Below are 72,089 nucleotides of genomic sequence, written 5' to 3'. Positions count from 1 at the left end.
TCAATTCTTCACTCTGGAAGTCGGGCTGTGGCGTTCCGGCCCGGCAGTGGGGCGATATCTTGGTCGCAAAACAGCTGTGTGTCATTTCCGGCAGGCATTGCGTTGATTTCCAGTGCACAAGGAGTTTCCTGAAGATATTAAGGCCCTCATTACAACATTGGCGGTAAAAGCCGCTTACCGCCGTGCAGAAGACCGCCAACCCACCGCCGCGGCTGCGGAATTCCGCCACAGCTATTATGACCCACAGCATGGAATCCGCCAAAATTGAGACACCCACACAAGTCCGCCACACCAAAGGTCAGTAATAAACTGGCAAAAACAAAACCTCCACCGTCACGCCAACAGAAATGTGCCCACACTATCACGACACACAAATCCACCCGGGGATCTTTCAACGTGGTTTTCCATTGGCGGTACACACCGCCGGGCTCAAAATACACACACTTTTACAAAACACTACCACATTGGACAATTCCAAATACACACACCTGATACACATACACACACCACTCCCACACACCCAATACAATATAAAACACACACCCACATCACCCACAAACCCCTATGACCAAAATCCCGAACGAAGGCCAGAGAGAGACACCACAAACAACTACCAAGCATCCACAGGCACACAATACCATCACCCACAGAATTTCCGTGCACCTCACACAACACCCCACTAAATATCACTCCATCTATCACTACACACACCACCCCACACATCACCCACACCACCCCATGGCACGGCAAAGACACCCTAGGTTCTCTGAGGAGGAGCTCAGGGTCATGGTGGAGGAAATCGTCCGGGTAGAGCCACAGCTATTCGGACACAGGTGCAGCACACACAATCGTCGACAGGGTGAACGCAGTGGGACAGCACCCAAGAAATCGGGATGACATCAGGAAGAGGTGGAACGACCTATGGGGGAAGGTGCGCTCCGTGGTCCCAAGACACCACCTTGCGGTTCAGCGGACTGGCGGCGGACCCCCACCTCCTCCCCCACAACTAACAACATGGGAGGAGCAGGTCTTGGCGATTCTGCATCCTGAGGGCCTCGCAGGAGTAGATGGAGGAATGGACTCTGGTAAGTCAAATCTTAACTATTACATCTCCCACCCTACCTGCATGCCATCACATACCCCCACCCTCACCCATCACTCTTACTCCTCACAAATGTCCCGCTATCCCAACACCAAGCCCTGCATGCAACAACAAAGCAGGGACACCCATCACCAAAGCATGCCCACTGCACATACCCATACACCCCCCTAAACCATCATCACACAAGGTCCTACACAGGAATGCAAGCAATGGGGTACACGGTCACCCACCCATTGCACACAATGGCACACACAGATGTAATAAACATCCTTTTATACCCCTGCAGGACCCCTACCCAACGTCACCGGACAGGAGGGTCCACACATGTCCACACCACTAACAGAAGAGGCCCAGAGTGATGACAGCAGCTCTGTCCAACTGGATCTAGATGACCAGCCCGGCCTATCTGGGGCCTCTGGACAGTCGGTTCCCCTGACACAGTCACAGGCCACCACAGAGCTTCCCCCCTCTGGAAACACCAGCACAGCACCCACCCAGCGGGCCCATACCTCTGTCCCCAGGACAAGTCAAACAGCAGTGTGTCCACCACTACAGGGAACCCAGGCTAACCCACCACCCCAACAACAACAGGGACCTGGGGACAGTGGAAGTGGGCACACGTCCAGGGGCCGGAGGCCCAGGAACACAGGGGAACTGGGAAGGCTGCTGTGCGACAGGGGGAGGACAGGCCAAGGGAACCCACTCTCCACGAGGCCCTCTCCTCCATCATGGGAGCCCACCACCACTCCCAGGAGACGATGGCAACTGTACTGGCCAAGTTTCAGGAGACCCAGCGCCTGCAGGAGGCACAGTATTTTGGCTTCAGGGAGGAACTCAGAGCCATCAATTCCACCCTGGGCACCATCGTAGGGGTGCTGAAGGAAGTACTCAACACCAGGAGGGACACTGTGGCACAACAAGGGGCCCCTGACACTAGCATGGACGATGAACTGCCCACCACCTCTGCCGGCGCTAGTGGACAGGAGGCACCGCCACAGGACCACCACACCAGCACCCCACCCCCTGCAGAGGGAGAACCACCCCGCAAACGGTCCCTGAGATCCAGGACAAAGACAGAGAACGATGCCAAGACCCCTGCCAAGAAATGAGACTACCTTGAATGTCATCCTTCTGTCCCTCTTTGTCACCCTGTCCATCCTTAAACTGCCCCAGCTCCACTTCCTATGCCCATTTGGGCAATGCACCTGTGAGACTAATAGACTGGACTCTGCCATGGACATTCCTCCACCATCAACCCTCACCATTTTGCAACCCCCTCCAATATTGAGCACTTAAATAAACACCCTCGAAGCACAAAACAATCTGGAGTCAGTCTGTGATTTCGGAATAGTGTATTAGCAATTACTGTGGCAAAATGCTCTTTCAATTGTAATGTCAACATACCTATGTCACGCAGCTCTAGTCCATGAGAAATCAAAGCAGATGTCACACAGTGGGATCCACATCTGTGAAATCGTAAGGGAAAGTGACAACTCAGTGACCATACACTGGGTGAAAACAACAGACAGTAGAGAGGTAGTAGTGTTAAAGTACATGTAGTAGGCAGGTTTGTATTCTTACCTGTGTCTCACTGGAAATATTGCAGGATCACCGAGTTCCTGTTGTCCATGTCCTCTTCTCTGCTTCCTCGTCTTCACTGTCCACAGGCTTCACAGCTGCAACAACACCACCATCTGGACCATCCTCCTGCAGAAAAGGCACCTGTGGTCACAGAGCTAAGTTGTGAAGCATACAGCAGGCTACGATGATCTGGCACACCTTCTTTGGTGAGTAGAATAGGGATCCACCTGTCATATGGAGGCACCTGAACCTGGCCTTCGGGAGGCCGAAGGTCCGCTCTATAATCCTCTGAGTTCACCCATGGGCCTCATTGTAGTGTTCCTCTGCCCTTGTCCTGGGATTCCTCACTGGGGTCAGTAGCCATGACAGGTTGGGGTAACCAGAGTCACCTGCAAATGGCGAGGGACAACTGTGAGACACACACTAAACTGGAGGGATATCCCCAGACCCAGACAACCATTCCCACTGACTTCCTTCCAGGTGCTAACCTAATAGCCACACACGGTGCCTCTGGAGTTGACCCATCACATAAAGGATGCTGCTATTCCGCAGGATGTAAGCGTCAAGCACTGAGCCAGGGAACTTGGCATTCACATGGGAGATGTACTGGTCTGCCAAACACACCATCTGCACATTCATGGAATGATAACTCTTCCAGTTTCTGTACACCTGTTCACTCCTGCGGGGGGGACCAAAGCCACATGTGTCCCATCAATGGCACCTATGATGTTGGGGATATGTCCCAGGGCATAGAAGTCTCCTTTCACTGTAGGCAAATCCTCCACCTGAGGGAAAACGATGTAGCTCAGCATGTGTTTCAGCAGGGCGGACAACACTCTGGACAACACGTTGGAAAACATAGGCTGGGACATACCTGATGCTATGGCCAGTGTTGTTGGAAATGACCCACTTGCAAGGAAAAGGAGTACTGAGAGCACCTGCAATTGAGGGGGGATTCCTGTGGGATGGCGGATAGCTGACATCAGGTCTGGCTCCAACTGGGCACATAGTTCCTGGATTGTGGCACGGTCAAGCCTGTAGGTGATGATCACATGTCTTTCCTCCATTGTCGACAGGTCCACCAGCGGTCTGTACACCGGAGGATGCCGCCATCGCCTCACATGTCACAGCGGACGGTACCTATGAAGGACAACAGCGAGCACAGAGTCAAACAACTCAGAGGTACGTAAACACAGCTTACACAGAACACAAATCATAATCCGATATTTGGCCTGTATGTGTGTTGAGGCTAGGCCTAGGTGTGTGTGACGCAGTTAAAAATTAAGCCATGTGGGCCCCTGAAATGGAGGCTGCCTGACCTGTAAAGTGGGACAATGGGATGTGAAGTAACTGCGCTGGCGTAGTACACCGTCGCAATAGGCGGTCGAAGACCGCGGCGCAATGCTGCATTGTTTAACATTGGACCCTATGGGTCCCAGGAGCCCATGACGATGTACGCCAGCGGTGACGGTACGCACCGCCGCAGACGTGACCGCCATTTTCTATCCGTTCAATCACTCGATACGGGATCTTCGACAGGAGAGGACCTACACTGCAAGGGCTGCTGTGACCTCGGTCTGAAAGAGACAATGGGGGTGATTCTGACCGCGGCGGACGGCGCCGCCAAGCGGTTCCCGCCGAAAGACCGCTCCGCGGTCAAAAGACCGCGGCTGTCACGACTCACGTGCTGCTGGCGCCTGGAAATTGCAGATCTGGTGGCGTGGATCTTCAATGTTCGACTTTGGCCCAAAAAGGGGCGACTCTTTCTGGTAGCCACGGTGCTGTAGGCAATGGAGACGCCAAGAACAGACCGTGCCCTTCAGAAAATAGCGCCAGAGGGAAAAAAAACCTTAGAAAAAGGGGAAAAACCTCCAAACAGGAAGATTCCTGGAAAAAACAAGAACAAACAAACAGGAATCCAAAAGGAGCAAAAGTCAGGAAGCACAGAATGCTGAAATCCAGAGCCAAAAGGTGAGGAAATCAGGAGCGAAGACACTAACTGAGCAGAAAGTGTTGCAGCGCAAAGAAAGAAGAAAACACAGCCCTTATATACTAAAAAACAGGAAGTGACCCACAGGAAGTAAAAGGACACCATCTTAGACAGGGAAACAACACATAGAACAGAATAGAACAGGAACCATAGAGAATAGGAAACAAGGAATGCTGGGAAAGAACAGGAATCTGGGAAGGGGGAAAAGACATAAAGAAAGGCACAACAAAAAACTGCAGAAAAGAAGAAAAGAAGAAAAAAGGGAAAGAAACGAAAAAACAGGTAAGAGAGGTCATAGACCCCTAGCATAGTGGAAAGCAGAAGGTAGAACGAGGCCCCATGCAAGTCTGGGGCCTCGAAATGCGCTGGAGAGGCTGGGGGTGCGCCGCGTCCTAGCAACGCGGTGTGCGGCCCGAGCCGGACGCCCGGCTTGAGTTGAGCTCTCGGCTCGCGCCGCACCACGCGGCGCGACAGTAGGTCCCCCTCCCGAAGGTCCAGGTTTGAGAGGAAATAAACAGTGAAAGCGTTGAATCAGGAGAGGTGCGTGAACGGAAGATGCATCTTCCCAAGAGCATTCACTGAGAGGATAACCCTTCCAATGAATCAGATACTGAAGGCGTTTGTGAAAAAGACGAGAGTCACAAATTTCCTGTACTTCATATTCAGGAACATCATCCACGAGTACAGGAGGTGGACAAGGAAACTGACGTGAGTAAGGGTCAGGCACATAAGGTTTAAGCTGAGAAACATGAAAGACCGGATGAATCTTCCATGTATGAGGTAAGTGAAGACGGACAGTGACAGGATTGACCAACTGAAGAATACGGAAAGGCCCATAGTAACGAGGTGTGAATTTATTTTGAGAAAGACGTGAGGGTAAGAATTTGGAGGAGAGCCAGACTTTATCTTGCGGATGATAGTCTGGATTGGTTGCACGTCTCTTGTCTGCAGCCTTCTTCATATATCTCTTGGTATGTAACAAATTAGATCGAATTAATCTATGGATTTGGAGAAGGCGTTTGGAGAAATAGGTAATAGCGGGTAAAGGAGAGTTGGATTGTGGAGAAGTAGGAAAAGAGGTAGGATGAAAACCATAAGAACAGAAAAAGGGAGTGACCTTGGAGGCACTATGGACTGAGTTATTGTAGGAAAATTCAGCTATAGAGAGGTAAGTGTTCCAGTTACTTTGGGTAGAATTGCAAAAGCATCGAAGATATTGCTCTAGTCCTTGGTTCAGACGCTCGGTCTGGCCGTTGGTCTGAGGATGGAACCCTGAAGACAGGGCTCTATTAATATTTAGTGTTTTACAAAAATGCCTCCCAAATCGGGAAATGTACTGAGGTCCTCTATCAGATATTATGGTATGTGGAAGTCCATGGAGACGGAAGATATGATCAATGAATATTTGACTTAGTTCTTGAGAAGTAGGTAGCCTTTTCAGGGCAGTGAAATGAGCCATCTTCGTGAAAGAATCCACAGTGACCATGATGACCCGGTTTCCTGCTGATGGTGGGAGTGAACACATAAAATCCGTAGAGATGGTATGCCATGGGGCCGGTGGAACAGGCAAAGGCTGTAGTAATCCTGCCGGTCTGGTATGGGGTATCTTGATTTGGGCACATATGGGACAGGCTTGAACGTATCTTTCCACATCCAGCTTCCAGGTAGGCCACCAGAAAAATCGTGAAAGAAGTTCTTGTGTGGCCTTGATGCCTCTATGACCAGCTACAGGTGAATCATGGCACATTTGTAATGCCTTTTCTCGCACCTTGTTAGTAGGGAGGAATATCAGGTTTTGATAATAAAAATATCCTTGTTTCTTATGTAATAATGGTCTTAGTTCTTCTATGTCGTGGTCCGATAGGTTGGCGTACTCCAGTTGTACTTCTTCCAGGAAAGACTGAGCCACTCCAACGATCTTACTGGGTTCCAGAAGATACTGAGATGAGGAAGGAGTACACTCTGGATATCGGCGAGACAGAGCATCAGCCAGAATGTTTTGAGATCCAGGAATATATGTGATGAAAAAATCGTACTGACTGAAGAAAAAGGCCCAGCGGGCCTGACGACTATTCTGGCATACAAAATTTCGTAAACATTGTAGGTTACGGTGGTCTGTCCTCACCTCAAATGGTTCCTTGGAACCCATCAGAAACTGTCTCCACTCAAGGCAGGCTGTTTTCAGAGCCAATAATTCCCTTTCCAGTACAGAATAGTGTTGTTCAGCTGTGGAAAGGATATGAGACAAGTAGAAAACAGGATGTTCAAGACCATCATCCTCTTGTCGTTGGAGTAAGACAGCTCCAATGGCTCTCTCAGAAGCATCAGTTACGACTATAAATTGTTTGGTGGTATCTGGATGTCTCAAGATGGGGACTTGGGTGAAGGCTCTCTTTAATTCTTGAAAGGCTGCTTCAGCCGCTTCAGTCCAGACAAACCCTTTCTTTAAATTTTCCTTTTTTAAGGTGTGAGTTATGTGGCTAGTCAGTCTGGCAAAGTCTAGAATGAATTGTCGATAGAAGTTTGCTAACCCTAGGAAACATTGTGTTTCTTTTATGGAAGAAGGAGAAGGCCACTCTAGGATAGCTTGTACCTTTTCTTGATCCATAGTTATGCCTGTGGGACTTAAATGATAGCCCAGATATTTGACTTCCGTCATGTCGAACTCACATTTTTCTGGTTTGCAAAATAGTTGATGAGCACGAAGTCTTTGAAGAACTTGTTTCACATGGGAAGAATGGAGTTCAGGATTTCTAGAATAAATAAGAATATCATCTAGGTAGATCACGACTGTCTGATTCAGAAGGTCTGAAAACACTGAGTCCATAAATCTCTGGAAGATTGCGGGGGCGTTAGTGAGACCAAACGGCATAACCCTATATTCAAAATGGCCAAATGGAGTCCTGAAGGCTGTCTTCCATTCGTCGCCTTCTTTTATGCGTAAAAGGTGGTAAGCTCCTCGTAAATCTAATTTAGTAAAACGTTGAGCCCCTCTGATAGCTTCTAGTATGTCCCTGATGAGAGGCAAAGGATAACGATCTTTAATTGTTATTTTATTCAGACCTCGAAAATCCAGGCAAGGACGAAGATCCTTTGTCTTCTTGGGCACAAAAAAGAGAGGAGCCCCAGCCGGAGACGACGATGGAACAATAAGACCACTCTGTCTATTTTCGTCCAGATACTCTTTTAGAACTTCCCTTTCGGGTTCCGTGAGAGAGTACATCCTCCCAAAAGGAACAATTGTGCCGGGTTCCAATGGAATAGCACAATCATATTCTCGATGTGGAGGTAGCACAGGTTTCGACGGTTTTTGGAAAACATCCTGAAACTCCAAATAGTGGTCTGGGACCCCTTGGACCGTATTAATGGACATACCAGTGGCACCTTCAGTATCTAAGGATCTTTTCGGAGACCAATACTTGTCGGAAGTAAAACAGTTCTCATGACAAAATTGCGAAGACAAAGAAACTGTCCGGGTTACCCAATTTATATACGGGTTATGTCTGATGAACCACGGAATTCCAAGAATGATGGTATGGTTGGGGGACGTGATAAGATCGAAGGAAATGTGTTCTTGATGGTTTCCCACCTGTAGACTTAACATAAGGGTAGTAGTGTCTACAGGACCCGAAGATATCAAGGATCCATCCACGGTGTGTACCTGTTCGGGTACTTCTTTTGCTTGTGTAGGAACTTGGTGAGCATCAGCCCATGTCTTGTCCATGTATATACCACTAGCACCACAGTCTAGTAATGCCATAGTCTTTTCTTGACGACCGTCAGGAAGTTGTAACAGGACAGGAAAAATGAACAAGGCGGTTGTATTGTCATTAAAGGAGCTGATGGAAGGTATAGCTGTAGATCCCGTCCCCTCCCTTCTTACAGAGGACGGGAAGTGGCATTTCCCGAAGGCCTGGGTGGACGTACAGGACAGGTACGAACCATGTGACCAGCAGAACCACAGTACAGGCACAACCCTCTCTTGCGTCTGTCTTCTCGTTCACTAGCAGAGAGCGGACCTCGGGTAGCATCCACCTGCATGGGTTCCCCTTCGATGTCTCTAGCAGGAGTGCGAGGTTCCTCAGAACGCTGAAGGCAAGCTCGTGAGCTACTTGGCTGGGAAAACCCTCTACTCCTTTTCTTTTCCGATCTCCGTTCCTGAAGACGATATTCGATGGACAGTGCTTGATCCATCAGGCCACGAAGATCTTCCGCTCTGGTAGAATGTACTAGTTCATCCTTTATTTCTTCTTTGAGTCCTCTACAAAATAAAGTTACCAGAGTACGTTCCACCCAAGTGGTCTCTGCCGCCAGCTGACGAAAACGGGTTATATATTGCAGGACGTCTTGAGAGCCTTGTTGGATGTCACATAGGGCTTCTTCAGCAGAGGCTTCCAATCCAGGACGGCTAAACATCTGTTTGAAGCGACTCACAAAGGTGGAATAGTCCGACAATACAGGGTCGTTGGAGGACACCATCGGGGTTGCCCAGGCCAAGGCTGGACCGGTTAAGGCACTGATAAGATAACCCACCTTGGTCCTGTCGTGGGAGAATTGGGTAGGTCGGAAGGCGAAGTACACTGTTAATGCATCCAGGAACTCGCGAAGCCTGGTTGGTTCACCAGAGAAACAAGGGGTAGAAGCGGAGATAGTTGGAACATCACTGGTGCGGAGAGCCAAAGCCTGTCGTAACGCAGCATTTTCATTGCGTAGTTGTTGCAATTCCTGAGCTTGTTGCTGAATCGTGGTCAGAAGAGATTGTTCCGGATCTGCAGCAGCCGCCACTGTGTCATCCATGGTGTTTGAGGACGTCGGAATGGTTAGGCGCTGCAATCTGTCACGACTCACGTGCTGCTGGCGCCTGGAAATTGCAGATCTGGTGGCGTGGATCTTCAATGTTCGACTTTGGCCCAAAAAGGGGTGACTCTTTCTGGTAGCCACGGTGCTGTAGGCAATGGAGACGCCAAGAACAGACCGTGCCCTTCAGAAAATAGCCCCAGAGGGAAAAAAAACCTTAGAAAAAGGGGAAAAACCTCCAAACAGGAAGATTCCTGGAAAAAACAAGAACAAACAAACAGGAATCCAAAAGGAGCAAAAGTCAGGAAGCACAGAATGCTGAAATCCAGAGCCAAAAGGTGAGGAAATCAGGAGCGAAGACACTAACTGAGCAGAAAGTGTTGCAGCGCAAAGAAAGAAGAAAACACAGCCCTTATATACTAAAAAACAGGAAGTGACCCACAGGAAGTAAAAGGACACCATCTTAGACAGGGAAACAACACATAGAACAGAATAGAACAGGAACCATAGAGAATAGGAAACAAGGAATGCTGGGAAAGAACAGGAATCTGGGAAGGGGGAAAAGACATAAAGAAAGGCACAACAAAAAACTGCAGAAAAGAAGAAAAGAAGAAAAAAGGGAAAGAAACGAAAAAACAGGTAAGAGAGGTCATAGACCCCTAGCATAGTGGAAAGCAGAAGGTAGAACGAGGCCCCATGCAAGTCTGGGGCCTCGAAATGCGCAGGAGAGGCTGGGGGCGCGCCGCGTCCTAGCAACGCGGTGCGCGGCCCGAGCCGAACGCCCGGCTTGAGTCGAGCTCTAGTTCATCCTTTATTTCTTCTTTGAGTCCTCTACAAAATAAAGTTACCAGAGTACGTTCCACCCAAGTGGTCTCTGCCGCCAGCTGACGAAAACGGGTTATATATTGCAGGACGTCTTGAGAGCCTTGTTGGATGTCACATAGGGCTTCTTCAGCAGAGGCTTCCAATCCAGGACGGCTAAACATCTGTTTGAAGCGACTCACAAAGGTGGAATAGTCCGACAATACAGGGTCGTTGGAGGACACCATCGGGGTTGCCCAGGCCAAGGCTGGACCGGTTAAGGCACTGATAAGATAACCCACCTTGGTCCTGTCGTGGGAGAATTGGGTAGGTCGGAAGGCGAAGTACACTGTTAATGCATCCAGGAACTCGCGAAGCCTGGTTGGTTCACCAGAGAAACAAGGGGTAGAAGCGGAGATAGTTGGAACATCACTGGTGCGGAGAGCCAAAGCCTGTCGTAACGCAGCATTTTCATTGCGTAGTTGTTGCAATTCCTGAGCTTGTTGCTGAATCGTGGTCAGAAGAGATTGTTCCGGATCTGCAGCAGCCGCCACTGTGTCATCCATGGTGTTTGAGGACGTCGGAATGGTTAGGCGCTGCAATCTGTCACGACTCACGTGCTGCTGGCGCCTGGAAATTGCAGATCTGGTGGCGTGGATCTTCAATGTTCGACTTTGGCCCAAAAAGGGGTGACTCTTTCTGGTAGCCACGGTGCTGTAGGCAATGGAGACGCCAAGAACAGACCGTGCCCTTCAGAAAATAGCCCCAGAGGGAAAAAAAACCTTAGAAAAAGGGGAAAAACCTCCAAACAGGAAGATTCCTGGAAAAAACAAGAACAAACAAACAGGAATCCAAAAGGAGCAAAAGTCAGGAAGCACAGAATGCTGAAATCCAGAGCCAAAAGGTGAGGAAATCAGGAGCGAAGACACTAACTGAGCAGAAAGTGTTGCAGCGCAAAGAAAGAAGAAAACACAGCCCTTATATACTAAAAAACAGGAAGTGACCCACAGGAAGTAAAAGGACACCATCTTAGACAGGGAAACAACACATAGAACAGAATAGAACAGGAACCATAGAGAATAGGAAACAAGGAATGCTGGGAAAGAACAGGAATCTGGGAAGGGGGAAAAGACATAAAGAAAGGCACAACAAAAAACTGCAGAAAAGAAGAAAAGAAGAAAAAAGGGAAAGAAACGAAAAAACAGGTAAGAGAGGTCATAGACCCCTAGCATAGTGGAAAGCAGAAGGTAGAACGAGGCCCCATGCAAGTCTGGGGCCTCGAAATGCGCAGGAGAGGCTGGGGGCGCGCCGCGTCCTAGCAACGCGGTGCGCGGCCCGAGCCGAACGCCCGGCTTGAGTCGAGCTCTAGTTCATCCTTTATTTCTTCTTTGAGTCCTCTACAAAATAAAGTTACCAGAGTACGTTCCACCCAAGTGGTCTCTGCCGCCAGCTGACGAAAACGGGTTATATATTGCAGGACGTCTTGAGAGCCTTGTTGGATGTCACATAGGGCTTCTTCAGCAGAGGCTTCCAATCCAGGACGGCTAAACATCTGTTTGAAGCGACTCACAAAGGTGGAATAGTCCGACAATACAGGGTCGTTGGAGGACACCATCGGGGTTGCCCAGGCCAAGGCTGGACCGGTTAAGGCACTGATAAGATAACCCACCTTGGTCCTGTCGTGGGAGAATTGGGTAGGTCGGAAGGCGAAGTACACTGTTAATGCATCCAGGAACTCGCGAAGCCTGGTTGGTTCACCAGAGAAACAAGGGGTAGAAGCGGAGATAGTTGGAACATCACTGGTGCGGAGAGCCAAAGCCTGTCGTAACGCAGCATTTTCATTGCGTAGTTGTTGCAATTCCTGAGCTTGTTGCTGAATCGTGGTCAGAAGAGATTGTTCCGGATCTGCAGCAGCCGCCACTGTGTCATCCATGGTGTTTGAGGACGTCGGAATGGTTAGGCGCTGCAATCTGTCACGACTCACGTGCTGCTGGCGCCTGGAAATTGCAGATCTGGTGGCGTGGATCTTCAATGTTCGACTTTGGCCCAAAAAGGGGTGACTCTTTCTGGTAGCCACGGTGCTGTAGGCAATGGAGACGCCAAGAACAGACCGTGCCCTTCAGAAAATAGCCCCAGAGGGAAAAAAAACCTTAGAAAAAGGGGAAAAACCTCCAAACAGGAAGATTCCTGGAAAAAACAAGAACAAACAAACAGGAATCCAAAAGGAGCAAAAGTCAGGAAGCACAGAATGCTGAAATCCAGAGCCAAAAGGTGAGCAAATCAGGAGCGAAGACACTAACTGAGCAGAAAGTGTTGCAGCGCAAAGAAAGAAGAAAACACAGCCCTTATATACTAAAAAACAGGAAGTGACCCACAGGAAGTAAAAGGACACCATCTTAGACAGGGAAACAACACATAGAACAGAATAGAACAGGAACCATAGAGAATAGGAAACAAGGAATGCTGGGAAAGAACAGGAATCTGGGAAGGGGGAAAAGACATAAAGAAAGGCACAACAAAAAACTGCAGAAAAGAAGAAAAGAAGAAAAAAGGGAAAGAAACGAAAAAACAGGTAAGAGAAGTCATAGACCCCTAGCATAGTGGAAAGCAGAAGGTAGAACGAGGCCCCATGCAAGTCTGGGGCCTCGAAATGCGCAGGAGAGGCTGGGGGTGCGCCGCGTCCTAGCAACGCGGTGCGCGGCCCGAGCCGAACGCCCGGCTTGAGTCGAGCTCTCGGCTCGCGCCGCACCGCACCGCGCGGCGCGACAGCGGCGGTCATTCTGGCTTTCCCACTGGGCCGGCGGGCGACCGCCGAAAGTCCGCCCGCCAGCCCAGCGGGAAACACCCTTCCCACGAGGACGCCGGCTCAGAATGGAGCCGGCGGAGTGGGAAGGTGCGACGGGTGCAGTTGCACCCGTCGCAAATTTCAGTGTCTGCAAAGCAGACACTGAAATTCTTCGTGGGGCCCTCTTACGGGGGCCCCTGCAGTGCCCATGCCATTGGCATGGGCACTGCAGGGGCCCCCAGGGGCCCCGCGGCACCCCCTACCACCATCCTGTTCCTGGCGGGAGAACCGCCAGGAACCGGATGGCGGTAGGGGGTGTCAGAATCCCCATGGCGGCGGAGCACGCTCCGCCGCCATGGAGGATTCTCAAGGGCAGCGGGAAGTCGGCGGTACACCGCCGACTTTCCGTTTCTGGCCGCGGCTGAACCGCCGCGGTCAGAATGCCCAGCGGTGCACCGCCAGCCTGTTGGCGGTGCTACCGCCGACCTCCGCCATGGCGGTAATTACCGCCAGGGTCAGAATGACCCCCAATGGCTCGTGCGACTGGGGAAAGGGCCCCTGCCTTCACATCGGAGGAGTTGGAGAAACTCGTGGATGGGGGGTCCTCCCCTCTACGGTCCTCCAGACAAACAGGTAAATACAGTGGGAGCATACTGTATGGGCTATGCCTGTGTGGAGTGGGGTGGATGAAAGATGGGGGGGGGAATTGAGGCGTGCATGAAATGACGGTGACTGCATGTGCATCATGGAAAGAGTAGGGATTGGGGCCAATGACTGTGACGATGCATTTGGTAATAACTTTTCTTTTCCCCCTGTACAATTCATGTAGGTCAGCGCCCACCAGAAAAAAGATATTTGGTGTGCCATCGCCAAAGACGTCCAGACCCTGGGGGTCTACCCCAGACAGAGCACCCACTGCCGTAAAAGATGGGAAGACATTCGCCGCTGGAGCAAGAAGACGGCGGAGGCCCAGCTGGGGATGGCCTCCCAACGTGGGAGGGGTGCCTGTCTCACCATGACCCCCCTGATGTTCAGGATCCAGGCGGTGGCGTACCCGGAGTTGGATGGGCGCTTGGGGGCATCACAGCAGCCGCAAGGGGATGAGTACACTCTCATTCTGCTGATTTTGCCCACAGTGCAGGTGTCTGGGTGGGGGAGGTGGGCTCTGGGTTTCCCTGGGCCAGGGTGAGTTTATGTGGCAAGGTCCCCTTGTGCTGGCAGAGCCTGTGGCACCCCACCCCACCTGTGTACAGTGCCAAGTACACCTAGTCAGGCTCCTGTGACATCGATGTGCGCAGATGTCGTCCATAGCCTTGTAGGCCATGTCCCAGGGATTGAACAGTGGAGGCCAAGTGCGCGGCGTACTGCAGGAGGCTTCTGTGTCTGTCGTGTCCGCCAACGGTAGCGGTAATGCATGCACTCAACATGTCCTTCTTCTGTCGTCCCCCCCCTTTTTGTTGGCTCCCTGTTCTTGTGTGCATTGGCATCATCAGGCAGAGGAACAGTGGCAACGGAGCAGGAGGGAGCTGCATCCCACATGGCCCTGGAGGGCGAGACAACGGACTCGGAGTACACCAGTGGGACGGAGGGCGAGGGGAGCTCCACAGCGGGGACAGGAGCTGACACCAGTGACACGGATTCATCCTCCGATGGGAGCTCCCTTGTGGTGGCGGCAACATCTGTGCCCCCCGCATCTACAGATACAGCCGCCACCCCCCTACCACCACCGCCCTCCCAGCAGCCCCTCAGCCTTTGCCCCGTGCCTGCTCACCCAGGAGGGTGGGCATCACCTTCGCCCCAGGCACCCCTGCTGCCCTCAGTGAGGAGGCCATTGACCTCCTCAGGTCCCTCACTGTTGGGCAGTCTACCATTTTGAATGCCATCCAGGGTGTAGAAAGGCAGTTTCAACAAACAAATGCATTCCTGGAGGGCATTCATTCTGGTCATGCGGCCCTTCAGTGAGCTTTTCAGACTCTGGCCTCAGCACTGATGGCAGCCATTGTCCCTGTGTCTATCCTCCCCCCTCCAACTTCCTCCACCCAGACCCAATCCCCTCTACCTCAGCCTATCCCAAGCACACCTTCAGACCAGCATGCACACATGTCAACACATAAGGGAAGCTCAGGCAAACATAAGCACCACACATCCCACAGGCACTCACGCCAGCATCACACACATGCAGACACACAAACATCCACTGCCTCCACTGTGTCCCCCTCCTCCTTGTCTCCCTCCTCCCTCCCAGTCTCGTCTACAGTCACACCTGCATGCACTACATCTACAGCCACTACTGCCTTCACCAGCACACACGCCACCACACCCCGCTCATGTGCAGTCACCACCCCCACTGCCATTCACACTTGCCCTGTGTCCTCTCCCAGTGTGTCTGTGACGCCACCTCCCAAGATACGCAAACGCAGGCACACACCCACCCAACAGCCATCCAGCTCACAACAGCCTCCAGCGCATGCACCTTCACCCAAAGTCACCAAACGAACACCTCCTACAACCACAACCTCTTCCTCCACTCCCAAACCCCCTCCAGCTACCTGTCCCAGTGTTTCCCAAAAACTTTTCCTTTCCAACCTTGACCTCTTTCCCACACCTCCCCCACCCCGTCCGCCTCCTAGTGCCTGACTCTCCAGGTCCCAACCTAGCACCTCAGCCACAACATCTCCGGGACCAGTGGTGCCTGTAGTCACCGGAATCTGCAGTGCACCGGCCACCAGGGCAGCCAGTGTGGCACGGAGCCACAGCACGGACAGTCCCCCACCTGTGAAGCATCAAAAGTTCCCGGCGGGAGAGGGGGAAGACTCCAGCCACCAAAGCCGCTCCCAGAGGTACAGGTGGGAGTGTGGAGTCAGCTGCGACACCTTCCAAGGTGGGGAAGGTCCACAAGAAAGTCAGCAGGTCTGGGAAGAGCAGCACGGCGGAGAAGACCGCCATCTTCCCCGCTGCCCAGGAGCACACCGCCATCATCCCCACTGCCCAAGAGGCCACCGCCAGCACCTGCCCTGCTGCCCAGGAGCCCACCGCCATCATCCCCGCTGCCGAAGAGGCCACCGCCAGCACCTGCTCTGCTGCCCAAGAGGCCACCTCCAGCACCTGCCCTGCTGCCCAGGAGCCCACCGCCATCATCCCCGCTGCCGAAGAGGCCACCGCCAGCACCTGCCCTGCTGCCCAAGAGGCCACCGCCAGCACCTGCCCTGCTGCCCAAGAGGCCAGCACCTGCCCCGCTTCCCAAGAGGCCACCACCAGCACCAGCCCCGCTGGGCCAGAGAGGACAGCCAGCACCAGCACCGCTGGGCCAGAGAGGACCGCCAGCACTAGTCCCGCTGGGCCAGAGAGGACCACCAGCCTCGCTGGGCCAGACAGGACTGCCAGCACCAGCCCCGCTGGGCCAGAGAGGACCGCCAGAGAGAGGACCGCCAGAACCAGCCCCGCTGGGCCAGATGGGACCGCCAGCACCAGCCCCGCTGGGCCAGACAGGACTGCCAGCACCAGCCCCGATGGGCCAGACAGGAACTGCCAGCAACTGAGTCACTGCAAAGGACACCGCCGCCACAAGCACTGCTGAACAAGGCACCGCCGCCACAAGCACCGCTGAACAGGACACCACTGCCACAAGCACCGCTGAACAGGGCACCGCTGCCACAAGCACCACTGAACTGGGCACCGGCGCCACAAGCACCGCTGGCCCATGAGCGCCAAGGGCACTGACGCTACTGAGTCCGTCACAAGCAGGATGAAGCACTCTGGGCACCATGCCCCCTCCAGAACCAGTAGAGAGAACTATCCACTACCTCAGTCTTTAGCAGGATAAAGCACTCTGGGCACCATGCCCCCTCCAGAACCAGTGGAGAGATCCATCCACTACCTTAGTCCTTAGCAGGATGAAGCACTCTTGGCACCATGCCCCCTACAGAACCAGTGGAGAGAACATCCACTACCTCAGTCCTTAGCAGGATGAAGGACTCTGGGCACCATGCCCCCTCCAGAACCAGTGGAGACTGTCATCCACTTGAGAGACTGTGGCTTTGCACTCCCCAGGATGGAACAGTGGGCAACCCACCCACTGTAGAGACTTGTGAGACTGTGGCTTTGCACTCCCCAGGATGGAACAGTGGGCAACCCACCCACTGTAGAGACTTGTGAGACTGTGGCTTTGCACTCCCCAGGATGGAACAGTGGGCAACCCACCCACTGTAGAGACTTGAGAGACTGTGGCTTTGCACTCCTCAGGATGGAACAGTGGGCATGTGGCCCCCTCGTGGATTTGGCGTCGTGCACTCAACCGGCTGAGGTGCCCCCCCTTTCCCTCCCGCTGAGGTGCCTGTTTTCTTGCTATCTGATGCCCCTGCAGTGTTCTCTACGTCATGGTCGGGGATCTTGTGTGGGCCTCGCCCATACCGTGTGGGCCCAGTGTTCCACGGACTTCATTGGAGCACTACCTGGACTACTAAGCTTGGTGTATATTTTGTTTATAGTGTATATATATATTTTTGTGTACTTGATTTTAATATATTACAATGGTTACACTAATTTTCTTTTGTCTTTGCATTCTTCCAGGGGGTTTGGGGGTGTAACTATAATCTATCATGCTGTATTAGTGTGTGTGTTGTCGTGGGTGAGGGTGGGGGTGGGGGTGTTGCGTGTGTGTGTCCCTGTTTTTTCCCTCCCCCCTCCCTTGTGTCGTAGGTGCAGTACTCACCATTGTCTTTGCCGCCGGCGTTCATGCTCCTGGTAGAGGAGCAAGAAGATAAGGGCTGGCAGGATCTGCAGCTCTGGTTCCATGGCGTCCGGATTCCTCGTGGGGTGTGTAGAGGTGAGCGTTTACCCTTCGAGATCCTGTTTCCGCTGTGTTTTTGTCCGGGGTGAATCCGCCACGGAAAAGGTGGCGGATTCGTAGGTTGCGATACTGTGGGTGGTACTTTGTCCTCCGCCTGTCTGTTGGCGGTGACCGCCGCGCTGTTTGTTTGTACCGCTGTGGCGGTCAGAGTGTTAAAGTGGCTGTCTTTGTTGGCGGTTTCCGCCACAGTCGTAATTCCAAATTTTTTACCGCCAGCCTGTTGGCGGTCTTACCGACGCTTAAACACCGTCCGCCAGGGTTGTAATGACCACGTAAGTCTTTGTGGCCCTGAGATTTCAGAAAACAGGAGGCAAGCTCAATCCAAGGCCTTGGAGAGCACTTCTCAGCAAAGTCAGATGGCATCAGGGCAGCAAGGCAACAGCAGGGCAGCAGTCCTTCTCAACAAAGCACTCAAGATGAGTCCTTTGGGCAGCCAGGCAGTTCCTCTTGACAGGTTGCAGGTTCAGGTCCAGAAGTGTCTGAGTTGGTGGGGCCAGGAACCCAGTTTATATATTCAAAAACTCATTTGAAGTGGGTGAGACTTCAAAGAGTGGTTTTGAAGTGCCAAGGTCCCCTTTCAGTACAGGTGTGTCTGTCGGGGTCCCAGTAGAGGGTTAGGCAGTCCATTGTGAAGGCAGGCCATTAGCCTTTGAAATGTAAGTGTCGGGCCCTCCACCCTTCCAGCCCAGGAAGACCCATTCAATATGCAGATGAGTGCAAGTGTGACTGGGTATCCTGTGTTTGTGGTTGTCTCGGTGAAATGCACAAGGAAGCTGTCAACCTGCCCAGGCCAGGCGTTGATTTGAGACAGGCTGTAAGGCACAGGTGGATTTTAAGTGCAGAGAAATGCTCAATTTCTAAAAGTGCCATTTCTAAAATTGCACTGTAAAATCCAACCTCACCAATAAGCAGGATTTTCTATTACAATTCTGGCCATACTAAATATGACCTGGTTACCCCTTTCTGACCAGAATCTACCACTCAAACAGTATATGAGGGTAGCCCAAAATGCTATCCTATGAAAGGAGCAGGCCTCACAATAGTGGAATAACGAACTTAGGAGTTTTCCACTACCAGGACAGATAAACCACAGATCTACCTGTCCTGCCTTTTACCTACATAGCACCCTGCACCATGGGTTAGCTAGGGCCTACCCTAGGGGTGACATATATGTAGAAAAAGGGGAGATCAAGGCTTGGCAAGTACTTTCAAATGCCACATTGAAGTGGCAGTGAAGCTGCACACACAGGCCTTGCAATGGCAGGCCTGAGACATGGTTAAGGGGTTTCTTATGTGGGTGGCACAATCAGTACTGCAGGTCCACTAGTAGCATTCAATGTATAGGCCCTGGGTATATGTAGTGTACATTACTAAGGACTTACAAATAAAACCAGCAAAAACAGTGTCAGAAAAGTGGAGGGAGGCAGGCAAAAAGTTGAGGGATGACCACCCTAAGGCTGTCACATCCAACAATACATCTCCATACTGCTATCACCCATTGGAATTGCAGCTGACTGAACCAGACCCATCAGGCCTGTACACTTACAACAGCTGATCAGTCCATGTCCTTTGTTCAATATCCATGACAGTGAAGACTGTTCCACTCACACATCACACAGTATCTGCCTGTCACATTACATGGCTGACCTAACACTCTGTACAGTAATGCTTATATAGATCTATAACAGATTAAGCCACTACAAGTTAGACACCCATACAGGTGACATCTGATGTGTACAATACTTGTCTGGGGTAGAGGCATGTGAATAGCTGATCCAATCACAGAGGAAGATCTCAAACACATATATATTGCAACTAATCATACATCTACAATGGCCCATATTGCACTTATTACACATCCATTCTCAATCACTGAGCGCAGTGTCACAACTGATGAACCTTAGGAACACACATATGACATCATCGTCCACATACAATACCACTACACATAAGTTTCACCTGTAGGACTGCACAACATTATAACACCACCCACACTCACACCATTCCAGAATTGTGATTACCTGTACCTAAGTCCAGACAACACGCATCTCATGCGGTCAATATATGTAAGCATTATGCACACATAGACCAACACCTTTTCCTTTGCAAAGACAACACATCCCACCACCACATAGGGCAGCCTCAGGAGAGAAAATACAACATTGGTTTCACTTCAACATCTCATAAGTCATACAATAACCAATCCTGTCCTATTCACCCACTTCAGCTAGGCCAAGAGTAGCAGACATTGCCCCACTTCACTAGATGTACCCCAAAGTAACTATTGAGACATAATGTAGGCAGCAACTAAGCTATGTTGTACTGCATTTGTTAGGGCATTGACGTACATGGCATTTACATTACATGTTGTCAATGATGAGGTCTGCCTAGGCACTTACCACCTCTAGTACTATCCCATTGGGTTCAAGGATTCATCCCCACTATTCTAGCACTTAGAAATACATGATTATTGCAATCAGACCAAATCAAATGTACATTTCAGAATATCCTACTTTTGCAATATTCACATACCCTATAGATAGCAGATGACTAATATATTGGGATACAACTATCAAGCCATTAGTCTAGTCCTATGCAGGCCATATCTGTGGTGGAAATGTAATGGCTGCCTCAATACTATTACCAGTACTTGATGTATATAGTCCCTGCAAGAAAACATGAGTCACACAGTTGCTTACACAGGTGTGCTATACAGATGGTAGTGGACTGGCACCTTAGAGCCACAAATGCACAAATGCAGATGGATGGAGCAGGTCATACTCAATGGGTAGGGTGACACAGAAGCTCACATCCATAGTAAAGGCTGGATGGAGTCTCACATGCCAATGTCATTAGACCATCTCCACAATGCAAACATAGAGATGTCTTAATATGGGAAATATACATCCACTGACAGCAAACCATCAAACCACATGTACAACTTATACTCAGACCAGGTGGTCACTACTCATTCCCACTACTCTGCATACATGTAGCATTGACTACATTGTCACATAAGCTAAGCTAATGCAACCCGAGCCAAGTCCCAGGATACAGTCAGTACTCACCCCCTTGTGGCTCCTGTGCTGCCCTCAAACGCCCATCCACCTCAGGGTAGGCCACCGTCAAAATGAGGGCCAGTAGGGGGGATCAGGCTCCAACAGGCACTCCTTCCTCATTGGAGGACATCCGCAGCTGGGCCTCCGCGGTCTTCCGTGCCCAGCGTCTCAGGTCTGCCCCCCGCTTGCGACAATGAGTGATGCACCAACTGTGGAGCCCCAGGATCCGCACTTGCTTGGTGATGGCACGCCTGATCCCTTTCTTCTGATGGGTGTTCACCTGCATGGATAACACAGACAAAAGGGGAAAGTCATGTACACTGGCACCACATTAACAGTAGTGACCTATACACATCTGACTCACTAAGGCCCTCATTCCGACCTTGGCGGGCGACTACCGCCGCCCGCCAGACGGGAACCGCCAAGTGGCCACCATGCGGCCACTTTACCGCGGCCCACATTCCGACATTCCCGCTGGGCCGGCGGGCGCTAACCATGTTAGCGCCCACGGCCCAGCGGGAATGAGGCCGCAACACAGGAGCCGGCTCCTAATGGAGCCGGCGGCGTTGCGGCTGTGCGACGGATGCAGTTGCACCCGTCGCGCTTTACACTGTCTGCCATGCAGACAGTGAAAAGCAGGCCGGGGCCCTGTTAGGGGGCCCCTGCACTGCCCATGCCAGTGGCATGGGCAGTGCAGGGGCCCCCAGGGGCCCCTGGACACCCGTTACCGCCAGCCTCTTCCTGGCGGTGTACACCGCCAGAAACAGGCTGGCGGTAAAAGGGTCATAATCCCCAGGGCAGCGCTGCCCTGGCGGATTAACACCGCCGGGGGAAAATCGGCGGGACACCGCCATCCCCGGTGGTGCGACCACGGCTTTACCGCCGCGGTCGGAATGGGGTTTGAAGCATCGCCAGCCTGTTGGCGGTGCTTCCGCCATTCTTGCCCTGGCGGTCGAAGACCGCCAGGGTCAGAATGACCCCCTAAGTGCCCAAACATACCAATCCTCTCTGCCCACATGCTTTAACTTCATGTACTCTGCATGCATATACTCCCTCACCGGTACACTTACACCATTCACCGTCACACGCACCCCTATCACACTATGGCACACTATGGCATTGGGCTCACCTGCTCCTCTGGTGGTGTCCCATATAGCTGTCCATACAAGCATCTCCAGCTCTTCTGGGGTGAAGGCTGGGGCCATATCATCTACAGAACGTGGCATGATGGCTCCCAGAGACAGTACAGCAGCTCAGGTCATGGAGGTCTTGCTAGCAACAGTATCAAGAGTCAAGTGAGCAAGGCTGCAGAAAATGGCAGTCACAGCCACAACGTATAGGACCATCACCGCAGGCGGTCATTGCCATTGGCTCCAATCCACAATAGGTATCAATGTTAATCAATGACAAGTTGCACAGCAGTTGTGATTGCCTACCGCCATGACAACATACGCCAGCAGACTTAGGTCACTTCCAACTGTCCAGTGCAGCAGGACAGGTGGCTGCCATTTTGTGCACATATCATGCATTGATGTGCCGAAATAAGTGTGCCATACACATATTTGCCCAAATAGCGGAGTAGACCTATGTTGTGCCATCATGGTAGTGCAAAGACATGGGACATGCATGACACAGTGACGTGAGGTGGCAGTATACCTGTTAATGGGCATGTTAGATACGCGGCGGCACATAGGCGGTGGCACTATATTGATATAGCCCATTAACATCCTAATGGTCAGTGCAAGACAGCTCTGCCTGCCATATATGGTACATTACGCATGTGATATGTATCTTATACAACTTACAGGTTCAGCATTGTGCTGCAAGGATGGTGTCAAAAGCTCTTTGGCATTCCCATTATTGTATACGTCAGCAGTGCTCTGAATGTCCTACAGTGTTAGGTGTGTGCTATTTTGACATGTTCTGCTTACATGTATAAAGTGCATTTCTCAAGGTACATTCTCTGTCACGTTTCCATTTCCACCCTTCCTCTTGCTCCCCCCGGTTGGCTTTAGCCACCCAATAAAAGGGCTAGAGTCACCTTTGCGGCAGGCACCTCCCCTCCACTCCTGTGTCACAGGCTGCGCCTAGTGAGGAGGCTATTGACCTATTGTGGACTATCTCTATTGGCCAGGCTACACTACTGAATGCCATCCAGGGCCTTAGTGGCCAGATGACACAGATTCTAGCTTACCTAGAAGGCCTTCAGAGTGCCATGTCTGGACTACAGAGGTCATTCCAGGGTCTGACATCCTCATTGACCGCAGCTTCCCACCAATCCCAACCTCCTGCACCAACTCCCACCCCTTCCACATCCCAAATCCCTCTTCCCAGCCCTATCCAAAGCACATGCAAGCATTTGTGCATACCCACTCAAGTACACACAAGCAGCACATCCACACACAAACACATCATGAAACACAGAGGCATACACACACACATGCAAACACCACACCCACCACAAGCATACCTGGACACCACACCCACCACAACATGAACATCCACACTTACTACCAGCGCACTCCCGGACACCATATCCACCAGTACATACTCATCCTCAGCAGCCATCAGCACACCCACAGACACCACAACCACCACAAGACAAATATCCACATACACCACCACCACAGCCACAAGCACCACAACCACCACAACACACACATGCACCAGACCAGCACATCGACACGAACCACAACCACACACAGCAGACCCATCAACACACACACACACATACTGTACACAAATGCCCACACTCACCCACATACACCCAGTAAAACACAAACCAATACATCCCCAACATACACCAGACCCACAGGCACATGCACATCAGACACTGCTACTCCCTCTACCTCCAAAACCCAAATCCCTCCTGAACACCCTACCTCTTTCCCTATGGAGGACCTAATGTTTGCCCTGACACCATCCTTATCCCAGACCACCCCTACCAAATGTAAGACCACCTCACCCACAAGTCTTAGAACCGCTTCCATACTCCAACCCACCCCTTCTACACTACCCTTACAGAGGAGGTTTATTTTGGCAATGTGACTAGGAGGCAAGTTATGGGCATGCGACCCAGACTTAAGACTTGTGGCCTTCAGCCTTTACTGTTTTTTGCTTGCTGAGTTATGTGAGTTAGGAGAGAGTTATCTCATGTATATAAAAACACATATTTTGAGAATACCTTTGCCCTGGCCTTATTTTTGGATTGTTACTAATTGTTTGCTCATGATGTTATTTCTGCTAACGTGTGTGCCATGCGCTTACTCTCATTTGTGACAGTGACAAACACAGGTTTTCTTTTTTAGATATTTTTATTATGCACACATTAGTGTTGTACATGTGTGATGGACATCATGTTGCTGGACACTTACACCAAAATTATATGTGTTTCTGTTATTGTGACCGAAGAATGTATGTGTGTTTATTTTAACTTAATGTGTCAGTAATGTGCACACATACATTACACAGGGAACCTGACATGTAATAGTTAAATTACATCTAATGTTTATCATAAATTGCACAAAGTGGACATGTTTGCAGTTTAGAGGTAAGATTGGTTGTACATTCTGCTGCACCCACTTTGTAGTGTAATTGCCACATTATCATGGATCTCATTAGTCCCTATTGGGTATACTGTTTATGCATACAATATGATAGTTTGTGTAAATGATTGCACACAATGTATAGACACGTTTCAATTTGGGATTGCTGTGACTTCTTGTGTAGATGCCTATTGCCATGAAGGCAGTTAGTAACAGATTGGTGGGTGTTAATAATATCTTGAGGTGTGCCTTTAAACATTTTTCTAACTACTTTATACAAATACACATTACACATAAATGAACTATTGCTTGCAAGTAGTTGATAAACATGCCCAACTCCAGTGCTAATGTACAGCAACAATTCCGAGGTTGACAGGTTAAACAGTGACTCACCTTCTGTTCCGGTGATGTCAGAGTTGATTTTCGTCTTGGTCCAGCAGCAATTGCAGGACTAGTATTGCCGGGTTTATGATGACAGGAAATGAGGAAACTTGGAAAAAGGGGAGTTTTGCCTTTTATCCCTCCCTATTAAACCGCCAACTCAGGTATGGAGGTTTAGAGCCACAGTTGTGTTGGTGGGAAGGTACTTTGTGACTGGCTAGACCGTAAAGGTGGCTGGTGTCCCACCACCAACTGTTTTTGCGTATGGTGCTGTTGATGTGGGTGGTGATTCTTGGTGGTGATTCTTGGCGGTGGCGGAATTTTGTCAGCAGTCTTTCGTCTACGGACCTGCCACCATCTAAATAGAGCAGGCAGTCCGCCTAGTACATGGATGGGAAATCTGATGGAAAATTGACTGTGGGACAGATACCCCCCAAGATCTAAATCAGGCCTACGTATTGACCTGGTCACCTAGCTATTTGAATGGTTGGTTTGTGTCTGGGTTATAGGAAGATTCCTAAGTCATAAGGTCTACTGACCCGACAGCACCAAAATATACTCACGTCCTCTCTTATAGAAGCTGCCTCTGCTCACTCGATATCTGTGCTGACCCAGATATGCGAAATGCAGTCCAGCTGCTTAGCTGGAAAGAGATCTCTGTTCCATGATGTCAGGGGCACACCCCCGATGAGCAGTGCACACCAACCAACAAAGGACAGAGTCACACAGGAGCATCCGGTACCAGAACTGAGCTAATGACAAAAAAGGTGCTGTATGGCAATAGAGCACCTTGCGAGGCGGTCCTGCGAGTGGTTACCCTCTGAGTTATTCATTTGAAGGGCGATATTGACACTGTTGGACTCAGCACTTTCTTTGGGAACATCCCAATACTTTATGCCTTCATCCTCCTGTTTTATGAATCTGCCTTCGTTGGCTTTATTACTCTGTGCTAAAGTGCTTGTGCTCTCTCCTTTAAACATGGTAGATTTGGCTTGTACTAAATTGGCATATTTAATTCACTTGCAAGTTCCTAGTAAAGTGTATGTGCCCAGGGCTGTAAATTAAATGTTACTAGTGGGTGTGCAGCCCTGATTGTGCTAGTAACTTAAGTAGCACTTTAAACATGCCTCCAGTCTACCACTGCACCCTGTGTGCACTTTTCATACAACCCTGACAACCAGGCAAAATAAAAATGTTGTCAGGGGGAAACCTTCCTTTTTAGGGTCTAGCCTGCCCTAGCATGCGCTTGCACATGCATATCGCTTGCAAGACGCTGTAGTAGTTAGAAAAGGGCTCGGAGCCCCATCCGTGTCACATCAGTGTTTTTCATTGGTTCATGGGCTTGCCTTTTAAAATCTGCTTGCTTTCATTAGTGAAAGGCATGCATACGTCATGCCTTTTCCGGTGGTTAGCCCTCCTTGAGCGCAGAGACCAAGTACTGAAAACATACGAGGCTCACTGTTTTCTGCCCGGTTTGTGGGCTACTTTTTCTCTGTTTTTTTGCAGCGTGATCTCGCTTGGCAGAAGTCAAGCGCTTTGAATGACATCGACCCTGCTACATAGTTATTTGCTCTTTTGCCGGTTACGTAGATAATTGCACTTTTGCCTATCTGTTTCACTCCGAGTGAACTGTAGCAGCGCAATTGCGCTATTTTTTCTATTTAATGAGGTAAGAAAAGTCCAGTTGGGAGTTTACAACTGCTAATAGCTCTAACTCGGAGAAATGGGAGACCCGTTGCATTGCAAATGCTTGTTAATACCTGTAAGTCAAACCTAGGGTTGGCCCTAGACAGGCCCTGGACAGGCCAGAGGGCAGGGTGGAGTGTATTTAAAAAGTGGGACACATACTTTTATGTTTTATATGCCCTGGTAGTGAAAAACTCTTAAATGTGTTTTTCACTACTGCAAGGCCTGCTCTCCCATAGGATAACATTAGAGTTACCTTATTACATTTAGTAAGCTGTCATTTCCAAATGAGAACAGGTAACCAGGCCATGTTTGGTGTATTTGGAACTGTAATGTAAAATCCTAACCTATGGTGAATTTGGATTTTAAATTACAATTTTGGAAATGCCAATTTTAGAAAGTTGGATTTTCCTGCCTTAGCCATTTGGTGCCTACAGCATGTCCCTGGGTCCCAGGACAGGGTGTAGTTGCCAATCGGGCTTTTTGAATTCCTGCTAGACATCAACACACAAAATACTTAGGTATGCCTAGATGGGCCATCCTTGGCATGATGGGAAGGAGGAGCTGGGCACACCCCACTTAAATTTGTATAGGCTGTGTCCCGTCTCCACACCAAGGGCTGCATATCCCTGTAGTTAGTCTGGAACCAGGGCCAGGAAGGCAGGCCACCTGAGCACTTCATAAGCAAGCCTCTAGAAGGACTACTGTGCTGCTAAAAGTACTGACACTCTGCTGGACTGGTGCTCTGAAGGACTTCTGCCCTGCTGTGCTGGCCTGCTGCCCTCCTCTTGCCTGGGTGAGAAGGACTGGACTTGCAATCGTTTCACCCTAGACCCCATGATGACTTCAAGGGCTAGTTGGCGGGCTTCCTGTCTTGAGTCTCAGGGAGAGAAGGCCCCATTAACCCCGACCCCAGCATCTAGACTCTGCCATCTGTGAGTCTACCCTGCCAATTAGTACCAAGTGGGCCTAAGGAGTTCTGCCAGCATCTGTGGATCCAGTGAAACTGAAGCATCTTCTTTGCTCAGTGGAACTTCTCCTGTTGCAAAGACCTGCATTGCATCACAGCCCACTGCCTCATCAGAACCAGCGCTGTGCGATGTATACTCAGTACAGGCTCTCATATTCCTCATCAATGGCAGCCTCGATGATGACGCCGTACTCTGCATCCCAGGCATGCAGCTCCTCAGAACTGAAGCATCACCCTGACTTCACAACGCATCCTTGACACCGGACTTTGCATTGCAACCATTGTTGATGGGATACTCAGCAACGTTGTAGAACCCCGTATCGCAGCCTTGCGGCTTCTCGGAAACAGTGCTTCACTTTGGCTGTGCAGCACATCTTTAACGCATGCCCAGCAATGCTCTGCAGACCAGACTTTAAGGAATTTTGTTCAGGAGGCGTAATGGGGTCTCTGTAGTCAGCATGAACTTGTACCTTTGTCCCGATCCAAAGTGACCAGATATGCACAGTTGGCGCTTTGTTAGTTTTGGTGCTATTTTCACTGAAACCTTTAAACTTGCATATCTCCGGTTCTACTAATTGGATTTTTGTCATTTTGGTCTTGTTTTATTTATTAAACATTACTCTGTTTTCTAATTCATGTTGGGTCTGTGTGGTGTTTTCACTTTCTCAGTGTTTGAGGTGCTGCATAAATACTTTTACACATTTCCTCTAAGTTAAGCCTGACTCTTCTGTGCCAAGCTACAGAGGGTTGAGCACAGGTTCATTTAGGGTTGGCTTCTTCCTCACCCTGACAAGGACTGTGGTTGCTGCTTGACCAGGGTTCCCACCACAGTCAACCATTAACCCAATTTCTTACACTGGTGATCACCGGTGAGGATTTCGACTTATTTTTGTGCAGTGCCATAGAGTGGTTTTGTGTTACACTACCATCCCATACCTGAGACCAATTTGAGTTTAAATTCTTCTTGATTGGCTTTTTTGTTTTTCAAACGTTTCTCCCTGACTGTTGTGCCTGGAACCACACCTGCAACAATGGAGGTTGAGCTGGTCAGTATGGATGCCTACACTGGTGCCCAGTTCAAGACATTCTGCAAGGAAAGGGGACTTCCCGCAAAGAGAACCACCTGAAAGGTGAAACTTTAAAAGTTGCTGAGGTCCTTGGTGGAATCCCACCAGTCACTGGTTGCAGCCACAGAAGGGGATGATGAGATGGAAGGACATGGAGAGAACCTTCCTATGATACAGCCTACATTTGTGGGGTATGACTTGACCCCCAAACTGAAACTCCGTGCCAGGGCAGAGAGCAATGTATCTTCCCACAGCCTGTCCCAAGAGAAACTGGTGGACACGAAGGCAGAGAGGGAGTTCAAACTGCAGATGACCCTTTTGAGAATGGAAGAAAAGAAACTGGCCACGAAGTAGAGAAAATATTTATGGCTCATGAACTGAGTCAAAAGGAGCTCAATCCAAAGGCCAAACAGGCATGGCCCAACATTGATTGTGGCAGCATACCTACAGTGCCCTCAGGAAATGAGAGGGACCATATTTCTAAAGGGTAAAGGTATGGTGCCTGACTTGACTTTGTTGTGGGGGGATGACATTCATGACTGGTGTAAGGTTTATGGATGGTTTTGAAGATGCATAGGATCCCACAGGAGGATTGGGGGAGGGGCTAGCCTCTGGAAGCATATTCCTAGTGAGGGGAGGGACACCAAACTGGCCCCAGAGAAGGGGAACAGGATGAGAATCCCCTATGAAGGAAACCCTTGTCAGAAAATATGGCCTCACCCCTGAGAAGTACAGAGACAGCCAGAACCTGCTCCAGCAGTCCTGGGAGAATTGTGTAGATTCCTTTTGCAAAGCTCTGGATAGTTACGAGAAGGGCAGTGAAGTGAAGGAATACCAAGGGCTGTGTAACTTGATTGCGAGAGAGCACATGTTCAGTCTTTGTTTTGCAGATTTGCACCAACACCTTATTCATAGTAAGCTCACTGGGCCCAGAGAGCTTGCCTAGGAGACGAGCCAGTGTGGCTCAGCACCAACGATACAAATCTCTATATGGAGACCACAACCAGTGTTTTGGAGTCCCCTGCCCTTTGTGAATTCCATAAAGGAACAGCTAGGTGAATAAAGACTTAATTCTTATTAACAATTTTTATTAACAAAATAACAATTATTTGTGAATCAAAAGGTCGAGTTAGAAGGGGATCCATGTTTACCCAATGAATATAAAGGTAAAAGCACATCAGTACACATAGAAAATGAATATGTTGCCACACACAGAGTTCCAAAGGAGATCGCATAATGAAACGGAAATAAAAGACTATACAGGTGCTGAAAATGAAATTGAATTGTGGGCCTGCCCACTTGCCCTTCAAATTGATACAAGAATGTAAACTTTTCGAGCTGAGCAAGCTGTTCAGGAATTCTCGCCTTGGATGCCATAAATGAAAGTGAGACTTTACATGTCAGAGATTAGTAAAACATGGTAGCATTGGTTTAGCTTTGAGAAAACACAGGCTGCCATTACTACAGTTATGCTTAGGCAACATTTCCAGATTCCACAGTCCCTCTCTTTTCCACAATCTTCAAAAAAAGATCAGTTAAATCAATCATCATAAGCCTCTTTCATTCATGAGACACGTCTTCATCTTTGGGATATTTAAGCGAGCAGCAGTCACCTTTTTCTTCTTAATTATCATCAATGTCTGGTAAGGTAAGGGGGGAAGAAGGAGAGAATTCTTTATTTTTAACAAACTTGTTAAACAGAATAAAGGAAGAAAATAGAAAACAGCTAATATTATCTCTAGTATGTTAACTCCTAGTCTCCAAGCTAGACTGAAGCCATCATTAATTCCTTAACATTATCATTGATGATCATTTTGGTCATAGATACTAAATGTAACATTTGATATCAAGGAGCAGCACTTGGGTCCTACAAAGGCACAACCTCTGCCATGGGTCTCCAGGACAAGATCAAGAGCCATTCTGTTGTGCAAAAGGACAGTCTGTTGCACTTTTAATTGATTGCATATATCACCCTATTGCGACAGTTATGGTATTGGAAACTTCTTCTTAAACCTTATCCATAATTCTAACTCACTGTATCAGTCCTATACCATGCATAGTGACCGAAATGGCTGTTTCGGATATTTCTCTTAGCAGGCTTTTGCAGGATGAGGACTTAGCAGGAGCAAGCTGTGTTGTTGGGATGATATAAGCCAGATAAAAGGACCAGAGCAGTCCTTGTGTGGGCAGACGTAGGCTTAGTTGCCACTGGCAAAGCAGGTACCAGTTTTGCTCTAAGGAGTGGTAGCATGAATAAAGGACTATTGAGGGAAGTTCAAATAGTAAGGATGAAGCTCATAATCAGACTAGGGCTCAAGAAACAGATCAAAGTCACAGTAGCCTACATTGATGATTTTCACAAGCCATTCCCTGAGCAGTGTTAGTGTTGTAAGGCCCTTTTAGAACCAGGGCTGGGCACCCCTGACTTAGCCTAGTTTCATGCATTTATATTCCTATTTTAGCAAGCCTCCTTTAAGCATGTTGTTTTTACATATTTTACCATTTGCACCTTCTAGGAAGTCAGGGTTCACGCTGAATATTTAATCTGTCTTCTACTACATATAATATGTACTCCATGTCCAAGGATGAGACGGAAAGGACAAGAAATACTATATACAATATACTTGCATTTGCCAGCCCAGGAGTCAGCTTCTATCTCTGAGACATTGCATTATATCAGAGCTGGTGCTCAAATGAGGTATGAGTCAATATATAAACTACACTTAGGTCCAAATGGGAGAGGGCATTCTGGTCAAGACCATCCTGAGATATTTTCCTTTCGACCAACAGTTTCACTGACACTGGCTCTGATTTCTCAGTTTCCTGAGGAGATTGCTATCTGCATCACAGGCAGACCCTTGTTGTTCTATTCAGGTATGGGGTTGGGGTGAATCCTTTAGATCGGGCCAGACGTAGGTTTACAACCATTGTGCTCTCAGATTTAGGCATAGGGTTTTAGTAGGAACATCTGGACTCTATAGAAACACACAATGTGGTGGGGTTGTTTGTTTTCTTCACTCTTGCTGTCATGTGGGTTACTGTGCTGTTTCATCTGCCTAATTATCGCAACACATGCTTTTTATACTCAACTATGATTACTTCAATAAATGTATTGAAATCCATTTCGAATTTTGTGTTTCACCTTGGCGTGCGTGAGTAACTGAGCAAAAGTGGTACAATCAGTTTCCATGACTTCCCTGAGGAGTCAGACTGTGATGTTGAGGTTGCTATAAACACCTTTTGCCCCAACAGGTATGATGGTAAGTGTGAGGCACTGCGAGCTAGCCAGGAGTTAGGCCGACAGCTGCCAAGCTGTGTAGGGTGCACACAGTCCCTCACACTCTGTGGTGCTGCTGTCCTAAACATGCAGTTCTATTACCAAAATAGGAACTGCATGACACTAGCGAAGTGGATATTAGGAGGTATGATGTCTTGTTTAGAGAAACAAATAACTATTACACCTGTTTCATAGGATTAATTTTTAAGGCTAGCATCATATAGATTGTGCCTGAAATAATTAAATAATTCATTCTTTGACATACATTTGCATTAATCACAGTACATGAGCGTCAAATTGTTCATTTTTTAGCATAAGTTTCAATTATTCACTATAAATGAACAAATATGATTTCTCATTTTTGGTCAATTGTCCTTCTCAGAGAAGTTTGTGCGTCTTTTTGATTTTGCACACCTAATTTGGGGGCAGGTATAAATTAAAACTTGTTTCACGACACAAAGGGGCTTATTTACAAGCCCCTTGTGCCACAGCTGTGTCATTTTTTGGCGCAAAGCTGGCCCCACAGTGTGTCACATTTACAAACTGGCACAATGAGACCATATGCCAGTATGTAAAGCCTTGCGCCACATTATATCTGCACCAGGTATAATGTGTCCAAGGTAGGCGTTCCCCCATTGGAAGCCAAGCAGAACTGGCGCAGTGAAATCTACAAGATTTCACTGCGTCGTTCTCCACCTTCATTGTGTCAAAAAGTTAATGTCTGCTCAGAGCAGGCATTAAACTGACGAAGGGCTTTTTTGAATGGGGGACTCCGGGCATTGTTGGAGTAGCATCATTTTTTTAATGCTAGTCCAACAATGCTCCATTTTAGCACCACAGATGCGTCCGATTTCTTGACACATCTGTGGACACTGTGACATGGAGCTCTGGATAGTAAATACAGTGCTACCCTGGCGTCGTAGGGGGGGCGCATGGCAGCAGTGGAAATCTGACTCATCAATGGCAATGCATCAGATTCTTGTAAATTAGGCCCAAATGCTTGACCTGACTCCTTGATTCATTGCAAAGGCAATGGGGTTATCTTTTTTTATGTAATCTTGGTGTTGCGTGTCCCAGTATCCATTGCCTGCACTTACCCTGACATTACCAACAACGTGTGTACTATGATGGTGTTCTTCGGTGTACCAGTAATTTACAGATAACTTCAATTCGGCTTGTGAACAGTTGTCTCTCCCCTGATGAGATGTCATGACATAACAAACACAAGTAAGACAGAAGTATAATGTTTCTGTCAGAACCCCTTTTGAGAAAGGGCTACGTTGTCAGGAAGAGTTTGTTCTGCAGAGAACAAGGTCATTCTGAAGGACGGACTTAACATAAACCAATTAGTATGGGAAAGTCAATAAGGAGAAGGAAAATACAGAAACTTAGTGTAAAGCACGTGAGCAAATAGCTTATCGGCAAATACAGTTCCTATAGTTGTAATCAGGTCAGGTAAGTTTTTTTTGCAGCGACTTTTAGATTCCAACTTAAGTAACTTTCTTAATGCAATGGGTGTTTTTAAAGCGTACAGCAATAAGAAATGGCCTTTTGGCACAAGCGTGGGGTTATTATACATACAAAGAAGTCCTTACTGATGTAGCAACTAGTATGTTTTGAAATGTGTTATACAGCTGTTTCAATCATAGATGTATTCAGCTTTTAAAGGAAATATTCTCTAGGAATTTAATGCTGGGTCAGAAAAAGACCTGCCATGAGAAATAGCGCTATGACTGTCAGGAACTACAGAAGACTGTGATGCCCTGAGGTTGTGATTATGAGAGATATAGTTAAAGTGCAGCCTATAGTGTAGCAGCTGCGTGTCTTTTCTGGGCGCCTGAGGCGCGATGTAGGGAGGGATTACAACGTCATTAGACAGAGAGCGAATTCATGGTGGTCCTAGCTTACACCAATAAAGGTTCCTGAAACTTTTGAGGAATACAGTTCTGTTTCTCTATCAGGGTCAGCAAGGGCACAATAACCTTCATGATTCTGTGTTCGACTTCACTGGGAAACAACAGTCACTTTTTTTAAATTAAAAGTAATCAGCAAGCAAAGTATATTATTGCGTTTTCTAGTTTTGCAGTGTGGGCCAGATGGCATATTTCTCTACAGTTGGTGAGCAACAGACTGAGCCACTAGCATGTTTGCTTTTACTTTATGTTCCTTAAACTAGGATACACATCTCCTTCTGGTGTGATCTGTTTGTGCCAATTATAGTGCACCTAAATTATGATGCTAGGGATGAGTGGTAGTTTTATACATAAGCTGCTGCCTTGCTTAGAGCTGACAAGCCTGTATATTCATTTCACATGTTCCCTAACGAACATGCGAGAATAATACCAGAATGTAAACGAATAATTTGCAAGCTGTTAAAAAATCGAAATGTAGAACGTATCAGAATTTGTAGATAATAATTGTACTGCTTTAGTTCAACAATATTGTTAGACAGTACCACTGTAGTACACAAAATAAAGCAAATAATTGTAATCCCCTACAATGTTCCCTCTAATTTTTTTCTATTGTGTGCAGCAGTGCAAGGTCACTGTGCGCTGCAGCCAAGGGTATGTGCTGCAACAAAATTACCATTTACATGAATGCAAAGTGTAGCTGCCAAAACAGTAGCATTTGCCATTCTAAACTTTTATTTGACAGCTAAAGCAAAAAAAGGGTATTTTTGCAAACATTGCTCCATGCAATAAAGTATTTAAGCAGTTTTGTGATGTAGTGACAAACCCTTGGGACATGACCTCTTAAGTAGCACCTACACCTCAGTTAGAGAAAACAGGAATCAGAAGGTTGAACAATCATGAAATTTTACTGTAGTTACCACCTGAGAGCCATTCTCGAGACAGTAAGGGTGGAGGACGTGAAGAGAGCTGCTACATCTTACAGATGTGCCCTGCCTCAGTAATAATGGAAGCTAGGCTGAAGCATACAGTGCTGTGTGTAAACCTAGTTTCTCTTCTCTAGTTAGAAAAGCTTGATCAGTAACGTAAAGTTATAATTACAGAGCACAGCATTAATTAAGTATGGTTGGTGGGTAGGGGGTGCAAATATAGAGAATGGGTCACCTAGTTAAAAAAAATAAAGTTGAGAAAGAAAAGGATGCATAACGTAGCCGTAAAACAAAAAAGTGAAGGCAGCTGGACATAATTGAAAAATAAAGTATTGCAATTCTCGGAGCTTAAAGGCACAGGTATATTTTTCTGGGTTTTCTGCTGCCCGAGTCTATTGTAGCTACTAAGAAATAAAGTTATGTGATAAGAAATTCTTGCATCAACATAGCCCTGCACAGTAAATGTGACACAAAATGGAAGTATAATTGAAAACAATTATCCAGAATTGCAAAAATATTGTCCTAATATCAGCCAGACGGTTCTCTCTGCCGAGCGACAGAGGCTACCTGTTGCTGCAGCATCCAACATTCACTTACCCATTTGACTGGCCTCTGCTGCGCTCTCAGATGCCTTCTCCCTCCGCGCGGACTGATCGAGCTGCGCTCCTCAGTTGGAGTGCCCTCAGCTATTTGTAGCATGAGCCTTCATCTCTGTTTACTTTAACTATTAGTCAGGAAACACTAGCGCAGTTATAGAACAATGCGAGAAGAAATATAAGGGGAAATTACATTTAAATATATTCTAGAGCTGCGTTAATAATCCCTGGCAAGTAGTTAAAGTAAACAAAGACAGAAAAGTAATGTCAAATGACTTGAGAAAAAGATAGGCCATTTGAATTCCAAAGCCCAGGCACAATATAGGGCCGTACATACAAAAGTCTATCCTAAATTAAAGGACCCCCTAGTTCTGTAAAATAACCAAAACAGCGAGTATTTGCTGATAAGCCGCAATTGACAGTAAAACATTCTCTCGCCTGCAGAATGCCGCTGAGTGCCTCCCCCAGCTCCATAATAACAGAGCAAGTGGCGTATGTAGGAGCCCCCTGCTCTGAACTCTGTGACCCCGCTAAAACTGAAAACATCCTAGAAGAAGTTCACTAATCTTTGCAATTGCATTGTGTCCCCTTCAGTGGTGATCCGCTCCTCTCCACTGGCCTCCTATCAAACTGCCGCTGCCTGTCCTGCTTTGCTGCATTTTACGCTGCTTATCTTTTAAACGCAGCATTGGTGAACGGTTTCACGCTCTCCATTGAAGCAGGCAGTGAGCTGGCAATGACGTGTGTGCTTAGAACTAGTGTCTGAGCACTGGGAAAAGGCAGGATGTGCGCACGGACACGCGCGCACCCTACGGGGAACACAGGTCCCCTAATATAATAATTGCAAGTGAGTTGTCCATCATTTTATATCCTATTTAAATACTGTGAGTATGATTCATGAACCTATCATTACAGCTAAATGGAACCAGGATTTTAACACAGAAGCATTTATAATTGATAGGTATTCACAAAGAGTGAATTCAGGGGCGTGGCTTAGTCAGTGAGATTCCCCAACTAAAAAAGCAGTGCACTACAGGGTGGAAGGACGCGATGACCACAGTTCAGGATAGACTGTTTCCATGAGGAACAGAGTCAATACTGATTTCCATCAGGTTGGTCTCTGTTTAGAGTGGCACAATGGGCACAAAAAATAAGTTGGAATGCTTCTTCAAGTGTCAGCCATTGGTCAGACTATTTGTAAGCATTCATCACATCATCTTTGAGTGTTGGACATTTGATTGCCAGAGGTATGCAAGGAAACCTGAGACTGGTGCAGCTTTCAAATGTTTGTGATTTTCAAAAAGTAGTAAATGTGCACCAAATCAAAGAGTACTTCTATGAGTGCAGATTTGCTATTGTTTTGGTATACCAGTAACTACATATATTTAAGTTTTTGTTCCAAAAAATTTACAAATTAAAAGCTCATAGTGAAATTAGAATGCAAGAAATACTGACACAGACATAGCTCACAGACCCAACTACAAAACCAAGACTGCATTTGGGTGGTGTCACACCCCAAACACCACCTGAAGTTATGTCCCTGCCTGTCTCAACTAGGCCTGGTACTACAGCCACATACAACACAATGACCTGGATTCACTGCTCTGGGATCACACATTTTAAATGTATTTTCATTGCACATATTCTTCTTCGTCTGTGCTATGAGAAGCCTTGATGGTGGAGTTGTGAAATTGATGCATGTAGGCAGGGGTCTAGAAATCATTTTAGCAAGTGACTGAGGGCCCCATATACTAATCCTGAGTTACAAGTAGAGGTGGATGTATTGGCATATTAATGGGGTGCAGTGAGCCAGAGTTAAGCCAACCTAAAACTTTACTAGATGTCCCTCTCAAGTCAGGAGCAACTGCTCAAGGGGTCTGTTGCCAAGCTGCAATAACTCACGTTGTTACTAAATGTCCCTCTTCAGTAAGATGTTACTGCTTAAAATGTCCTTCTCCAAGTTGAGGCTGTGTTGCTTCAACATAAAAATTTACATATCCACTTTTGCTACTCTAATGAATTGTGGTTGATTTCAATACGATAAGAAAATATGCCAATACTGGCATTTGCTGATGAATCAATATTGTAATTTTCAATAAATTTCTTGATTACTAATGGACACTTGTAAGGACAATGTAGTATAAAGTGGTACTAGCAATCCTTGAATAAGTCAAGTATATTCTACTACATTGTTGGGAAAATATTTCTTTGAGTGGCATTTATGTCCCAGTAAAATGAGCACTGCCTTATGACATGGACTGTGGTAGGAAGCACAATGCAAGCCAATAGATGAAGAGATTTGGTGAAGGGGATGTATACATAATCACTGAAAAAATACAAGATTGAAGTAACATTATAATTAGATGCGATATACATGTTTTTTGCTTAAAAATAAACATTAGAAATTCATTGAAAAACTAAAGGTTAAAGTAATGTTATAGGTAGGTGGAGTTGTAAGCGGAAAAGTTAACAGTTTGAACTAAAAAATACACAGTAATTCACCAGTTATAGTTGGTAGAGCTAACTATAACTTGTGCCCCCCATGTGCTGCTTATGACATCACATATTACATCACTCATGACATGTCCTATGACATTATATATGACTTCACTGAAGACTTCTCAAATGGCATCATTGATGACATCATCCAAACTTCTTTTGTACACATTGCTGTTTAAACTGGTATAGCTCTGAAAGTAAGTACATAACAGATCAGAAGAATATGAGGTATCATTAATACCATCACAGAAACAACTCCCTTAGGTGTAGAAAGCAGGGGTTATATACCACATTGACCCTACACCATACACTTCACTAGGGTGTACACCATACACTTCACTAGGGTGATCAATCAGCCGTAATTTTCACAGACTGCCCATAAATTAGCCCTGCAGTCCGTTGTCCATTACTTAAGTCTTAAAGGACTGCATTTGTCTATAATGTTCGCCTCTAAGCCAAAAGGCAAGAGATAATTCCCACAATAGAAACTCCAGCTGCAGTGGAGGGAGTCTCTTGTGCTGCATTCCGGAGGGAGGGGCAAGCAGCTAAAAAGAAATAAGCCTTCTTGTCAGGGTGTCTGCATCCCTAAAGAAATGCAATTGTGTGCTATTGGCAAATGTAAAGGCTGCTTGGGGTTAATTGGTGGAGTTACGTGAAGCTTGATAATGACAAGATACTTCCTTTTATGAGAGTACTGTAAGGATGTTCCAAGCTGAGCTATGAAGTGTGTGTTTTTAATGGACAGTAATACAAAATGTTTGCACTGGGTATAATCTGCATATTTCTGAAATCTATACTTTAGATGCACTTTTAACTTTGACCTACATTTATAGGTTCATTTAGTGGCAGCCTATATCATACTGTACATAATGCATGTTTAATCTTTCAGGGACTTCCTAGCACTATAAATACACGTCACTTTCCCTGCTGCACTAAACAGGATTCAATTCTGTGGGCCTCTGTTTGCACACATATACATCTGTAGTGATTGCATTAACCAAAAAAGGTTTCATAACATAAAATAGAGCATTTCACACTGATTAGTTTAACCTTTATTTTTTTTTCCAGCTAAGGTGTGAGTTATTTTATATGTCGTTACCTGACGGTGAGACATCAACAAAATAGTTAAAGTATTTTGTTCTTTTTAGCCATGCTTTTGATTTCACATCCATGGACACAGTTCCCATGACAGTATCCAAACTTCTAATGCATTTCAACAGCTTCATTGAATTAGCTTGGAGGTGGGTGAGCCAATAAATTAATAAGGAGAACCGAGCCAAGGGTCTGGCTAGGTTCTTAGAGCCAGTGCAGAAGTCAAGCCCTGATATGTTTGCTATATAAATCTTACAACAAACATCATGTAACATATGCTAAAATTCAAGAGAAGTGCATTTTTTTGACATGTGAAGCATTGCCGTTAATAAGTCACATTTAAGTCTATTAAATCTAATACGCTCTGTATTTGTCTAACTGGAATTCAGAACTCACATATTTGAGAGTGCTTTTATATGTATTAAGGAAGGAAAAAATAGTATTGGTGAAGTAAAATATTTGCCTAAGGTCACACAATTTAAGCAGGGAAGCCACAATTTATCTCAGTTTTCAAATTTAACCGTGTACAAATAAGCCAGGAAATGGGTATTTGTCTTTCCTCATGTTAATGCTATCTTTTTACTTCTTTGTGCATTTTTCTTCAGTTTTTATATAGCAGACACTTGACTCAAAGGTATTAGAGCGCTTTAAATGATCACCACTTACATTACACAAAGTCACATTCATTGTTTATAAACATGGAGAGATTAAGGGGGTCATTTTGACCTCAGTGGTCTTTTTTGAAGAGGGATCGCCGTGTGAAAGACCGCCATTGGTGCTCGGCCTATTATGACCGTTGGCAGCTCTCCATCCTTTTACGGACAGAGAGCCGCCAACAGCCATACTGGCGGGAGGCAGGGAAGTGGAGGTTGCTCCACCTCCACCGCCACGCCAACAGAACTCCGCCCAGCGAATCACATCCTGTGATTCGCCGTGGCAGTGTTCTGTTGGCGGTGTGGTGTCGGCGGAGCTGCCCCCATGGCTCCCGTCCCCTCCCGGAGGATCGTCGGACCAGGTAAGTTGATCATCCGTGAGGGGAGGGGGGTGGGGGGGTGTTGTGTGGGTGCATAGGGGTGTGCGTGTGTGTATGTAGAGGGGGTGTGTGAGTGCGTGTATGCCTGCGGGGGTGTTGTGTGTATGGGAATGAGTGCGTGTATGTCTGTGGGTATGTCTGTATGGATGTGTGCGTGTATGTTTGAATGTGGGTGTGCGTGTATGACTATGTGTGTGGATGTAGGCATGTATGTCGGTGTGTGTGCGTGTAAGTATGTAGATGGTGCCTGCGTGCGTGTCGTGTGGGTATGGGTGAAGTGATGTTGGGGATCGGGGTGGGGAGGGGGGCCCTACCACCTTTGGGGGGTGGCAGGGGTGGTGGGGGGGTAGGGGAGGGAGTTGGGGTGGAGGTGGGGGTTGGGGATGACCCCTATCAGTGGCAGGGAAGGAATTCCCTGGCACTGATAGTGCTTACCGCCATGGATTTCATATCAGTTCAAACCGCTGGAAATCCACGGTGGTAAGCAGGGTCCAAATACCACCGGCGGTATAGTGACGGCCGCCGGGCTGGAGACCCAGGTCTCCAGCCCGGCCGGCGGAACGGAGAACCGGCGGATGACCATGGCGGTAACCGCCATGGTCATAATTCCACAGAGTAAGACCGCCAGGCTGTTGGCGGTATTACTGCCGGTTCTCCGCCTTCCACCAGAGTTGTAATGACCCCCTAAGTGGCTTGTCCAGAATCACAGGATGTCGATTCGATGCTGAGACTAAAACCTGGCTCCCCAGTTACAAAGTCGCATCCCTAGCTCTAATGGCACATCCTCGGTAGAGGGGAGGAGGCAGGCAGGAGCCACATGAAAGCTCAGCCAGTTATGGGCTTGAGATTCCAACAGGACATCAAGCTGAGCCAGGCTTCAGGCTCAAGCCTGCCTCAAGCCTGGCTCGCCCACCTATAGAATAGGTATATAATGTCTAAAAAGTCAGTGATATCAGCTTATGGTGTCCTATCTTCCCTTACCTTCATTAAATTGAGAGTCCTGCAGCATGCCACTGACTAACTTGCCCTGAGTGAAGCCTTCCTGTGTGAATGGGGAGGCCTAGCAAAGTTATTACAGAAGCGTAGGGTGTCTAATGTTAGTGAGTTTACGGGTTCTAGTAAGGTAAGAGAAAGCTGAGTGGAATAACCCTGGGTGGCATTGGGTAGAACGGTCTGTAGGAAACCCCGTCCTATGCAGGAGGAAGCCAAACAGCCAGTGAAACACCCATTGGAGTGTGCAGCTAAATAATGCCATTCAAGGTACAGATAGGCTAATCCACCCACAGTCACGGACAGCTTTAGAGTGGAAAAAGCTACCCTGCTGCGCCCCAGCCCCCAAATCAGACGTTGAACATGTTGAGGTATCCGAAGAATAAACAAGGGCTGAGCAGGTGAAGGTTTGCAAAAGAATGTAATAACTGGGGTGGCACCACCATCTACACTAGTGCGACGTTGCCCATTACTGAAAGTGGAAGTGAAAACCCAAAAGCAAACTGTCTTGAAGAGACTGAGTCGCTCTACCCAGATTTCCATCCTGCAAATCAGTGGGTTAATGGAGGATATTAATTCCTTGGTGTCGAAAGGTAACTGATTCCCAGTTCAATTTGGGCTCTAATTGGATATAAAGGGGAAAACACTACCATATGTTTTGAGGAACCTGCATGTACTATGACACTTAGGGATGAGCCAGATCACTGGTTTGGCCTTGGCTCAGTGCAGAACTATCTTAAGACATGGACAGAGTGGGCAATTGCCCAGCACACTATTCCAAAGGGTCTGGCTCCTGCTTACCCTTCACAAGCATGACCAGTGGACATTTTTACCAGCAGCGTTTGCCAGGGTGGGTGGGTGCTGCTTGTTCAACCACTTGACAATGACTCTTCTGTTTCTCTCCTCTCTGCTGAGACAAATAGTTTCCAACACTCATGGCGAGCCCATATTGTCTGATTTTAGAATTTTTCCCTCCCTGTTCTTCTCATCCTTATTTGTCCGGTTCTTAGCAAGAACCCTTTGAATCAGATGTGAATCTCCCATTTGATCTCAATTTCATCCTGCTCTTTAATTCTATTTGCCTGGTATTCTGACTTCAATGTAGAGTTCCGGAAGCACACTCAAGTGCTATGAGATTACAGACAAGTTGTGGATATCTCACATCCTGACATTAGTTTGGAGATTGCTGCCCTCACCATCTGCTCTGCCTCATAATTTTTTTTAGGATTAATGTTGACTGCAGCTTGAGGTGAGGCAGATGCTTTTGTTCCACTTGTCTAAACTAGCAGATTTCACTTACCGTAATGTTTCCCAAACTGTTTGCCATAGGTTTTAAAATGTTGAGAAACACAAAACAGTTTGCTGTTCCTTTTTGTCTAGGAAAGGCTGGATAGGGGTGATGCCCTTGACACTGTGCTCAAAGGCATTAATTTACTAAATGTAGCATACTTCAAGGCAATCACATAAAGACCATAGTGAATAAATAGTGCTATGTAGAAAATAGTAAATAAATACACAGATAAAGTAGTGTGGTATGGCTTTGCCTTGGATGTATCCTTGAACTTGACCTCTTGTCCTGAGTATTTGTCCTGAATTTCAACACTCTGTCTTGATTTTTTCACATGAATTTTCACCCTGTGTCTGAATCTTTTACAGTCCTGTCCAGAGTTTGCCTCCATATCAGGTGGTCACCCTACACTTCACAGGTACAGCAGTTCACATTAACAATGAACCACAGATTCTGTGTTCAATCCGTATACAACTTTTCAGAGGAAGCCAGGTTCCTAACAACACTGAACATCTGTACCAAAACGAATTCCCTACTACAGACAGCTTTTATCTGTATCAAATCCCTGACAGTCACCAGACCTACATTGAGAAATGAAGTTGACATGAGTAGAGAAGTGGGTACTGTAAACAGTATTCACTCTATGGAGGGAGTTTACCCTGTACCACACTGTTTGCAGACAGTGAAACACTCATGAGATATACACAACTGAGCAATAAGAAGTATCTACCAAGAACAGTGTGCACTCTATGCAATACTTGCCATAAAAAGTGCTATTGATTTAAAATAAGCAATGTCTAAAGATTATACTACCTGCAGTCTGCGGTGAAAACGTTATAGATAGCCCATCTCCTGAAGCAAATCAAGCACACTTGGTCACACAGTCTTCTATGTTACGTAGAAATTGTCATGCTGAGACGATTCTGTCTAATAACCAAAGGCTGCTTACAATGTTTAGTATGTTGTATGTAGAATCCTGCCCTCTTGCAAACATTTTCTACAGAGCCTAAAACTTGTGTGAAACATAATGGCCGCAAGCTGTCAATTGTCACCAGCACATAGGGTTACTCTTCAATGTAAATATATATAACATTTTCAATACATATACACACCTATGATGCATTAGAAGTACATGTGTATTGTAAACACTTACACAGATTAGCTGATCCCAGGCTGTACAAAATTAGGTAGAAAAGAAATATGGTACTTACCTGCCACTATGTAAACTATAAAACAAATTAGCGCACTCACCGGATGAGGTCATTAGTGATGTCATCAGTGGTCATCAATGATGTAATTTGAGATGTCTTTAGTGATATCATAAATTATGTCATAAGACATGTCAAGAGTGATGTAACGTGATTTCATAAGCATTGAATGGTGGGGTGCAAGTTATAGTTAGCTTTGCTAACTATAACTGGTGAATTTGTATGGCTTTTTTAGTCCAAACCATTAATCTTTTCACTGAGAAATTTACTGAACTATAATTACTTTAACCTTTGTTTTTTTTCAGTGGATTTGTAAGTTTTGTTAAACAAAAACAGATTTCTTTTATCACACCTGGGTATAACGTTACATTAATCTTTTTTTTTTTCAGTGAATTTTTGGGATTTTTAAAACATAAATTAATATTTTATCATTCTCCGTAAAGCAAAACTGCTGCCCTATGTTTGTGTGTGTATGTGTGTGTGTATATATATATATAGCCACGCAAAGCGATCCTTTCTCGGGCTGTTGCTAGGTTTAGGGATGGACCTTCTCTCGTTTCAATTTTCAAACAAAGATTGTTTGTACGCTACACTCCAGGAAAGTTTGTATAATTTTATTTCAAAATAGTTTAATCACCTACACCACCACCAATGCGTTTCGACCACCAGGTCTTTCTCACAGTTGCAGCGTATGAGCAACATTTGTTTGAAAAAAATATATATACCAACAAAATCATCTAAAAAGTGGAGCACTCTGACTGCCAGTGCCAGCATAGGGTTAAGACCACGACCCTCGCAAAATATTCCAAACAAAATGTGCTACACTCCAAGAGGCTTTAATTTGGCAAATTCCATTTATTCACAGAGCAGCATTACAAACACCATTGTACGTTTCAACATTCCATCTTTCTCAAGTGGTTTCAGTTTGTAGGCCCACATTGCTCTCATTAACATGCCTTTTATCATCTTCGAGGCATTCTGGGAATTATAGTACAAGTTGCCTCTCTACAGAGACCTTTCTTGACTGTAGCAAATTAACCATACATCCACCTTCACACACACAAATATATATGTGTATATACATATATATATATATATATATGTATATACATATATATATATATATCTCAATTACCCAGTGTCAGTCGCCTCTGGGTCGAGACTTCATAGAAAATTACTTTTTAGGGTTGCTAATACATTTATCACTGTTTGACAGATCTACATGAACTTTCCAAAAAAGTGCTGCTTTTTGATTACTTGGTACCTGGAGACTTTCCAGGTGATCCCTCAAGTGGGGGCCTAAAAAAAAGGAGGGGTCTCTAAACACATTTTCCCCATTCATTTTTCCATAGGAACTTTTGACACAGCTACAGTCCAAACCGCTAAATATATTTACACTAAATTTGACAAAAAGCTAGATCTTGGTCCACAAGGAGTGCTTTTGTGTTTTGTGTTTTGGTGTAAATCTATTCAGTAGTTTTGGAGAAATGAAATTTAAAATACTTTACATATGCTGTGGAGGATCTGCAGACCCAACAGATATCCTGCTGAGATCTGATTGGCTGCCACCACATGAACAAGGAAGTGGTGGCAGCCATGTTAGGACTTAGGACTCAGGACTCAGACCTAAAAAAAAACATTAAAAAAGATCTAGGGAGCGGTAGAAATACCCTGTCTCTCTAGGCCTGGTGGTGTCCCAGGGGAGCTCCACTGGGGCCCAACATTTTTTTTCTTTTATTTTGCCACAAATTTGGGGAGAATCTTGAAGCTGTGGCAAAACCAAACAAAAAGCATGGCTCTGTGTTTGTTATGTTAAAACCCACTGGGGGAGACAGGCTCCAAGGGAGCACATGAACCCCCTCCCCCAGCTTCAGAGAGGGACTGGGAACCCCATCCCCTAGGCAGAGGTTGAAAAACAACAGAAGGGGCTGCATGCCCCCTCTCCTGAGCCTAAAAAGGCCCCAGGGACCCCATCCCCAAGGGCCAACTAATTAATGGAGGGAGGGCAGCACATGGCCCATCTCCCTAAACCTAAAAAGGCCCCAGGGACCCCACACTTAAGGGCAGAAATTGAAATAAAGGAGAGGAGGGTCACACAGCCCATCTCCTCAAGCCTTAAAAAGGCCTCAGGAATCCCATTCCCTCAGGCCTGTGACACTGTTTAAAAGGCTGGAGGCCCCTATAACATATATGTTTTGGCCCCAGGGGAGACAAAAGTGTATGTGTGTGTGTGCATAAATATAACGAACAAAAACAAACTCTCAACAGGTTGCAGTTTATCTTGGAAAGCAGCAAAGCCAGTAACATTCAAAGAATTATTTACACATTTTCCAGGCCTTACGCATTTCAGACATCTTGTCTTTGGTCACAGGCCAAATGCATGGGTTGAGCAAATGATTGCAGGCACCTGATTATTCGATTAAATGCTCTGGTGAGTTACACAATGCACCCTGGTAGTGGTAGTCCTGCACATTTATATTTACATCTTTGGTAGACAATCATTTCTGCCTTGGTAGGTTGCTGCAGCCAAACACACATTAAAGTACATTTAAAGACCTTACTAGGTGAATTCAAAGCACAGTTACCGAGTTTTGCTGAAATTATTCCATCCTGTTGCTCTTAATATGACGATGTAGTAAAATCACAAAGTCCTGCTTTCTATCTGCAGTGGTGCTGCTTTCTCGGCTGCACAGGTCGTTAAATATGTGCAAAACAAAGTTGTCCTCCGGACAAAAGCGCACTCTCAACAGGTTTCAGTTTATCTTGGAAAGCAGCAAAGCTAACCTGTTGAGAGTGCGCTTATGTCCGAAGGACAACTTTGTTTTGCATAAATATATATATATATATATGTATATATATGTCTATATATATACACACATATATATATATATGGATACATATGCATATATATATATGTATAAATAAATATACATATATGCATATATATATCTATATATATATATTTCCAACCACGACCTCCAGACAGGGGCCCCCAACCCTGCAGGGCAGCTTCAGCTTTCAAGGGCGGAGAAACCCATATTTAAAGTCCAATCAAAATTGCCAAAGCCTCAGTTTCAGAAACATCCGAGCATTTATTCTCAGTTGAAATGGCAGCAAGCTTAAAATCCTGACGCGTTTCGGCTGAATGCCTTGATCACAGGTGAGTGGTTCAAAGTGCACACAACACAGGTGTTTATCAATCAAATGTAGTAGTAAAATACATCTCCCATAATGCACTGATAATGTTTCAGTAATGATGCAATGCACTGTAGCTTAGTATATAATCCTGCTTCATAGCGTCCAAAAGCCACAGTCATATTTCACAGTTGTAACAGTGCATACAGTTTGTAAAGAGTAAATGAAATGGCCACGAGCTTAATAGTTTTCATTTGTTCATGTGAATCACTTAAAAATATCACTCGTTGCTGCTACCAAAAATTATATTTGTAATGCAAGGAAGTCTATAAACTGCAGAAAGAGAGGTAAAACCTCTCCCTCATCCCTTTCTCACCTCCGTGTTCAAATTATTCCGGTAAAATACCTTGTGTTGAATGGAGACAAGCAACTATAACTCACACCCTAAAGGTAACCCCATGCCATGCACTGTCTCCCTGGGGCAACAAATTAAAAAGTAGTTAGGGCGGCCGCGTGGACCCCCCGGGCACAACCACTTACCCGGGGCCACTTAAGATAATTTTTCACAGGCCCCCCCGGCCCCAGGAACCACCACCTCCTCAGGGCAAAATTAAATAAATATATCAGAGGCTGCATGGACCCCCAGTTCCGGGGGCTACCACCTCCCCAGGGCAACTTTAAAAAAATATATGGGGGGCCACATGGACCCTTCTAGGCCACGGGGACCATCACATCCCCGGGACTACAAATAGAAAGAATTAGGGAAGCCAGATGGACCCCCCCAGTCCCGGAAACCACCACCTCCCATGACAACATTAAATATATTGGGGGAACCACATGGACTCCCCGGACCCCAGGGATGCCACCTCCCCAGGACTACATTACATAAACTGTTAGGGGGACCACATGGACCTCACAGGTTCCCTGGACCATCACCTCCCTGGGGCTACATGAAATAAATATAAAGGGGAGCCACACAGACCCCCCCCCGGTTCTCCAGGGACCACCACTTCCCTGGGGCTACTTTAAATATACTGCTGGGGGGCCACACACCCCCTGGGCCCCGGGGACCTCCACTTCCTCAGGGCAATAAATTCAAAATAGTGGGGGGGTACACACATCCCCCAGGCCCTGGGTCCTACCACCTCCAAGGGACATTTTTTAATCTTTAAAATGGTAAGGGGGCCGTGTGGCCCTCTCCCCAGGACAATTTTGGCCCTGAGGCCACATCCTTGTGGGTGCCCTGGCCCACCAAGGGCACCTAATAATCCTTGTTGGGAACTGCCGGGGGAGCCTCAAGGATCCCACGGTCCCAACCATTGCTCATGCACCTATGGAGTAGTGTGCAGGAGCAATCTGTTCATCTCTTTCCCTGCCTGAATGACAGCGGGCAGGGAAGGAGAAGAAATCTCCACTTTTAGGAAGCTGGAGCATTTTTAAAGCAGCTGTCAGGTCCCGCCAAGCAAAAGCAAATAGCTACCTCCTGAGGTAGGGCACCTCAGGAGGTAGCAGGAGCCGGCCCTGGGGGCTGGCGGTCCCCAGGGCCATGCATGGCTCCAGGAGGCCCCCCTCCTTTTTATTTTTTATTTGGTCCCGGGGAGGTGGTGGTCCCCAGGGAACGGGCAGGTTCTATGTAGACCCGTCTTGAACATTCTTTGCAGTTCTGGGGAGGTGGCAGTCCCTGGGGCATAAGGGAGTCTGCATGGCTCCTCTCACCAATATAGAGTATCACCCCTAGGAGGTAGTGGTGCCTGGGGGGGTCCGCGCAGCCCACCTTAGTTTACTATTGTAGCCCCCGGGAGGTGGTGGTCCCCGGGGCACAAGGGGTCCATGCAGCCCCCGCATTAATTATTACATCTAGCCTAGAGGAGGTGAAGGTCTCCGGGGCCTTGGGGGGTCTGCAGGGTCCCCCATTCATTGTAGTTTTTAGTCATAGGGAGGGGGTGCCCCCGGGCATGAGGGGGTACGCAAGACCCCCTATTATTTTTCATACATATAGACATGGGGAGGTGGTGGTCCCTGGGGTGTCTGAAAGCCCTAGGAGGGGGGCCCCATGTGCACCCTCCTTTATTTTATTGCCAGTGCCTCTGGGACCTTGCCCAACCAGGGGCAAAACTACTCACAAAACTTTTTTTTTTTTTAATCTGGGAAAGATCCTCTGATCTAGCCGTGGATTTCTCAGAGAATTAAAAAAAAATGTTTTTTAGCCTTGTCTGGGTCTCTGGACCAAGGCTAAGGGGGTAGGGTTTTTACCTTTTTTTGGACTCAACAGGAGATCTCCCTGGATCCGCGGACCTAGATATACAATTTTTTTTTCTTTTCCCTTTAATATACCAAAAACTATTGAACGGATTTACATCAAATAAAAAAAGTGAGATCTGTGGACCAAAAGCTAACTTTTTGCCAAATTATGTGTAAATCAGTTGAGGGCTTTGAGCTGTAGGCGTGTCTAAAGACCCTAAGAGAATTAACATAATAAACAGCTCTCTGAAGACTGGAGTCATGCCCGACTGCCTCACTCTCGGTTAAGTCACATCACTGCTAAAAAAAAATGGGTGCAGACCCGAATTACCTCAATAACTTCAGGCCTGTCTCTTACCTCCCCTTTCTAGTCAAAACTCTGGAAATGTGTGCTCTCTTACAACTAAACCAACACATTGACAACAACAATCTCCTAGACCCTCCTCAATTGTGCTTCAGAAAAGGATGCAGCACATAAACAGCCAATCTGAATATAGTAGATGATTTACATAAATCCCTGGATACAGACTGTTGCTGCCTGCTCATACTCCCAGACCTACTGGAGGCCTTTGACACGGTCGACTACATGCTTCTCTTGAATTCCCACCAAAAAAGGATTGGAGTGGACAGGTTGGTCCTAAGATGGTTTACATCTTTTCTACAAAACCAGTCTCAACAAATAAAAGTAAACAATTCGGCCTCATGGCAACAATAACCTGGAGTGCCCTCCAAGGCTCTGTCCTCTCACATACACTGTTCATTACGTATATGGAGCCCCTCCCCATCTTTCTTGATCAAGCAAACATCCCCTTCCACCCATACGGGGACAACATCCATCTTTAGATGGAAATTTCTTCACTCGATAACATACATTGGTTAAATGCCACCCTCAAAGAAGTCCATCACTGGTTATTCACTAACCACCTAAAACTCAACAAAGAAAAATCAGAAATTCTTCTCATATCCAACAAAGGACAGATCCCCTCCCCTAGATGGCTAGACTCCATTGGTGGTCTAGACTGCAATCTAACCCTGGCTGACTCCACCAAATCTCTAGGAATCACATTGGACTCACAACTGAACCTGAAAGATCATTTTTTTTGTAAATACATTTTTATTGATTTATATTCAAAATAAGAACAAAGGAAAACAGTTACAGCATAGCTTACTTATTCATTCATTTCACTGGCCAGAATGCCTTGTTAAATGTAGAGGTTCCACTGAAGGTATATATACTGCAACAACCCCTCCCTAATCCCACTTCCCTTCCAGCCCACCCTTCCATTGAGTCTGAATACAAAGGCTGAGTTTCAGGTTTGGTATCCATGTCTGTTGTAGCAAATGGGTGGAAGATAAGCCCAAGGATAGGAGACTTTATTTAGAGCCCTGATTCAAGTGTGTCCAGGCAGGCGAGGCCACAGGAGAGGTCTCCTGTGAAGGCAAATCTGGGTTCTTTAATCGTCAATCATTGTCTTCCATGCACGGGGATTCTCCAAGGTTCCTAGCTGAAAAAGAAAGATCATATAAATAATAGATCACAGGGTGCTTTCTACAATCTAAAACTCCAGAATAAAATTAAACCCCACCTACAGCTGAGTTATCTTAAATCTGGCATGCAAGCTTTGGTGCTGTCTACATTGGACTGCAGGAATATCACCTTCAAAGGCAATGCTAAATCCCACCTTGCACCCCCCCTCAGAACAACTCCTAATGCTGCAGCTAGAATGGTCACAGGAATAAAAAAGGTAGGATCACAGCTTCCCTTCCCTAAAATAACTAAATTGGCTCCGGTTGAAGCTTGTTGCACTTTCAGAACTGCTTCTCTCACTCATAAAGTCCTCCACACCAATGAACCAGTTTACCTTACTTCAAAACTCAAAAAGGCAGGTCAATCAGGAAACCTAAGAAGCACAATCACCCTGCTCCTCATTCCGACTAAAAAGCACAAAGAACCCTGGCATGCTCCTTCTCGCGCCATGCCCCAAAAATCTGGAACTCCATGCCAATATGCATCAGGATGAACACCTCCTTCTTGATCTAAAGCTAAAGGATCTCCTCCTCAACTGGCATTTGAACTAGTGTGACAACAATCACCCAGCGTGCTAGGATTTCCACTCCCTGCTGTTTTTGTACTTCTTCACTATGTTTTTTTCGTCCCTTTAGGTCAATGCTTTGTTTTGATTCGCAAAACAGCTGTTCTCATGATATAATTGTTATCTGTTATGAATGATGATATTGTTGTAAAGCGTTGTGATACCCTTGGGTCTTGCCAACGCTATTTAAAACTTTAAATAAATGTGAAAACGGGAAATGCACTTTAACACACTATATTTAGAAAATAAAGGGCATGATTTAGAGTTTGGCGAAGGGGGTTACTCCATCACAAACTTGATGGATATCCTATCTGCCGTATTATGATCCCATATGAGCCTATGGAGACCGTAATACAGTAGATGGGATATCCATCCGGCAAACTCTAAATCAGGCCCATAGTGTATTATTGTGTATTTCCAATTTTTTTAATATTCATTTTTTGGTACTGCAGTAGTACCGTGGTACTCCGGTTTAAAACAATATATAAAACATAATTATTTTCCCCTACCTATTACCATTTTACTGAAGTGGTAGTAGGTATGGGAAAAAAACAAACCTAATAATTACCTAGACTCCAATGAGTAGCGCAGAACACAATGAGAGCTAAAAACAACATGGCTTTTGTAAAGCTAGCCATTAGCCAATCAGGTAATGACGTGCCATTGCTATATTCCTCAGTAGTAACATGGTACTACCACGGCCACTTATAGCACCAAGTTAAAAACACTTAAAACTGATAAAATACTTACCTGCACGAATCCACAGAATAGTCTCTGCAACAGAATCTATAATTATGCCAAATTTCATCAAATCTTACTGACGGTTTTCACGCTACATGAAATGCAAAAGTCAATGTAAAATGTATTGGATTTTATGCTCATTTTGAGACAACCCCTTTCCCCCCGCCCCACCGACCAAACACCGCAAAACTTTCAGTACTCCGACAATGAAGAGGGTGCACCAGGTCTGCAGAGTTTCATGGACATTCCACAAATGGGTACAAAGCTATTAAGGTTCAAAAGTCCCAAAAAATCCCTGTCTCTGCTGACCCTCACTATGACTACCGCTATAAAGAAATATATATATATATATATTAGTTTATTTATTTATTCTGCAAGAAAAGTCACTAGGTAGCTATAGTTAGGACATGTTTCCATAGCAAAAATGTTTTTGACTCGCCTATATCTTTAGCAACGTTTGACGAATCTTTGCAAAATTTCCCCCAAAAAGTGCCCTAGTGATTCTTGTTACGCACAGAATGTTTTGAGGTCATCAGTCAAGCAGGGGCTGAGAAAAAGTGGGGAGTCAAAAAAGTTGATTTTCCAATGTTAATTTTCATATGTCTTTAGACATGACTACAGCCCGAGCCACTGGATGGAATTACACCAAATTTGGCAGAATGCTAGCTTTTGGTACGCAGATTATGCTTTTGCTTATTTGGTGTAAATCTGTTCAGTAGTTTTTGAGAAATCAAAGGGAAAATAAACTTGGATATCTCTGGCAGTGAGGACTTCGCGAATAATGACGAGCTTGTGCAGGGAAAAGCAGAGCTCTGATTGGCTGCCAACACTTCAACCAGGAAGTGTTGGCAGTCATCTTGGGACTTGGTTTCAACTGAGTCCCACTAAAAAGTTTTTAAAAAAAGACAAAGGGCAAGGGTAGAGTCACCCTGATCTCTTACCTCTGGTGCTGGGGTCCCAGAGGGACACCTCCCCCCAGGGCTAAAAAACACTTTTAAAAAATTGCTGTGATTTAGCTACGACGTCTCAAATTTGTGTTTTTTTTTTTTTTAAGTTGCACTAGCTCCCACAATTGTTTTTTACAAGCCACCGGGTGATCCATGTCCCAGGGGCATTCATATTTTGGATGCAGGGGGTCATCCGCCCCCCCCCCTGAAGCCACGGGGACTGCCACCACCCCAAGGCAATTTAAAGAATGGATCCAGGGGGCACCCACGCCCCCGCAGTCCCAGGGACCACCACCTCCCTCGGGCTTTAATTAAAGAGCAGGGGCACACAGCCTGAGAGGCTGTCACCTCCCCATGGCATTCATAAAATAATGAGGGGGGCCTGTTTTGGACCCCTGCAGCCCAGAGGACTGCCACCACCCCAGTACTTTCATTAAATACAGTATGGGAGGGCGCCTGGCCCCCCACAGCTCCATGGGACCGCCACATCACTGAGGCACTAGTAAAATAATGAGGGGGCCTTTAAAGACCCCTGCAGCCCCGGGGGGTGCAAGGGACCCCTCAAGGAGCCATACATGGCCTCAGGGACCGCCACCCCCAGCTCCTGCAATGTCCTGGGGTGCCCAACCTTGGGACACAGATGTTTGCTCTGACTTGGCCAAAGCTTTGACACTCCCGCCAAGTCAGAGCAAGCACTTCACTTTCTGAAAGTGAGAGCTGTCAAACATAACAGGATGGAAGAGAGAAAGAGAGGGATTGTCATTGCATTTGTCCCTCCGAGCAATGACTTCAGAAAGTAAGACTAGCAACATGTTTGGTATGAATGTTATAGTTACGTTGGGGTGCAGAGTGGAACAGAGTCACTTCTGGTCTAACGTTCAAGGTCATGTGCTGTAGCTCAGTAGGCTGAAGGTTCAAATCCTAGTATCGCTTGGCAGTGTGTTTGTTATTACCTTTAGTGTTAAACCTTCCTAGTAATGAAACATTCACATTTCTTTGGTATCACATGCGTGGTTTGAATGGCATAGATATGTCTGGAAGCAGCAGAGTAAGGAGTCACCTGTGGTGTAAAGATTAGGGTAACAGATCCTACTGAAAGTTGAGGATTCTACTCCAGGTGTGTCTGTGATCATTTTCCTTTTTTCATTTAATTTAAATTTCAAAAGTTAAAGGTTCATACTGAAAGGTGATCTCAATCTTATTAAATGACAAATACACTTTTCTTTTTAATTTGTTCTAAAATATCTCATTCTATGCATATCCTTCATCAAAGCCTAAATCACTCGCTCTCTCTGAATTTCTCAATTACTCTCTCTCTCTCTCTCTCTCTCTCTCTCTCTCTCTCTTTCTCAGTGTTGGGTGGTTTGGGGAGGGTTGGCCGCAGGGGCTGGCCTGTGGCCTGGCTATCCAACCAACCCTCCCATACATAGCCGATGGCTGTGTCTGGAGCACGGTTGGGTAGTTTTAGGGGGTTAGCCACGGCCAAGCCTGCAGCCAGGCCCTGCGTCCAACCGCGACCGCACACTGCCAAAGGCAGTGAACAGCAGTGTTTGGATTAACATATAGTAAAGAACATTACTTTACTTTAAAAAGAAAACATAGATATTCACTGAAAAAAACAAAGGTTACAGGGACATTATAGTTAGGAAATAGAATTTAGAAAAACATAGGAATGCACTCAAAATACCAAAGGTTACAGGGTCGTTATAGTGAGGTTCTGAACTTACTCGTACAAAAACATAGAAATTCACCAGTTATAGTTATGGTTACCTCAATTAACTATAACTCGTGCCCTGAGGTAACTATAACTCCCACCCTTGCCTAACTAATACGTCCCTGTAACCTTTGGTTTTATATATATATATATATATATATATATATATATATATATATGTATATATATATATATATATGTATATATATAAACTTAGGTGAAAGTAGCAATATAATTAGGTGAAATTTTCAGTAAAAAATAAATGTTCTCAACAATAATTTCATTGCAAATGTTGCAGTGATATTACTAATGATGTCGTAGAAGATGTCATGAGTGATGTAATATGTGGAGTGCATGGCGAAGGCAGAAGTTATAGTTACCTTAAAGCATGAGTCATAGTTACTTGAGATAACTATAACTATAGCTGGTAAATTTCTGTGGTTTTTAGAGTTCAAACATTACGTTGTTATTGAATATTTCACATAACTATAATGTTACTTTAACCTTTTTTTTTTCAGGATTTTTTAACATAAACTAATAATTTAATACCATATGTAAATCCAACCCTGGCCGTATGCTGCTGGTGGTTGACTGCAGGGTCGGGCTTGCGGCCAGGCCCTACACCTAACCCTCTGCATGCAGCCAACCCCATGCTGTGCATGGTCTGTTGCTGTGTGAGGAGTAGTATTACCCACAGGCCAGGCCCAACAGCCACCTCCCCCCGCATGCAGCCCACTTAAGCTGCACATGGCCTTCAGCTCTGCCTGGTGAGGGATTGGCCACAGAGCCTGGCCTGTGGCCAATCCCTCGCAGGCAGCCAGCACCATGCAGCACACGGCCTTCGGTTATCCCTGGTGGGAGTTTGAGCCTTTGCCACATGCTTTTGAATTGGCCATTGGGCCCCAGGATCCCAATCATCCACAGCCAAATACAATTTAACAGGGAAGAGGTTGTGTACCCCCCTGCTCGAGCCTTCTTGGGCCCAGGGAACCCCATCCCCCTGGGACAACTATAATAAAAAAGGAGAAGGGGCCACACTACCCCCTCCCTTAGCCTTATTAGGACCCAGGGACCCCATCCCTCAGGGTACTATGTATTTTAAAGAGGAGGGTGCCACATGCCCCCCAAGCCTCATGAGGCCTTATTGACCCTATCCCCCAGGGCCTTTTTTATATGGGGGGGGCATGTGGCCCCCTTCTCTCAGTCTCATCAGGCCCTGGGGACCTTTACCCCAGTGCTGTATCTATTTTGAAGGGGAAGGGTCCCCCTCCTCAAGCCTATTATGGCCCTAAGTAGCCATTCCCCAGTGCCACACCTATTTGTTAAAAGGGGAGGGGGACCTCTGGTCCCCTTTCCTGAGCCGTATTCAGCCAAAGGGACCCCATATCCATTGTCCCCCAATATTTTAAGGTCAGTGCATTAGTGTATACCAGTGCACTCAGCAAGCACCAGCGAGGGAAGCAACAGGCCCTCACAGCCCCAGCCAGCTCCCCACCTGCTGCAGGAGCCGGCATTGCTCCCATCCACAGGGAGCAACTATTTATGTTGCTCCCTCCATATGGGAGCAAGCTTGTAATCTGTTCCCCTGCCCACATCAGTGCGGAAGAGAAAACAGATAAAAAGTCAATTCCCAGCTGGCGGGAGCAATTTAAAAGCTCCTGCCAGCTGGGAGAAGAATTTGTGTTTGCTCCCTTTTGGTGGGAAAATGTTCCCACCAGGCGAGAGCAAACACAAATTTTCCTGCCTGTGCCAGTGTGGTCAGGAAAACTGAGGTGTCCTGGGAGTGTGCTCTGCAGGACACAGATAGTAAACTGGCCCAGAGCAATTGGGTTCCCCAGGACCATAGAATGCTCAGGGAGGGGGCCGGGAGCCCCCTCCCCTTTTTTAATAGAAGCGGCCCTTGGGAATATGGTCCCTATGGCCTTTTAAAGGATTAGGGTGGGGGCTGCCATTGAAAAACAACAGTGGTGATGAAAACATTGTGGGAGGGGGAGAGCATGCCCCCTCTCATTAAAAGTAAAATGGACCCTGGATGATTGGGTCCCCAGTGCCCAAAATGGTCTGAGTAGGAGGGGGTGTGCGCCCCTTCCCTTAAAAATCACATTGGATCCCAGTGGATGGGGGTCTGCAGGACTGAAATTGGCCTGGGGAGGAAGGCCACAAGCCCCTCTTCCCAAGAAAAATAAAGCTGATTTGGCCCCTCCCCTGGGACCTAGCCTACCCTAAGAGGTTTCAAAAAAGGAGTATGGGAGCCTGTGCCTCTTTTGCCACAGATTTGTGAATCCTCTGTGAATTTTACAGCAAAATAAAAAAAAAATTTTTTGGCCCAAGGCAGGTTGGGGGGACCCCACCACCAGGCCAAGGGTTCAGGGTATCCCTACCCTGCCCCTTATGTCTTTTTTTCATTTATTTTTGGAACTCAAGACTGAGTCCTGAGGCCTAAGATTGCTGCCACCACTTAATTGTTGATGTGTGACACCCACTCAGATCTCAGCCGATCTGTCAGCTCCGCATTACTGGTTATACAATTTTTTGAGCATTCATTTTCTCAAAAACTTACAAAAAGCCCTCTTTCAGGACCAAGATCTAACTGTCTGCTAAATGTGGTGTAAATCTGTTCAGCGGTACGGGCAGTAGAGGTGTCTAAAGTTCCTATGGAAAATGAAATGGTTAAAAGGTGTTTGGGGACCCCACTTTTTCCTGGCCCCTGCTTGACAGATCACCACGAAACCTTCTATGCACAAAGTAAATTCTATGCATTCAGGCACACATCCAACCAGTATCCATTAGTAGTCCACCATGTTTGGTAGATCATTTTCATTTTTATTGCGTGATGCTCATTTCTTCATGGTATAGCTTTCAGTAAAGTTCCGAATGTATCTCCCAGCATTCAAGCCAACACATGTTTCGTCAGGGAAATCTCCCAAAGACTTCATCAGGGCTGTAATTACAAATAAAATAGTATAGCACATAATATATCCTGATATCACCGTACCCATCGATACACCTCTGCGTGAGTTTGTGGAAATCAGTACATCTAGCACACCCACATTTTCTTCCCTTCTCTGTGAGTCAAGTGATCATCCAACATAATAAGTTACTATATCCAAATTATTACACAATAGACACAAGAGATTAAGGGCCAGATGTAGGTAGGTTTCCTTTTGCGAGGTGCAAATTGCGAGTCCCAGCGACTCGCAATTTGCACCTCGCAAAAGGAAATGCAGAAAGGTGTCTCAGACACCTTCAGCAACTCGCTATGGGGTCGCAAAGACCCACCTCATAAATATTTATGAGGTGGGTCGCAGTTTGCGACCCCATAGCGAGTCTAGGCACTCACAGGGATGGTGGCCTGCAGGAGACAGCAGACTTCCATGTCCGTGACTGCTTTGCAATAAAGCAGTTTTTTTATCTCTTTGCAGCCCGTTTTCCTTAAAGGAAAACGAGCTGCAAATAGAAAAAATACCGAAACCTTTTTGTTTTGGTTTTTTTCAGAGTAGGCAGTGGTCCATAGGACCACTGCCTACTCTGAAAAAATATTATTGTGAGCATTCACAAAAGGGAAGGGGTCCCAAGGGGTCCCTTCCCGTTTGCGAATGAGTTACCATCCACTTCAAGTGGATAGTAACTGCGAGTTGATTTGCAACAGCTTTCGCGGTCACAAATCAACTCTACATCGTGGTGCGACTCGCAAATAGGAAGGGAACACCCCTTCCTATTTGCGAGTCTGAAACACATTTTGCGAGTCGGTACCGACTCGCAATATGTGTTTCTGCATCGCGAGGGCATTTGCGCCTCGCAAACGGCTTTTTTCGCCGTTTGCGAGGCGCTAATGCCTTCCTACATCTGGCCCTAAGTTAGTAACATTATAAATACACTAGTACTAGTGATGGCTATAGTGAAAATGGACGTTACATGATTAAACAAGATTATGGAAGAGGCATAACTGATAACACAAACACTTTGTAATGGTAGGAAATTGACAATTGCAATTTCAGATAAACAGATTGGAAAGCATACCTATGTTATAACTGTGGATATCAATATAAAAGAGGAAAAGAGAACGGTTGAAAAACTATAGTTCATCAACTTGAGAAAAAACAGTTGAACCACAGGTATTGACTATGAGGTATATAGTATCCTCTATAGAAAGATATTTACAAGAAATAAGTGCCTAGTGGAGCCTCACATGTGTATGCATGTACACAGGGTTAAACATATTTTATCAATGGGAATAAGGCATTTCAGACAAATACAATTGTGTAATAATTTGGATACAGTAACTTATTATGTTGGATGATCACTTGACTCACAGAGAAGGGAAGAAAATGTGGGTGTGCTAGATGTACTGATTTCCACAAACTCACGCAGATGTGTATCGATGGGTACTGTGATATCAGGATATATTATGTTCTATACTATTTTCTGTGTAATTACAGCCCTGATGAAGTCTTTGGGAGATTTCCCTGACAAAACACGTGTTGGCTTGAATGCTGGGAGATAAATTTGGAACTTTACTGAAAGCTATACCATGAATAAATGAGCATCACACAATAAAGTTGAAAATGATCTACGAAACATGATGGACTACTAATGGATACTGGTTGAATGTGTGCCTGAATGTATAGAATTCGTTAATCAGTGACTAATTGCTGACTACAGGGTTTTTGGGGGTGTTTGCCCTGCTCAGTGCACCATCTGAGAATTTAATGTAATTAATTTGGACACTATGGACAGGTAGCGCCAGTTTACTCCTGCAAACTTCCCACTAGCACAATACTATGCAAAAGTAGCCACAAATTGGAAAGTTTTGTGGTGATTTGTCAAATGGGGCCAAAGTTATTAGCAACAGAAAAAATGCATTTCCTATGGAAACACATCCTAACTATAACTACCCAGTGGGGACTGCTACTGGGAGATATATATATATATATATACATATATATATATATATATATATATATATATATATATATATATGGTAGGGGAGAGAGTTATGGTTACGTTGGGGCATGAGTTTTAGTTAATTGAAGTACATCTAGCAGCTGAATTTCTATGGTTTGGTGCGTTTAATTTCAGAACCTAACTATAACCTCCCTCCAACCTGTACCTTTGTTTTTTAAGCGATATATATGCACACGATACAGACTAGGCTCAGTCTAGGTTCTATTTCTGAAGCAGATTTCTAATACACTTAGACTTTGACATAATATAATTAAACGACCATGCACATTATTAAGATTACCAGATTATTTTTGGAGTGCCCTTACATTTCGCTTTCAATTGTTTCCCTAAGTCTTTTTTTTTCGAGTTCCAGCTCAGCGTAGGCGTGCCTGCATTTTGCATTCGCTAATAAATACTCTGTGGTGTAATTAAGTCACTCGGTATAAGTAATGTCCATAATTCAAAATGTCATCTCAGTTTGATCCCTGTATATGAAATCCATTGTGTATGCTGCTGCCGAACACCGCTGGGGATCCAGGGCTCTGAAAGGCCACATTATTCAGTTTTCCTCTTTTGTGCTAAAACTTTCCTGCTAAGTAGGCTGGAAATTCCTAAAATGGGTGATAATCAGAATAAAAGGTCTTGGTGCAATGTGATTGCCACTGGCGAGTTTCCCGCAGACTCCGATGTATGTCACAGAGGTACAGCGCATGGCGGGCTGACATTTCCACATTGCGGAATTCTACAGGGACTGTATTAAAAACGCCTTCAGGTGACTCATATCTTCTATTGCCTATTATTGTTTGTCAGAGGATTCGCATACTTCAGTGTCCCCCATACAATAAACATGGAGAGGGCTTCAGACAACCTTTTTTAAATAAAAAAAACGAAACGTAGAAAAACGGATAATTAAGGTTGAAGATTTCAGACTGACCAACGTGATTTTGTTTTTCGCCCTCTTAGCTCGAAAATATGAGTACAAAATCTGTTAGACTCGGTGATGTTATATTGTCTATTGTTGAGTGCTTTAAAACGTTAAAATGCAAGCTCAGCAACGTAGTTCCACCATGATTTCATTTTACCCCGTAACTTAACACACATATTTCAAGTCAGTTAATGACAGGTTTTAGGAAGCATAGGTAATGATTACTGGGACACTGCAACTTCCAGACTCTCACTCTCAGGCCGCTGACTGGTCTGCCAGGAATGAAGCAAGCGACACTCTCATTGTATGTCACTGTCCTCTGGACATCCTTCACTCTGCTTCCAGCCCCTGAGTGGTTTCCAAGCTCGAGTACAATTTCAGCTGCAGGGAACATCCTGGTGTCATTGGCAGGTCCTTATTTGTTTTATCACAGCGAACCACTAGTTCCTGGACAGGAAAAAATTTAACTGTGGTAGATTAAGAACCACCCTGCTTCACTGAAAAATACAGCTTTGCATCACCGTCAATAGTTCATACATGCCTACGGCCGCTGCATCACTGAACCAAATGTGCACAGTGAAAGATAAGAACTACAGGAGTGCATTATCTCTAGAGGCTACTGGAATGTTTCAGCAAATGTCACTATTTTTTTTTTTAAATGTCAATATTTTTCATTATGGTTTCTTAATGAGCAACAGCTCCACAAATGTAATGCCACAAGATTAACTTCAACTAACCCCTCAAATCCATATCTGTTTTAAGTATCTCTGAAAATCCTGTGGTCAATAACCTGCAAAGCAGATCTCTACTATGGTTTGAGTTAGAAATCAACAACAAGCTGAAGAGACTAAGGGCCCGAGCACGACTTTGGCGGTAATCAATCAATCAATCAATCATAGTATTTATAAAGCGCGCTATGTACCCTTCAGGGTTTCGAGGCGCTGAGGGGGGGGGGGGGGGGAGCGCTGCTGGTTTAGCGGTCGAAGAGCCAGGTCTTGAGGAGCCTTCTGAATGCGAGGAGGTCCTGGGTCTGGCGAAGAGATGTGGGGAGAGAGTTCCAGGTCTTGGCGGCGAGGAAGGAGAAGGATCTGCCGCCGGATGTCTTGCGCTGGATTCGGGGTACGATGGCGAGGGCGAGGTTGGCGGATCGGAGTTGACGTGTTGGAGTGTAGAAGTTGAGTCTGGTGTTGAGGTAGGAGGGTCCGGTGTTGTGAAGTGCCTTGTGAGCGTGGGTCAGGAGTTTGAAGGTGATCCTCTTGTCTACCGGGAGCCAGTGGAGTTCCTTTAGGTGAGGGGAGATGTGACTTCGGCGGGGTATGTTGAGGATCAGTCGGGCGGAGGCATTTTGGATACGTTGGAGGCGTTTGATGTCTTTGGTTGGGATGCCTGTGTAGAGTGTGTTGCCGTAGTCAAGTCTGCTGCTGACGAGGGCCTGGGTCACCGTCTTTCTGGTTTCTGTTGGAATCCACTTGAAGATTCTTCGGAGCATTCGAAGGGTTTTGAAACAGGAGGAGGAGACGGCGCTGACCTGTTTGGACATGGTGAGGGCGGAGTCCAGGATGAAGCCGAGGTTTCTTGCGTGGCTGGCAGGGGTGGGTGGGGGTCCGAGGACGGAGGGCCACCATGAGTCGTTCCAGGCCGAGGGAGTGCGTCCGAGGATGAGGACTTCCGTCTTGTCGGAGTTGAGTTTCAGGTGACTGTTGTTCATCCAATCGGCGATGGATTCTAGTCCCTCGTGGAGGTTTGTTTTGGTGGTGAGCGGGTCTTTGGTCAGGGAGAGGACGAGCTGGGTATCGTCGGCGTAGGAGATGATGCTGAGATGATGTTGGCGGGCCAGTTGAGCGAGGGGGGCCATGTAGACGTTGAACAACGTGGGGCTGAGGGAGGATCCTTGGGGGACGCCGCAGATGAGGTTGGTGGCTTTGGAGCGGAAAGGGGAGAGACGGACTCTCTGCGTTCTGTCGGAGAGGAAGGATGAGATCCAGTGGAGGGCTTTATCTTGGATGCCGGCTTCCTGGAGGCGGGTCAGTAGGGTGCGGTGGCAGACGGTGTCAAAAGCGGCTGATAGGTCGAGGAGGATGAGGGCTGAGGTTTCGCCGTTGTCCATTTGATGTCTGATGTCATCTGTGGCGGCGAGGAGGGCGGTCTCAGTGCTGTGGTTTCGTCTGAATCCGGATTGTGAGGGGTCCAGGATGGAATTGTCTTCGAGGAAGTGGGTGAGCTGAGTGTTGACGATCTTCTCGATGACTTTTGCTGGAAAAGGGAGGAGAGAGATCGGACGGAAGTTTTTGAGGTCGTTGGGGTCAGCCTTGGGTTTTTTGAGGAGGGGTTGGATTTCTGCGTGTTTCCAGCTGTCCGGGAAGGTGGCAGAAGTGAAGGAGAGGTTGATGATCTTGCGGAGTTCGGGGGCGATGGTGGCGTTGGCTGAGTTGAAAACATGATGGGGGCAGGGGTCCGTGGGGGAGCCAGAGTGGATGGTGTTCATGGTTGCTATGGTTTCTGCCTCGTCCACGTGGGTCCAGGCGGTGAGGCGGCAGTCGCGGGAGGAGACGTCGGGGGTGGGGTCTGGCGGTGGACCGGTGATGAAGCTGTCGTGGATGGTGGTGATTTTCTGGTGGAAGAAGGTGGAGAGGTCGTCGCAGAGTTTCTGGGAGGGCGGGATGTCGTTGGAGTTGGCCTTCGGATTGGAGAGTTCCTTCACGATGCCGAAGAGTTCTTTGCAGTCGTGGGCGTTGTTGTTGATGCGTTCGGTGAAGTGGGCGCGCTTGGCGGTGCGGATCCGTTGGTGGTGTTCGCGGTTGGCGTTTTTGAGGGCGGCGAGGTTGTCGGGTGTGCGTTCTTGGATCCATTTCTTTTTGAGTTTCTGGCAGTTGCTTTTGGAGGTGGTGAGATCGTCTGTGAACCAGGCTGGTTTTTTCTTTCCTTGGATGGTGGTGGGTTTCTTGAGAGGGGCAAGGGTGTTGGCGCAGTCGAGGATCCATTGATGGAGGTTGATGGCGGCTGTGCTCGGGTCGATTGCGTCAGGTGGAAGGTTGTTGATGAGGGTGCTGGTCAGTTGTTCTTGGGTGACTTTGCCCCAGCGGCGGTGGGGAGGTAGCTGGATGCGGTGTTGCTCTGTGGTTTTCTTATAGGTGAAATGGACACAGTGATGGTCAGTCCAGTGGAGTTCGGAGGTGTGGTTGAAGGAAATGTGGTTGCTAGAGGTGAAGAGGGGGTCAAGGGTGTGACCGGCGATGTGGGTAGGTGTGTTGACTAGCTGGCGGAGACCGAGGTTGAGGAGGTTGGAGGTCAGTGACGCGGTGTTGACGTCGTTGGCATTTTCCAGATGGTAGTTCAGATCTCCCAGGAGGATGTAATCCGGGGAAGCGAGGGCGTGGGTGCTTGCAAGGTCGGCGATGGTGTGGTTGAAGGGGGCTCTTGGTCCTGGAGGGCGGTAAATGAGGGTTCCTCTGAGGGTCGTGTTGGGGTCCGTGTGGATCTGGAAGTGGAGGTGTTCGGCTGTCCTGAGGGTGTCGTCCGAGTGGGTGTGGATTTTGAGGGTAGCTTTGTGAGCGATGGCTATTCCGCCGCCGATTCCGTTGGTTCGATCTCTTCTGGTGATTTTGTAGCCGTCCGGTATGGCGATGGCGATGTCCGGAGACGAAGAGTCGTTCCACCAGATTTCGGTCAGGAAAGCCACGTCAGGAGCAGTGGTGTCGAGCAAATCCCAGAGCTCGATGGCGGGTTTTCGTGCGGAGCGGGTGTTGATGAGGATGCAGTTCAGGTGGTTGGGGTTGGATGTTTTCGTAGTTGGATTGGTCGTTCTGATGCAGGAGAAGTTGCAGGTACGGCAGGAAAAAGGTCCTTTAGTGTGCTTCGGGGATGCCCGGTAGCATTCAGTGGAGGGGCCAGGGTTGAAGGCGCGGAGTTCGTTGATCGAGTAGCGGATGCGGGGGGCGCGAGGGCCAGGGGGTGTGGCGCTGGGCGCGGTCCAGGCGCGGACGGGCGCAGACGGGCTTGCCTCTGGCGTGCCTCCGGCGCGCCAGCGGCGCGCCCGCTGCGCGCGGACGCGCAGCGCCAGCCATTAAGAAGGGAGGGGGGAGGGAGGAGCAGCTGGGAGGCGGGAGGGAGCGGCAAATGGGGGCGCGAGGGGGGCGGGGCTGCAGGGAGGCAGCGGCAGGGAACGGGGAGCGCACAAGGGGCAAAACACTGAAAACGAGCAAAATACAAGCAGTTACAATAAGAAAAGCACACAATCATAAAAACAAAATGGCACAATATACGATCGGGGAGACAGCAATCAGGGGGGCACAAAGGGGGCAGAAGCGCCGGCGGCGAGGCGCTGAAAAAAGCGAAAAAAACGAAAAACACTTACGGGACGGCGGAAAGCGGCACACGGGTCAAGTGAAGCTAGTCAGAGCCCACTAGACCCCAGGGATGAGGCGCAGGAGGATGCCTGCGGGTGGAGGAGGGCCTCGAACACGCAAACAGCAGCGTGGTCAGGGGACAGAGGCAGGAGGCAGCAGGTTGGTGCTGCGGTCGTGGGGGGCGAGCTCAGGACCTGAAACAGGTCAGAGGTCGCTCACTCGCGACGCGCAGCGCCAGCCATTAAGAAGGGAGGGGGGAGGGAGGAGCAGCTGGGAGGCGGGAGGCGGGAGGGAGCGGCAAATGGGGGCGCGAGGGGGGCGGGGCCGCAGGGAGGCAGCGGCAGGGAACGGGGAGCGCACAAGGGGCAAAACACTGAAAACGAGCAAAATACAAGCAGTTACAATAAGAAAAGCACACAATCAGAAAAACAAAATGGCACAATATACGATCGGGGAGACAGCAATCAGGGGGGCACAAAGGGGGCAGAAGCGCCGGCGGCGAGGCGCTGAAAAAAGCGAAAATAACGAAAAACACTTACGGGACGGCGGAAAGCGGCACACGGGTCAAGTGAAGCTAGTCAGAGCCCACTAGACCCCAGGGATGAGGCGCAGGAGGATGCCTGCGGGTGGAGGAGGGCCTCGAACAGGCAAACAGCAGCGTGGTCAGGGGACAGAGGCAGGAGGCAGCAGGTTGGTGCTGCGGTCGTGGGGGGCGAGCTCAGGACCTGAAACAGGTAAGACCACCAGACTGTCATGTCGTCGGTCCTGAATATGAACGCCATGCCATCAGTCTTCCAGACTGCCCTATTACAAATTACACAGGTAGGACCGCCGTTTGCTAGGCAATCTAAAATGGCAGACCGCCAGAGTTGCGGCAGCCTGGAAATAGGGGATCTGACCTCCAGCACCATCAGCACCAAGGCCAACCGCCGAGCTCATTACAATCACACAGTCACTGTGGCGGTCAGTCAATGGTGGTCCGGAACAACGCGGATTGCGGTTAGCAAAGTAACAGACAACTGCACATTAGATGGTTTTAAAACAACACAGCTGACATATTGGCACAGTGGACACACCTGCAAAGGATGCTATAAAACACACCCATTCACAGACCACAAACCTTTGCATTTCCACTGCAAGACACAGAAGACCAAGCACCTTATTTCCCATAGACTTCATAGATTTGGCATCTCCTTTTGTCATAATCACATAGAACACCCTGCACACACTTTTTTCCATCCACACCCTATTGCACTCCCCCTTTTAAGTAAGTCCCTGTCACCCTTATTTTTATTCAAACATGTCACGTTCAAAAACTCCCTGTTTTTCCTAAGATGAGTTGAGAGTCAAGGTGGATGAAATCATAAGAGTAGAGCCACAATTGTTTTGAGCAGTCCAGCATACTCCTCTCAGTAGAAAAATGGAAATATGTGACAGGATCGTCGACCGAGTGAATGTTGTAGGCACCACCGTGTACACAAAAGAGAACATTAGGAAGAGGTGGAATGACCTCAGGGGCAAGGTCCGTTCCCTGGTCTCCCGGCACCAGCTGCAGGCCAAGAAGACTGGTCGTGGCCCTCTTAGTGCCCAAATAATACTCTTTCCCTTGGAGGAGAAGGTCTTGGCCATCCTGCATCCTGGGGGCTTGACAGCAATACCTGGGGGAGTGGAGTCTGCTAAGTTACAATACAAACACTGTTACAAAATGCAATTTCATGCATGATCACAGCTCACCTTTTGCCACTGTCTTATTCATATACCTCACCAACATTCAATACCCAGAGTATCTGAGATTAAACACTTTCAGTTTATGTAATTGAATCCAACATCACAGCTACCAATGTCAAAATGGTGCCTGGAAATCTCACAATACCAAAATAACACATTTTAGGAATCATGGTATGTCTCAATATAAAAATGTATGCTCCAACCTAAATACAACCTGCATGTAGATGCATAATACCAAACATTTGTCACATGTTGGGAAGTAGAGAGAGTGACCTCACTGCAACTCCCAGGAGGCCCTATTTCTCTAACTCCAATCACCAGCCCAGTGTTCACATGTCCAAATACCCCTGTCTGGGAAAATCTCAATTGAAGTGTACTCACCTGGGAGGATACCATTTGTAAGTGTGTGTAGTAGAGGTAGTGACCGGATTTTATAGTGCGTGTTGTAGAGGGAGTGATCTGACTACAAAGCATAATAGGGCCTGTTCCTCTAACTCCGAACACCATCCCAGTTTTCACTTGCTCAAATACACCTGTTTCTTAACTCTCAAAAGAAGTTTACTCACGTGGGAGGATACCATTTGTCAAGTGCGTGAAGTAGAGGGAGTGACCAGACTGCAACTCCCAAGGGGCCCTGTTTCTCTAACTCCAAACACCAGCCCAGTGATTACTTGTCTAAATACCCTTGTTTGCTTTACTCACCTGGGAAGATACCATTTTTATATAGTGGGTAGTACACGGAGTCATTAGACTGCAAAGCACAGTAGGCCTTGTGTTAGTAACTCCAAACACCAGCCCAGTGTTCAGTTGTCCGAATACCCCGGTTTGTGAACTTCAATTGATATGTACCCACCTGGGAGGATACCATTTGTAAGTGTGTGGAGTAGAGGGAGTGACTGGACTGCAATTCCTAGGAGGTTTCTCTAACTCCAAACACCAGCCTCCACTTGTCCAAAGCTCCCTGTTTGTCAACTCCCAAATGAAGTGTACTCACCTGGGGGTATAACATTTATATAGTATGTGTAGTATAAGGATTGACCTGACGGCAACTCCCAGGAGACCCTGTTTCTCTAACTCCAAACACCAGCACAGTGTCCACTTGTCCAAAGACCTGGGAGTGATGAAGCACAGATCAAGCACAAATCAGAGACATGTCTGTCGACATAGCTCCATCTGGACTTGCTAACCCAAGATGAAATTACTGAGAACAATAATGACACCTTACTCAGTGTGTACAACAAGTGTTCCTAAGACCTCAAGCTGCATCACCAGATTGGTATTGGCAGCAAACATGTTGACACAGCACTGTGCACATTATGACTCCACTCACATATACAACAAAGTCCTGGGTCTGCCTGCATCACAACCAACTAGGCCTCCAAATGGTCAGATCCATATCTTGCCTTGCCTTGCTACTGTTTTGGCTGCACTGTTCGCAAGCTGTCATTTTCAAGCCATCCTCCCAAGTACAACTGATCTGCACATCTCATGAGCTGCTTGAATTAAATTGGATTAGAATGCTTCACACGTCATGTCAGATCATGCAATACCATGGTTACTTAGCACAATTGGATTCATTACAACTTAATTTCCCACAAGGTCTCTGCTTACTGTAACACAAAACCGTTGGAGGTAGATGTCACAATACAACCAGTAACATTGTATGTTTTACATAAACAGGTTGAGCTGCTGCTGGGCACACAGAAGCCACAGAACAAACTGCAACTACCCCCGTGGATGAGGCCCTCAGTGAAGACGACTCTCCTGGATTTGTGGACATGGAGGATGGTTCTCGTCCATTTGGGCAACCTGGTCAGATGGCAGCAGTTAGTCTCCCTGTATCCACGTCACCTCCCAGCTCTGTTACATCAACATCACAGGCAACCATTCGCTACCCAATCTGTGTCCCTAGCACAGTGTCTACCATCTCATGCCCCTAAGTCCTCGATCCTGAGTAACAGCGCAACACTTTGGACAATGAGGGTACAGGAACAAGTTGGAGAGGGCACACTGTGGCAAGGGTACAGGCCCGTGGGGGTAGGGTGTGTGGGAGGGTTGTTGTGGGCCAGCGGGGTGAGGCCACTGCGGTTGCTATTGGCCAGGACATCATCAGCCACGTCTTGGGGGTCTATCAGGAGTCTCAGAACATGATGGTCCAGGTGTTGACTGAACTCTGGGAAATCAAGCAGCTATACAGGGACAGGCATACGGACATGCAGGAACAGATGGAGGCCCACAATACCAACAGGGGTGCCTCTGTAGCAGCAGATCCCCCATCCCCCCATGCAAGCAGGGACATCCAGCAAAGAATCTAGAAGGTGCGGATGGCAAGACACCCACCACTGCCAGTAAAAAGCCCCTTCCTTAAGGACCTCCTTTGTGTGTTACACATTCACTTTGGACTGATCCTGAACCACCTACAATTTTCAATGGGAGGAGTACTCTGGACTTTGGACTCCTAATGGTATGACATCTAGTCCACTGATTTCATTTACCATGACTGACCCTGTCACATTAGAATTTTTGTTGAGTCGTGTCAAATATGTTTTATTTTAGTCATAGATGCACAATAAAATCACCCTTCACTGACTCATTGTCTGCTGATTTTTATTCCATATTTAGCCATGAAGATATGTTATACCATATGAAACACAGAATGATGATCCAAGCTACTTGTTCAAGATGGGCTATGTTGCATGTACATTGCATGTACACGGTGTCCAACTCAGGACACTGTGTACATGCAATGTACACAGTGCCCACTCATACATACAAGTGTCTGGTCAAGCCAAACTATTTATTACAGTGTTTAGCACGAAGGCTGTCAATATGTCTGAACTATTTGATATCAAGAATGATTGACTCATACTGAGTACATGAACATATTGACAGGTACAGACTCCCAGATCGCTGAAGGAAGGAATTTGTCAGACATAGTCCTGTACAATAGCTAAACCTTGAAGTGATTAATGTTGTCAGCTTGAGCCTTAGCACATTCCACACCAAAGTAATTCAGCTTCACGTAATCCAAGATACAGACAAATGGCAGTGCAATATCCCATGATTACAGGACCATCATAATCCAGTGCTCATGCATCTGCTGGTATGGCACAAACATGTGTCAGTGTTGTGGCACAGGCATTTTGGCCCACAATGATGAAATACATGTGCAGCTACATATGGGTCATACAACAAGTGTTTAGCCAAAGTGAAGGACAAATGACTTGGTCGTAAGCTAGGACTACATATGTTATGACCACATGATGACATACATAAGGCATCATGCCCACCACAGGACACAAGACAAGTGCAATGGGTATTTCAGAACATCCACCCAAACACTGTGCAAACTGTCTTGGAACAGGTCTCATACACACAAATTCTGGGACCTACATTGCCTGGAGCACTCCATGTCCACTTTGTATGTCAGAACAGGATCACATACCTGCCAATGTCACAACTTTGAAATGCCCACATGAAGATGTCATGGTAAAGGTACCTGTACAAAGAACAAAACAAGGAGTATAGGCTTGAAACCATGCATATGACACAGGTCACATAGCAAGCATCCGGAAAACAAGGAAACTGACACAAACAAAGCAATGTCATTAATGTGGGTATGTGTCAAAAGCTACCTTATCAAGCAACCTTTGGCTGAATGTTGCAGAGTATCAGCTCCCTAGCTGATTCCAAAGCACTCAACTCCACACAGTCTCACAACTACAGTTTATTGTTCAGTCACAGTCAGGACATCAAATGACATACACTCATGAGAAGTACCTGTTGATGAGATGTGACTTACTAACCAGCCAGACCCACTCTGGGTGCAGTTGTGACATCAGCTGGGGTGTGGGTTGGGTGCTGTTCTGCATTATGATGGAATCATAGTCTGATCCAGCACATGTGAGATGTAGAGATCTGCCAAACAGACAACTTGCACGTTAATGGAATGGAAGTTTTTTCTGTTGTGATAGACTTGTTCAGTGGCCTGCGCTGGCACCAAGCCAACATGTGTGCCATTAATGGCCCCCAGCTCATGTGGGAGGCGGGCAAAACCATTGAAGTCAGCCTTCACATTGGCAAATCCTCACACTGGAGGACATGCTGTAGCTGTCAATGTTTCAACATTGCTCAGACGAAATCCTTCAACAACAGACAGAATACAGGTTGGGAAATACCAGCAGAAAAGGGCCACTGTATGTTGGAAGGACCCTGTGGCCAGGAAGTGCAATGCTGACATGGCTTGTACAATGGGTGGTATGCAGTATGGATTACTGTTAGCTGCCATGAGATCTGGCTTCAACTGATGGCATAAGACCACTATTGTTTGCCTATTCAGACAATACAATTGTATGATGTGGCATTCTTCCATGGTCTGAAAGTCTGGAAGTGAACGGTAGGTAGGTGGTCGTCGCATCCTCCCTCTCCCAGGTTACCTATATGTGGCAAGACATAGCTTGTAACATTAATCAGTGTGTCCACAGGAACATATAAGATGCATGCCAACAATAACATGTGACAAAGCATTTCTGACTAGATAGACATGACACACAGTACACATCCCAGGTGGCATCTATACAAGGGTCACATGTGACCCCTGTGGTTGTCCTTTTCCTCACATGTGTCTACAACATGTATTTGGGTGATACACAACTATATGCTAAATATTGCCCATTGAAAGTTGACAGCATTTTCTGACTGCCCAAAAATACTGTCTGTGGTGGTGGCCTGGGCATCGCTGTCATATGCCATCTGTGCCCTGCAACACACTATACTGGTGGTTGGTTAGTAGGACCTACATAACAAGACAATATGAGGATGCTTGTGATGATCCCACCCATATATTCCATGTGTGATGCAGTTTACACAGTAATATGCAGAATTTTCACCCACCAAAATAGGTGATACCTGACCTACTCCACTGGACATTGTGAACCACCTGCGACCGTCGGCGGAAGTCGTCCAAGTGGTAGGTGGTTTCGACCGCGCCGTACACAGCCATAGGCTAATGTTGTTGCCTGTAGCGGTTGCTTCACAGTGGCTGTGTCCATCAGTGGTGATGACCTCGTACGTGGTGGACGTGATCTCCATGTTGTGCGAATTCCCTCACTTGACTCCTGACACTGCTGACAGCAACACCTCCACGACTTGAGCTGCTGTGTTCCACCTCTGAGAGCAATCATGCCACATCCTGCAGGTGAGAGGGTCCCCGCCTTCTCTCCAGAGGAGCTGGAGAGGCATGTAAATGAGTTACTTCCCCTGTACGGACAGCTCCATGGCTCACCAGAGGAGCAGGTCAGTACTTCATGTGCATAATTGACTCTGTTTAACACAATACTTTCCCTCCACACAGGCTACAATGTGTAACTGTGTGCCATTTGGACCTCTTGTGTGCCTGTCGTTGCAGTCTGTGTGGCATCAATGGGATGTACACAGTGCAGGTATTTGGTGACAAGTAAAATTTGTTGTGTTCCTTCACATTGTGTTGTATGATTTTGTGGGTCCTAGATCCTCTTAGTGTTGGATGCATGTTACTAGGCAAGGAGACTTTACTGCCTCACAATGACATGTCTTTGTTTATGAGGTTTGTAAATGTTAGACAGCATGAGCTATGTATGCATCTTGTCTGAGTCATTTGAGGATCTCGTAAGCAATGTGGATAGTGCCTCAGAACTTTGAAACCACACCTGTCCTTGCAATACTGTTATCTGGAAGGCATATCATGGCTTACTGTGCCCTACAGCTTGCCACACAAAGCACAAACCACATTGATGATGGGTCCATGAGGTACTGTCATGGATGGAAGTGATGGAAATGAGAGTGTCATGTAGGTTCTCTAT

Source organism: Pleurodeles waltl, chromosome 4_1 (genome assembly GCF_031143425.1).
Source record: "Pleurodeles waltl isolate 20211129_DDA chromosome 4_1, aPleWal1.hap1.20221129, whole genome shotgun sequence".
Classification (NCBI taxonomy): Eukaryota; Metazoa; Chordata; class Amphibia; order Caudata; family Salamandridae; genus Pleurodeles; species Pleurodeles waltl.
The sequence above is the reverse complement of the archived record's forward strand: the minus strand, read 5'-3'. Positions refer to the sequence as shown.